The sequence below is a fragment of the Lytechinus pictus genome, chromosome 2 (genome assembly GCF_037042905.1).
Source record: "Lytechinus pictus isolate F3 Inbred chromosome 2, Lp3.0, whole genome shotgun sequence".
Taxonomy (NCBI): Eukaryota; Metazoa; Echinodermata; class Echinoidea; order Temnopleuroida; family Toxopneustidae; genus Lytechinus; species Lytechinus pictus.
Window position 1 is genome coordinate 23,598,354 of NC_087246.1, and position 72,089 is coordinate 23,670,442.

The following is a 72,089-nucleotide window of genomic DNA, read 5'->3' on the forward strand; positions in this document are numbered from 1 at the left end:
TATCTGTTGAATTACCATCATAACTTTGAAAGTTTATAGATATGATTCATGAAACTTGGACATAAGAGTGACCAAGTATCACTGAACATCTTGTGCGAGTTTCAGGTCACATGACCTTTCAAAGTTTATAGATATAGTGTATAAAATGTGGATATAGGGGTAATCAAGTATCACTGACAAGTTTTAGGTCACATGATCAAGGTCAAATGTCAATGAACATAGTATTGTATCATTATATATGAATGGTGTGTTTTGTGAATAATTCTTTCATAGTAGTTTTCAAAGTCAGCACTGCTGCTATATTAATCGCGTGATGCAGGTGAGACCGCCAGAGGCATTCCACTTGTTTGACATTACGAGATCTACTGCATATAAAAAAAATTATTTATTCTAATCTTAAATAGGAAAAATGAGAGATTTCTTACCAGAACGATCTCATGGTGGCAACTGGAAAATCTTCCCACGCTTCATAATACAATAGGCTTGATCCTTGACTCGCTTCGTTGTGACGTACATATAGCTACGATGAGCTATGTTATGAGGCGCCAGTTTGTAGCACAATTTATAGAAAAATTATCATTCAACAAATAATTATCTAAATGAAATTTATGTTTTAATTGTAAATAATATGGATCTTATATTTCTTGAAACTTGGACATCAAGTATCACTGATCATTTTGCATGAGTTTCAGGTCACCTGATTAAGGTCAAAGGTTAATAAGGTCAATGAACTTAGTATTTTCATTATATGAAAATATTTTCTTGTTTTTGTCTCACCTGCATAGCAGAGTGAGACTATAGGCGCCGCTTTTCCGACGGCGACGGCGGCGGCGGCGGCGGCGGCGGCGGCGGCGGCGGCGGCGGCGACGGCGGCGTCAACACCAAATCTTAACCTGAGGTTAAGTTTTTGAAATGACAGCATAACTTAGAAAGTATATGGACCTAGTTCATGAAACTTGGCCATAAGGTTAATCAAGTATTACTGAACATCCTGCCTGAGTTTCATGTCACATGACCAAGGTCAAAGGTCATTTAGGGTCAATGAACTTAGACCATGTTGGGGGAATCAACATCAAAATCTTAACCTAAGGTTAAGTTTTTGAAATGACAGCATAACTTAGAAAATATATGGACCTAGTTCATGAAACTTATACATAAGGTTAATCAAGTATCACTGAACATCCTGCATGAGTTTCACGTCACATGACCAAGGTCAAAGGTCATTTAGGGTCAATGAACTTTGGCCGAATTGGGGGTATCTGTTGAATTACCATCATAACTTTGAAAGTTTATGGATCTGATTCATGAAACTTGGACATAATAGTAATCAAGTATTACTGAACATCCTGTGCAAGTTTCAGGTCACATGATCAAGGTCAAAGGTCATTTAGGGTCAATGAACTTTGGCCAAATTGGGGTATTTGTTGAATTACAGCCATAAATTTGAAAGTGTGTTGGTCTAGTTCATAAAACTTGGACATAATAGTAATCAAGTATCACTGAACATCCTGTGCGAGTTTCAGGTCACATGATCAAGGTCAAAGGTCATGTAAGGTCAAAGAACTTTGGCCACGTTGGGGGTATTTGTTGAATTGCCATCATATCTCTATAAGTGTATTGGTCTAGTTCATAAAACGTGGAAATAAGAGTAACCAAGTGTCACTGAACATCTTGTGCGAGTTATAGTAGTTTTCAAAATCAGCACTGCTGCTATATTGAATCGCGTGATGCAGGTGAGACGGCCAGAGGCATTCCACTTGTTTGTTTTTGAAATTGTTTTCAAAGTCATCACTGCTGTTATATTGAATAGCATAATGCAGGCAAGACTGTCAGAGGCATTTCACGCAAAAATGTAAATGTTCCTGACAGCCATCCTGTAGGGTTTGCATTCCTGCATATCAGCATGATTTTTGTCTCGCCTGCATAGCAGAGCGAGACTATAGGCGCCGCTTTTTCGACGGCGGCGGCGGCGTCAACATCAAATCTTAACCTAAGGTTAAGTTTTTGAAATGACATCATAACTTAGAAAGTATATGGACCTAGTTCATGAAACTTGGACATAAGGTTAATCAAGTATTACTGAACATCCTGCCTGAGTTTCAGGTCACATGACTAAGGTCAAAGGTAATTTAGGGTCAATGAACTTAGACCATGTTTGGAGAATTATTTTCAAAATCTTAACCGAAGGTTAAGTTTTTGAAATGACATCATAACTTAGAAAGTATATGGACCTAGTTCATGAAACTTAGGCATAAGGGTAATCAAGTATTAGTGAACATCCTGCTCGAGTTTCAGGTCACATGACCAAGGTCAAAGGTCATTTAGGGTCAATGAACTTTGGTCAAGTTGGGGGTATTTGTTGAATTACTATCATAACTTTGAAAATTTATGGATCTGGTTCATGAAACTTGGACACAAGGTTAATCAAGTATTAGTGAACATTCTTCCTGAGTTTCAGGTCACATTACCAAGGTCAAAGGTCATTTAGGGTCAATGAACTTTGGCCAAGTTGGGGGTATTTGTTGAATTACCTTTATAACTTTGAAAATTTATGGATCTAGTTCATGAAACTTGGACATTAGGTTAATCAAGTACCACTGAATATCCTGTGCGAGTTTCAGGTCACATGACCATGGTCAATGGTCATTTAAGGTCAAAGAACTTTGGCCGTGTTGCGTGTTTGGGGTCTTTGTTAAATTACCATCCTAACTCTGAAGGTTTATGGATCTAGTTCATAAAACTTGGACATAGAGTAATCGAGTATCACTGAACATCCTGTACGAGTTTCAGGTCACGTGACCATGGTTAAAGGTCATTTAAGGTCAATGAACTTTGGCCATGTTGGGGTAATTGTTGAATTGCCATCATAACTTTGAAAGTTTATGGATAGAGTGAATGAAATGTGGACATGGGTGTAGTTGACAAGTCTTAAGTCACCGTTCAAATGTCATCTATGGTCAATGAACGTGATATTATGTCATTATATAAATGGTGTTTTTGTAAATGATTATTGTATAGTAGTTTTCAAAGTTAGCACTGCTGCTATATTAAATCGCGTAATGCAGGCGAGACTGCCAGAGGCGTTCCACTTGTTTGTTTTTTATTTTCCATAAGTCATTGAAGTGAAAAAAAAAATGTTCTGTACATTACATCATCATTTTGTTACAGACATTACACATTTGTAGCAACAATAAAACTGCAAAACGGTGCAGGATATCATTTCGTTTCTGTGCTAACATATTTTTTTGATGTTACAAACTTTAAAAAAAACTTTTTTTTGAATTTTTTTTCAGGTGAGGAAGTATAACTTCACCCGAGGCGAGGTAGCAGCCCTGATTGATTACGTTAGGCGAAATCAGCATAGACTCTCCTTAAAATCAGGCCATTGCTCCAACAAGGTAGGTACAAATTATGCATGCGTGGAATAATTTACAGTAGCCAGACTTACATGTATATGTATGATACAGTGACCATATTTAACGCGCATTTTGAATATGATAGGTTGTATTGAAAAAAAAAGTCATATTTTACACAAATCCAGTGAAATCATGAATACCAGATTGGAGGCAAGATCTTAAGGTAAAATTGCTTGCGAAAATATGAAGTAGGTCAAAGTGTTTTGAAAAATTCTATGCCCATCAACTAGTGCACACCGTAACTGAAAAGGGGTCAAATTAAAGTGTGAACATACATTATCTCATGCACAAGACTTTTACAAAGTAAGAACGGATGCAAAATGGGAACAGATTGTCAGTGTTTTCACGAATGCAGACCTCTTCCTGAAGAAGTTTAACCCTAAATAGACTGGGCTATTTCAACGCCTAAGAAGACTGGGTGGGGGAATTAGCCCCCCTCCCCCTATGATCTTGGCCGTCGATTGCACGATCGTGACAAAATGCGTTACCCATGGCATAATCTAGAAAACTGTAAGATCAAATTCTGCGAAAAATCTCATTTCAAATTAATTATACTAATTTATTCGTAAAATAAAAACTGTGCTCTAATTAACCAAATAATTCCTCTAGAATGCTAATTTTTGGTTCACAGACTCTTCATAGGAATTTGATCAAATGTAATTGAAAAAATTTCAACATTACATTTATTTTCTCATGTATTTTATTTTTAAAATTTCTTATGTATTTCTATGTTTTTTTACTTTTTGGGTTTTTTTTATGGAAATTGTCAGGGACTTTATTTTGACCATAATCAAGATGAATTTGATTGATTTTAATCCGTAAAAGGAAAAATATGATACATTTATGAATTCTGGCTAAAAACACTGATTGCATTGGATTTGTACACAAAATCACATTTTTGAGCAATTTTTGGTCTGCATGCACTTACAAAATTTCGGAACCGGCCTACCCAGGGGTCGCAATTTTGGTCTCAAAAGTTGCGCGAGACTTGAAATTAAAAAGTCAGTGAGCGACGCGGTCAAAAAAAATTGCGCAGCGGATTTATCGCGAAAAATGTTGAGGGGGGGCTGATTTAGCCCCCCAGTCTTTTTAGGGTTAAGTTTATGTCACTTTTTTTTCTGTTGGGATATGAGATTCTCACACCAACATAGTACTGTTATATTACGAATCCTGAAGCTTGCCCAGCAACCCCCCCCCCTTCTTTTAAACTTTTTTTCAACCAGTTTATTTGGTTGGTTGTTTGTTGTATATTAGATAAGCAGGTATATTAAGACGTATGATTGTTCCATTGTCGGCATAAAACAAATTAATTTGGTATTAAGTGGAAAAAATCTAATGAAAAGCTGAGCTAAGCTAAGACAAGAGAATTGAATATGTCTTGAAAACAGATACAAGTGTGCCATGAAGTGGGCGCACAGTCACTATGGTGAGGGAATCAAAAAAAGAAATACATCTTTATGGCAATTGTATGATTCTCTTTGTACATTAAGACATATACAAAGTATATTTCATATTGGTTTGACTGTAGGTTGAGGAAAGAAGGAAGAAGGTCTGGAAAGGTGCAGTTCATGCCCTCAGAGCTGCGGGTGGACCACTACGTGAATGGACAGAGGTAAAAAAGAAATGGCATTGTATGAAGTGTCGTGCTCTCGCCTATAAGGCTGGCAAAGGGACAGCAGGTAAGAGAAGACGATTTGATAATCTTTATTTTTTAATCGGTTATATAAGCTGCATTTCTGCTAATTGTACATGTCCAACAATGATGAAAATTCACACTTGTATCATGGTGGTAAAAAGGATAGAGTGACAACGAAATGCAAATTACTTCATGTAGCTTTCAATTTCTAAAGAAACTGTACAAAAGAATACACAGGTGCACTGTAGCCTTTGGTGGCGACCTGTTATGCCAAAAGTTTCATGGAAAATTGAAAAGTGATTCGGATAAAAATAGGTAATTGCGAATGGATGTATTTCCAGTTGCATTTGATCACAAAATGTGCATATTAAACATATATGACAAATATATCTCAAAGCCTTATGTGAAAAATCCCTCAGAATTTGAAAATGTTTAGATTAAAGGTCAAGTCCACCCCAGAAAAATGCTGACTTGAATAAATAGAGAAAAATCGAACTAGCATAGTACTGAAAATTTCATAAAAATCGGATGTAAAATTAGAAAGTTATGACATTTTAAAGTTTCGCTTATTTTTCACAAAACAGTGATATGCACAATTAGGTGAGTCAGTCGATGATGTCCATCACTCACTATTTCTTTTGTTCTTTATTGTTAGAATTATACAATATTTCATTTTTTTATAGATTTGACAATAAGGACCAACTTGACTGAACCATATAGTATTAAAGGGATCGTTTAACTTCGTGAGCAGCTGATTTAAAAAATTCTCAAACTGAGACAAAACATGTGTATGAGTGCATGTACTTGTCCTCAAAAACCCTGAAACAAACCACAATATAGAATGAAAAACTCTAATTTAGATACAAGTAGCAATTTATTAGCTTGATTTTGAGAACCGTCTAGTAGACAGGTTAAGCTTATGACCAGTTTACTCCAATTCAAAAAGTCCGTTGGCTATTTTGACTGCCTTCTGTTGTGTGTATCTCCTATTTACACACACACGCTATTAGCTGCACTGAACATTCAGTGTATACCTAGTACACACTGTATGTAGGCCATGCTGTGTTCATCTAGAGTTCGTGTGTTGTGGTGCACAGGTTCACTGTATACACATAGTCATAGTCATTGAAACCAACTCCCAATTATTTTCAAACTTTGGTTTACATCTTTAAGGTTTTAAAATTGATCCTGTGGATATAATACTTTGAAACTTTTGGGATGGTATTTTTACACTATAAGCCTAATGTTAAGCCCATTTTCAAGAACCAAAATGAGAATTTTTTAAATCAGAACAAAGTGAAATGATCACTTTAAACAATGCTAATTCCACATGTTAACCCTAAAATGGCCGGGGGGGGGGGTTGAATCAACCCCCCCTCAACATTTTCTGCGATCATTCCGCCGCGCGAAAGTTTTTGACCGCACCACTCGCAGAGTTTATACTTTTAAGTCTCGCGCATCTTTTGAGATCAAATTTACGACGCCCGGGTACACGGTTCCGAAATTACGCAACATTTTGTAAGTGCATGTCAGACCAAAAATTATTCCAAAACGTGATTTTGTGTACAAAGTCAATGCAAATTGAGTTTTCTCATCTTATTCATAAAGATATGATTATTTTTACTTTAAACAGCTGAAAGCAATTTATTTTAGCATAATTATGCTTCAAAGAGGTTGTGCAATAAATCTGGTGAAAAAAACAACGAAAAACAAAAGGTTGAAAAACAAAGAAATACATAAAAAATTCATAAAACAATAAAATACATAAGAAATTGATTTCCAAACCGAAGTTTTTTTCAATTGCCATTGTTAAGAATGCTACAAAGAATATTTTTACCAAAAATTAGCATTCTAGGAGCTTTATTTAGTGAATAAGAGCAAAAAGTATGATTTATGCATAAATTAGCATAATTAATTCATATAAAATGAAATCTCATTATTTTGGAAAATTTTACAATACAACCTTGGCTTGTAGATTACATCGCACACTACCAGCGTGCAAATTTTTGCGGCGCTTGCGCGATCGGCGGCCGAGATCTCGGGGGGGGTTGAATCAACCCCCCCCCCTGGCCACAGAACAGCCAAAAAAGCCCGGCCTAGTTAGGGTTAAGGGAGGAATTAATCGTTTTATCACTTGACAATGAGGAGAAAATGAGAATATTTCATATTTCATATAATAAAATACAAAAGAAATAGTGAGTGGATGACATCATAGTCTCCTCATTTGCATACCAGCCAGGATGTGCATATAACTGTTTTATGAAATTAAGCAAAACTTTAAAATGTCATAACTTTCTTATTTTACGTCCGATTTTGATGAAATTTTCAGTGTTATGCTTGTTGGATTTTTCTCTTTCTATTCAAATCAACTTTTTGTTGGGGTGGACTTGTCCTTTAACATTTCACTAAATTCTACACACTTCCTCATTATAGAAAAAATTAAGATTAGTTTCAGGGAATACACCCATTTGTGGTGTTATGTGTCACAGGAGCGGCCACATGCGCCCAGTGGAGTAATTTCAAATCATATTTCAATAAAAATGGCAACATTTATTTTTGCTTTCCCCCGTAAAAGATAATATCCAGCCAGAGGAAGCAAAAAGTAACTATCATTACAAAAGCAGATTTCATGTTGTATCTGGCCAGTAAGTCTAGAGTTAGGAATCTTTTATCATCCAATATTTTGCCAAATTTCAGGCCAAATATGATCTTCAAGAAAAAGCCAATGAAACCCATGCATGCCTGACATATTTTATCCCTGCGGCATCAAACGTGGCTTTTAATGAAATGAGTGAGATGGTACTCCTTCCTTCTTTACCTCCATGCTTGTATTTTGCCATTAATGCACACAAATATCACTAGAATTTTGAAATTATAGGTTTGATGGATATGCTTATAAAGTTCTATGATAATATTATGCCAAGATGAGGGCTAAGCCATGTTGGAAAGTTTCTCTTTTTGGTATGAGATGGTTACTTGCCTGTCAGAAACTGGTTCTGATGGATGGATGTTGGAAATTTGAACACAATAAAAAATTATTTTCATATTAATAAAAATTAATAATAATAATATACAGTTCTTGTATAGTGCATATCACATTATGAATAATGTCTCTATGTGCTTCCAAAGGACTTGGATATAATATTGCTGATATTATCTTTGTAATAATTATAGAAAAAGAATGATATCTATTAAACTCATTATCGAAGATATCGGAAGCAGGATTAGCATGGTACACGGCCTCATTTTTAAATATCTGATCAATTCAAAATCTTTAATGTCTCTTGCAATGGGAGGCAACCATACAATTTGTTGACGTAGTGGGCATTGCAAGTCGAATCATAATCAACTGCAGTGCTTGGAAATCGGTTGTGCCTGCTATGAAAACAAGTGTATTATGATTACCTCTGGTCATAGGAGACATAAAACAAAATGGATGATCCCGAACATGAAAATGAAGAATACAACTTGCCAATCGCACTTATATTTGACTTCATTAATGTAAGGTGTAATATAATGTATATTTTGTAATTTGACAGCTAATTTTGAGAAATGGCAGACACAAAGCATAGAGTGGAAACTGAAAGTTGATGAGAAGCACATTATAGAAAAATAATGAGGCAATCAGGTGGATGTTTCATAAAGCTGTTCGTATAGTTACGAACGACTTTACGCACAACTGGAACATGTTCTTAGGTCATAACTCAGTTACATAGGGATATCACTATTATGACATGTAGCACAAGAAAGGCTCACCAGTCGTGCGTAAAGTCATTCGTATCTTACGAACAGCTTTATGTAACACCCACCTGGTGACAAAAAGTACAAGAGAGCATTTAAAAAGCTTACAATGTTTTACAGATCAACAATATACATTTAAGAAATAAAAAATGGCTTTTTCAGTGGTTTATTATTCATCTCCATTTTTTTGTCGTTTCAAATGCAGATGGAGAAACCAAACCATCCTACAACAAAACACATGAAGATGTCCTGGAGGTCTTGGCAGCTCCACAAACTAATCCTGAGGACATACCATCTTCAGACGTAAGCTTTATCAGGGGGACTGTGAATTCATCAAATAAAACACATATCTATTATATATTATACAAATAATGAATGTTTATGAGTGCATTGGACAAAATACTTCAAGAGGTGAAAGATGAAGTGATCCATTCAACGAGGCTTCGCCTCGTTTTCATCTTTCACCGAATGAAGTAGGACTATTCTGTCCATTGCATTCATTATTTGGTTTATATGACACCTAAAAAATAGATTCTTTTTCATATGAAATTTATCAATTTTTATGCAAAATACACTGATGCAGTGTGAGTTGACCGCGTACATACAACATGCGGGCTGCAAACACGAGTGGATTTGTGTGGTGCCTACAATGGACAAAATTGTATGTATCCAAAATTGCACGATGAATGGATCCAAAATTGCAGTTTATGACGTCATTGTAAAATGGGCTGTATGATCGATATCAAACAACCATCAAATGACAAGGATCTATCCAGATGTCATACAAAACTTTTTAATGATTATTTTCTTTTGGGCATATTGATATTCATACATATATAGTATATGGAGATAGCCCAAGTGGCAGATCTATAAAGCCTACTTTATTGGTATGTATTGGTGGCATTTATTGACTGCTGTATCAATGGTCTGGTGGTATACCCTGACAGATTGGTGTTGAAAATTTTTCTCAGTTTTGCAGTACACTGATTTCATTATTTTTGTTTTTTATGAAATAACTGCATTACGTATAGTGAGAATGTTGTGATCAGATCAGAGGCAAATGAAATGCCTGACGATTTGCAATTTGACCAGTAAACATGAGATGGTGTGCTGTGTTTCTCTGATATCTCAAATTAATTGTTTATTATTTGCTTTATGTAGTCAAAACTAGCATTGTCATTTCAAGACTGTGTGCAAAGTGATAGTGTGTTGCACCTGCTGCATATACTATCTTTGGTAAAAGTGGATTGAAGTGTGTATTAGCTCAGATAAAAGTTTGTAGCACTGTGCACAATTTTACCATGCATTCAGTTAGTTTTGTGCTCTACAAAGTATGTATTGCCCGTCCATGCAATTGAAGCTAACACAGGCATGCAAGAAAAGCAAACGGGGGTGTACTTTGGGAGAGATATCTCAATAATTTTGATTATATATTTTTTTCCCTTCGTCTTTCAGTCAGAAAATGAGTGGGAGTCAGCAGAACAGAGCCAACAGAGCCAAGATATGATGGATCTAGAGTTTCATGTTGATGAAGACAATGACGACCTGTATGATATCGTGCGCGTGTCTGCGGAGCTAGCAGGACGTAGCGGCTCGGGGTCGCGGCCCGGTCCATCAACTCCAGCAGGACAAGCGGCTTACAAGTATTCACCTGCCCTTCAGAGGAAGGTCTCCGAGGCTGAATCCAAGGATTTTGATCGCATGCTTGCCCAACAGCAGGTAGACCTCCTGGAAACGATCTCCCACAAAATGGACACTGTCATCGGCCTCCTTCATGGCCAGAATGCCATCGCCAAGAAAATAGACTCTGTCATCGGCCTACTCCAGGCCCAAAATGCAAGTTCCCAGAAAATGGATGCTATTATAAACCTACTCCAGGCGCAGAATGCAAGCTCCAAGAAAATTGATGCTATTGTTGATCTTCTGCAGGCCAAAAATGGCAAGGTCCATAATACTCAGGAGTAACATCATTATGCTGAATATTTCTTTTATTGTACATTCTGCTGCGTTATTCTTCAAAACAAGCATATTCTTCATAATATCAATTAAATCAGAGCTACAGATTTATGAAGATGTACGCCATATCTGCATGATACAAAGGGGCTTGATTAGTAAAGAGCAGCAAATCTTGGTGACATCTTGTGAACCAAGTAAATGCTATTTGAAGATGTTGACAAATGTTGCAGAGGCAACTAATAAAATTATTGAACCAAATAATTTCTGTCAAAATATTTCATTGTAAAAATAAGTTTTGCCCAGAGAATTGCCAAAAATTTTACATCATTATGAAATGATTTTGATTAAACATTAAAAAAAAAAGTTGTGGCGATTTGTGTACCTGATTGCTAAAAAAACATAAATGCCTTTAAGCAATAAGGCCCGAAGGCTTAAGGTTCTCTCAGAGCTACCTGGTAATGAGGAGAAATGCCTTACTGGCACAAGCGCACCCTACCGATTGAGCTATCATGCTTCCTTTTGTTCTTATTTTAATGTGAGTTTAGTTCTGATGAAATCACCTTTTTTTTTTCTTCAGTGTTTTGGAATATCATCTCTTTGTTGAGCATGATGAAAAATAGCCACAGACCATATTTGCTAGTGTTTCAAACTTTCATTGGTAATTGAGATGTGGCTGTTTATACCTCTTCAGCCCAATTGATTTTTTTTTTAAGTTACGAACCAAGCCAATATCTACACCGAAAAACCGTCATGAAGATGCCGATATGCACACAAAAAATGTCATGCTTACATACATATATGTATTACCATATTCAACCACCGGAAAGAAAGTTGCTAAACTTTTTCGCACCATATCTGAACAGGCTATTGGACCAACAGAAAAATTGTGTGTTTCTGCATATATATATTCACTGGTAGACAACAGTTTGGACTTGATGCAAGGAACCTAATAGCCTAACACAGGGAAAGCAAAACTATGACTCTACTACCATAATAATGGGTGAAATACACAAAGCATTGTGTTAAACATGACTGTATTGGTCATTAAACTTGCGTCTACTTTGGGTGATTGACAGCACCTGCTTCTTGGAAATGCTATCAGTTCCTTGTGATAATTAACACTTGAGTGATCTGTAAAGCGTTCCCTCGTTTACATTTGTGTACCAGAATATTTTAGCAGTGATGATTTCCTAAAAAAAAAATCTGTCTAGATGATATACTAGTATTCCATTTCAGATGACATACATATAAAGATTTTGTTTGATAATTGAATAAGAATCCACACAGTATACACACCAAATGCAGTTATACCATGGAGCTATACAACATGGAGCTATAATAGCTCCATGTAATAGCTCCACTTTTATACCTTCACGTACACGCATTATTATATGTATAAGTAAAGCTTATGTATGAACTGGGACTTCTGAAATGTTACATGTTGAGGTCTAGGTGTATATTGCTTATTTGTGTCAATTAATGGCAGAATGCTAAAATATTTGATAACTGATGTTATATCACTTGATATATTGTTGATTTCTGAGTCATCAAAACTAGAATACGTTCTAGGTTTTCATTTGGAATTCGGTGTTGCATTTTATAAGGGCAGCTGTGTTTTTACAGAGGATCTTGTCAACTCATCACCCCTAAATTTTTCCCCCGAGTATGCTGTATGATAATTTGATGATTCATTTGTTGATGTTTACAATAGAAATATATTTTCTACATAACTTATTGAAGTATGAACACATAGTCCTCAACAAAATTGCTGAATTTCATAATCATGTCTCAAATTATGTAAATTCTTCTTATTAGTACATGAACTTTCTATTTAATTATACTGATATATAGATATTTTGAAAGACTTCCTTATGGTAACATATGCTGTTGATATGTACAATGATATTGTCTTATTGAAATATACAGTTGCAATGTCTGTATTAGTTGTATATACTTGTATTCCAGGATGTCACTTTTCAGTCAAGAATATGAACATCTACTCTAGCAACATATTCCTGACCATAGATACAATGTTTTTTGTGTAAAAAGGGACCCAATTTTTATTATTTTCCCACCTCTTTATCTATTTTGTAGTGATGTAAATGGTATTTGATAAAGTAAAGATGAATTACAGAATCGCCTTCAGAGGAGCTAGTCTACCCATTTTATGAGTTGTATATAATGCATGTGATATAAGACTAGTATGTTATCCCCCATCAATCTTGATTGGCTTATGTACCCCCCCCCTTAATATCAGTATTTGTTGTTTGCTGAAAGGGAAGGTGGCAGATTGACATACAGTACATTTAATTGATCACTGCCAACCCTCTGATGACAAAATTTTATGTTTATTTCATTCATCTTAAGCCAACAGGACACATCTTTCTTTCTCGCATGTACATGTAGGAATGAGCTCACTTTTGTTTTGTTTCGTTTTACATGTATTGTTGAAAATTCATGGCTCTTAGGGTTTTTTTTTTTTTAAATAAATGTCATATTCTAAAACAGGAAAATTGCTTCCATGTGTTGTTTCATGAAGAGATAAATTTTGTGTTCTATTATGGGCAACTAAAAGGTGGGGCAAGCAGCTTGCCCATTTGTCAAACTATTCTTAACTTTGTCGATTCTGTTGATAAAATGCTGTATTCTGTAAGATGGCCAATTTTTTGCCCCTCATTATGAGTTTAATATTACAGGGTATTTTGCCTACCTTCCATAGGTCAAATATTTACTTAAAGTCTGAGCAATTTAAACCGGGTCCCGTAACACAAAGGTTAGCAATTAATTGTATGTTTGATTTTCACGATTGATTGTACATTGTAGTCGGTGCAATCAATTAGAAAAAAAAGTTCTACGATCATTGCTAAGCTTTGTGTTATGGGCCCCAGATTATGCAACCTGTGTGTTGCACATCTATTCCAAGTCAAATGTTTTCAGGTCAAGCAGGTTTCTTTGTTTCAAAAAGATTTGCTTTTTGCAAAGTTACTTTTATATCATTCTGAAGTGATGGCCTCAGAAAAAAAAACCCAACAAACAAGGGCAGAAACTCTCACTTTTTTTTATCATTATGTAATTGAATGTTTTATTGAGAAACGCCTTCTTATATATAAGAATAAAAGAAAGGACAGCCAGATTTGATTACTGAAAGACAAAATAAATTGGATATTTCTTGATTTTGAATATTAGAATAAATTAATTTAGATATTCAAAAGCAAGGTAGACTTTGTTGCATACATGGAAAAGGGTTAACTGGAAAGTCAGTGTGATGTTGGAAGTGGGATTCACTGGAGGTGCAGAAATATGAAGAGGGTGGGGCCAAGCTTGGCAAGAGATCGTCTGTGTGAAATATGTCAGAAGAGCATTGGCGGCAGAAGCCAAAAAAATTAGGGGGGGGGCCCACCTGAAATATTTTGATGGACACAGGGAAAACCTAAACCTAAATTTTAGGAGTGGATCGCGAAAATTTGTGACAAGCAAAAAAAAAAAAAAAGGGTTATCAACCCCCCGTCCCCCCCCCCCCCCCGCTTCCGCGGCCTATGCAGAAGAGTGATGGTGGAACAGTGAGAATTATGTGATAGGTTGGAATCGGTGAGGATTTACATATCAAGGGACAGGATAGGTGGGTGATGCGCCTGTGGTAACTTGGGCAAGACGACTTTGAGGGAATGTTGAGAGCTATGCTTGATTAAAGATGAAGGTGTGTAGCTGGGATTGTTTGAGATTGGTGTATTGCGGGAGTGAGTAGGAATTGTAAAGAGGGGGGGGGGGGTGCAAGTAACGTATGATGTGAAGTAGATGGATAGAGAACATGACTTGATGGAGGTTGGGTTTGAAAAAAGCGGCGGACTGGTTGGCGAAGGCAAGCGGGCTGTACGTTGGTTTATGGTCTTGTGCTGGGGAGGGGGCACCGAGCATGTTTTAAAAGAGTATTTAAAGTTCGAAGTAGGGGGTTTGATTTGACCTTTACGTCATCAGCTAGACACATTACCAAACAAGTTATTTTGTCCAATTTTGTTTCAGACTGACGGGCTGTGAGGATTGAATAACCAATTAAAGTCTACAACTTAGATGTCTACATATTAGTCTTGATGGTGAAAGGTATACATTCACCTTACAATAGACACATTTTCCAAATATCCGTCTCAGGGGCCATATCCGGAGTTCACTAATCCTTGCATTGTTTCGCGCCATTCTCTTTGATCCTTTATAATCTTCCCGCTGCAAAGCGCGCGGCACGCGCCGAACAGGACATCACCTTTTCAAAACGGTTCAATTGATCACTTTTAACCATCACCGAATTCTGTTTTATCTTGAAGACAATCAGGATTTTTTTTCTTAGGGATCGAACCTTTAATTATCTAGCACATCCTTGTGGTTTCATTGGATAATGCCAAGCGACCAATCAAAACAGGCATATCAAATTTGGCTTTTTGCCTCTTTTTGCGATTCCTGTTGTAAAGCCCCCATTCTACCGAAGAACACCGTTTCGTAAGGACCTTGAATTGATCACCAACAAGTTTTTTTTTTAATTGGAAAAGTACAGTTATTTCCCTTAAAAAGATATCGAACTCCACTATGATTACCACGATGCTACCATTGAACTCTAAACTAACGAAGAAGCAGATTGAGATTCTCGAAGCTGAATTCGTCATCAACACACGCCCTGATATTACTACTAGAGATCGCTTGGCAAACACTTTGAAGATCAGTAACCTCTTGATACATGTAAGTTTTCTATTTATTTAGTTATTCATTCCCTATTTTATAATTAAACAAATCTTTAAAAAGCCTCTTGCTCATCACAAACTTTTAATTAAAAAAAAATGCATTGCCTACCACCCGATTTCGGAGGCATCTCCAACTGTTCTGTGTACTTTCGAGTGTCGATTAGTAGTCAATAGTCAATACCCCCCTCCTATATACCACCACCACCACCATCTAGTCACCAATAATCTCTTGTACTTATTATGAAAATCACAGACTGTATAGCAAAGCCTAATAAGTAATTGTATCTGTCTGTTTCTAGGTTTGGTTCCAGGTCCGTCGCCCAAGACTTCGTCGCAACCCCTCTCAGAGGAGAGTATTTCAGAAGAGCAAAGTGGACACCTGCACCCACCAACCCAGTCAACTCTCTATTGCCATCGATGAATCTGACGTAACGGAGTCATCTTCAGACGGAGCTGATCAACCCTTAGATCTCTCCACGGCCAGTCGTAAACGAAAGTCCCAAGACGACATCAATGACAAAGAGATGCCTCCTCATCCCTGCAAGAAACCGACCACCAGTCTGCCATCGATGATCTCGCCGACCCACCACCCTACTGTTCGCGGCGCCAACCAGTACGGCTCATCAGTTGACACACCGAGCGGCGCCGGCATCATCAGTCCATTAATGTCGGTTGACTTTCTCTCCCGGAGCAGTCATACAGAAAGGATGCCTTGTCGTGACGTCACACATCTCTACAGAACGCCGATGTTTTATCCGTCATCTGCAGTCCCGTATTTGATTTACTACCAATGATAATATAATTAACAACTGAGAAGAACTTTTTATGAGCAACATATAACAAGATCGCAGCCAAAGATTCTTTGATATAGATGATTGGTCTTGGAGGCATTGGACACGTTTTTTGGCGAGGGACATTTTCCAAGTTGAGTGTGGTCTTTATTTATTGTTTTTTGGTATCCGATGATTTTTGATAATTTTTTATGGTCTCTTAGTTGATTTTTTTTCACATTTGTCCTGTTACTTAACATGTCATTTATGTATGGTTTCTCGAATGGAATACCAGATGAAAATATTTTCATAATAAATTTTGTCTTCATTTTGTTTTGTGTAAATTGTTAAATTGAAAAGAATGTACAAACGAAACGAGACGGGCGGCATGAGAATGTTGAAGAAAACTAAACGTCGATTTTAATTGCTTGCGCAAAAATATTTGAGGAAAAATGTTGAAGATAAAATAATCAAAGGATATCACTTTCTAGAAATAGGATAAAATATGACCCCCCCAAAAAAAAAAAAATATATATATTGAATTGAGCATTTTTGTATATATATATATATATATATATATATACAAAGTTTTTAACAACATATATAGGAAAGAGACGGCGCGAGAGTGACTGAGCTAGATAGAAATAAAAGAGAAAGAAAGAGAAACTGAAAGAGAGGGAGAGCAGGGGCTAAGAAGATATATAAATCAAGCAATATTTAAACAATTTTGCATACGATAATGAAAATCATTTAATTGAAACGAGAGTTTTAGCTCTCTCTCTCGTTGTGCACTTTTGATGATGTACTACGTGACATAGGCAAGATTATCCCCTCTTATCATCCTCACCATTTACCCATATCCCCCACTCTCTCTCTCTCTCTTCTGTCTCTTTCTTCCACCCCTTCTATTTTCTATACCTCTCTTTCTTTATCTTAATCCTTTCTTTTTTTGCACACTCTCTAACCAGCAGCGTCCACAGGATTTTTGAAAGGGGGGTTCAATCTGAATGAAATATTGACAAGCAAAAAATAAAAATAAAAAAAGGTCTCCGACGTTTCGTACCCTTAAAAAATGACAAAAATGAGGTCTTCAACTTTTTGTTGAGGGTGGGGGGGGGGTGGTAAAATAAAATTAAGGGGGGGGGGGTGAACACCTGTACCCACCCCTCTGTACGGTACTGTCTCTTGCCCATATCTACTCCCTCTCTCTTTCATCCATTCCCTACTACCTCTATAGATATCCTCTTTCTTAGTCTATCTCTCTATCTAACCCATATCTCCCCCCTCTCTATCATTCTTCCATCCCCTTCTCTTTTTACCTCTATCTCCTTTCTCTTTTTTAAAACTCTTTCCCTCTCTATCTGACCATATCTGCCCCTCTCTCATTCTTCCATCGCCTTCTCTTTCTACCTCTATCTCGTTTATCTTTCTTACACTCTATCTAACCCATATCCCCCCCTCTCTCTCTCTCATTCTTCCATCACCTTCTCTTTCAACCTCTCCCTCCTTTCTCTCTACCCCCTTTCTTTCTCATACTCTCTCTATCCAACCCATATCTCCCTCTCTATCTCATACACTCTCTGCCCCCTCCACATATTTTACCAGTCGCTCATCAGCGTTTCCCTCACCTAAGTTAAATCATGGAGCTATTAATGTGTTAATAGCTTCATGGTTAAATCGTACAACTTCCTTGTTTACACACTTCCAAACAATGACATACAAACATACATACAGTTTCAAAATAAATTAATTTATTAAAGCAGTGCATATTTCATGCACTCACAACAGCACAATCTTGTATGGACGGCTAGAATCATTGCATCACACAAACATGAAACATCAACTTGTCTTTAAAGAATGGCAACTTTTAGCATAATTCCGTTCCACAATAACTGACTTAAAATCGAAAATACAATATAAAATTATTCAAATGAACAAATATTCAATTATTAATGATTTGAACAATTTAAAAGTTAATGTGACAAAACGAGATGGAAATAGTACTTTTGTAAAGAAGTAAAGACTCGAGTTCTTTCACACTATACATAATAAAGCATAATTTCATTAAATGATAACCAAATAAAAATAATACACTATTTTACCCATTAGAATTCCAACTTACCATTGACCACACTAACAATGCCCTAACACAGCATGGTCTAACCACTACTGAATCAAAATACAAACAAAATAGTACTGTATTCTGTAATACATGACTAAATTCCTGACTAAAAAGTACTAATTTTTCTTAAACTTTGAGTTGATTACAAATAGAGTTAATACATGAAGGAATTATTCTAGAATGACTGTGCAAGTAATCTCAAATGACAATAGCAAAGAAGACATCACAAAATAAGAGTATCACAACATTTTCAAGACACCGCAAAAATTTCAATGTCATCCATTTGTGCTTGAAAGGGGTGGCTGTCCTTAAAAGAAGTCAGTTGCACAGTGGGGGGAGGGGGGCAACTAAAATACTATATTGCTGTAAAATAGTTCTGAGACATACATTTTAATAAAACAATGAAAAATACACTGTGAAGTTGGGTATGAATCATCATAGTCATTTGATGTTCATGGAAGGCAATCTGTAATCTTTTAGTTCCTTGGCATAATATTGGTGGTTTGTAAAGGTAATGGTGACAAATACATCATCATTTTATTGGGTATATATTGTAATTGCAAAAATAATATAGATAATGACAATATTAATGATAACAATGATGATGATGATCAAAGCATCATTTATTAAAATGAAAATCTCAGAACAAACAAATAAAAGAGCAAAGAGAATAGTGGCTGCCAACATATTAAAAAACATACAATATTATTAATTAAGGCAAGACAATATTTTGTGCTACCTGGCATCTTAGACCCTGAAGACTTGCATAAAAATATACATTACAATACATTTGATCAGTGAAAACTACAAATTCTCTTTTTGTTTGTATGCCCTTGTTTACATTCAACATCTATCACACAGTCTTGTGAAACATTGACCCTGTTCAAAACACAAATACAATTTAAAATATATATATATTATCAATGATAATATGTCAATAACATCACAAAAAGTGGAGCATTGTTATTTCGCCAAGAAGCAATATTTCTAAGGTAACCGTCATAGCAATCAAACTTGTATTGGTAACATATTTGGGGAAAGATCAAGGACCTGGGCATTATTTTCAAATCTCATACCTTTGAAATGCATGTAGATTTCCACATAATGTTTGCATGTTTGAGCAAATTTTTACAGATAATGTATTTGTGTAATGCAGCCCTGTAGCACACGTTTTGGAAAGTAAAAATGACTATTTATAGTCACCACTTCTTCACAACATTCAAGAAACCTTAGCTGTTGCACAAAATGTTACTATTATGGTAACTTTGTTTAATTTTGTTATCATTGGTATCCACCATTGTATCACCAGTGAAATCCTACACTCCCTCCTGCGACAACTGCCCCTGCCTAATTAATTTCTTTACAGGTTTGGGTTAAAAATAAACTTTAGTTCTGGCTTGTGAATTTTAATGAGCAAGGACAAAACTGTTTAAAAGTGATATGAAAGGCTGTCAATAATGCACCTAAGAACTGGGTTTTGCTGTAACACATGGAATCCCAAAATGATAACAATTTTACTTAATTCATCCAAAGGTCACATGCACTGCACAAAGATAAGCATGTGTGGGACTACGCCCACATTGGCCACCTGTTATAATTTGTAATTTCAATACAAGGGCATTTAAAAGCATGCTCTTTAAAGATCTTTTGTAGTGGACCATTTTTCATGATATACTTCTCGATCATAAGAGACTTTCCCGCAACTTCCACTTATCTGTAAGCTTATGAAAGTAGGATAATGATTGGGTGTTTAATTGAAAACAACGTGAAGGGTAGAATCATCTCTAGGTTCTGGTTAAGTTTTGAGGCCCATATTTCATATGCAGATCTCCAAAAGGAGCATTTTTGGCCTCAGAAAATAAACCTTTTCAGATAGTGGTACAGTAATTTTCTGAGCAGGCATATAGAGATTTTCAGCGACAATCATTTGTTAACGTGCACATACCATAGCACGCCCCCAAACCTTTGCTTGATCAGAACGTTTCTGCATCACTGTCTGCTGCAAACAAAAGGCAACGTTTACAAGGCAGTAAACATAAAATGGCAAATTTCATCAGAAATAGGTTTACCCAGTTAGAACCAGAATATTCAGCTGCAATCTGTGACCAGTCTTCCAAGACCTGCCAGAAATCAAAATCAAATTCAAACCAATATTGATCTCAAGTTGTGCTATTAAGAGACAGGAATTGAGATGAACTTCTACTTGAGTTTGATTGCATCCAACACAACTCTATGAAAGATGGTCTCCTGGTATGAACTAGTTTGGAGGTAAAGCTCTCTCTCCTTGAAAACAATTCCTGTTATCATAGCATGTAGAGAAGTGCCTTCAGGGGTGGGTTTACATACTGGCCATGGAGTTTCCAGTCCAAACCAGAAAAATCTGCTTCCTCCAGGATCTCCTTCTCCTTGGTGTCTGTCTTTTCTACGACATCGTCCTTCCTGAATGGAACATACAAATGAAGAAAACATTAGTATATTATGCTTCTATATTTAGAAAGAGAGAAGCTAAGATTTATGTTTGCATTGGGTAGCTTAGAAAAGTTTTAATCATTGTCTTTTAGTGGCTAAGCTAAGCCAATGGTGGGATATCCCATTGGCTTCCCCGATCCCCCATCCTTTTGCCAATGGAGAAATAAGGGGTTATGAAGAGTGAAATGGCCTGTATGCCTGCTGAAAGATGCTGCCAAACATGGCTGAACATTGTGCCTTTCTTGCCATATGCAGAGAAACATGAAAAACACATACACAACCTCCAGTACAAGATTCAAATTCAGCTCATTTAAGTTGCAAATATTCAGACTACTTATCAACAAACCAGGGAGTTTGAGGCTGTACACTACTCATTGGCTACTTACGTAAACTCTCTGTAGTAGAGCCTCTCAAGAAGTGCACAGAAGGTGGAAAAGAATCGAGTGTTGAATACTGTATCGCCCTCCACACCAAGGTAACCGAGAGCGACCTCTACCTTATCAGGTTGGATGGTGTCTACAAGAGCATCGAGTACTGCCTTCTCGAGTTCCTGCACAAAGAACATAATAGAAGATAAAGAGTACCATTATAGAGTTGTTTTCCATCCCTGCTCAGCAAATAAGAACACATTTTTCAGCACAAGGACGGCCCGTTGATGAAGTTATAGAAAGATGTCTGCTTGGGAAGAAGGCGAGGGGTATGACACAAAAGCTTCCTAGATGATCTTATGCCAGAATATGCAGTAGAAAGATATGCAATCATGAAGCGAATGGTCGAAGTTGTGATTGGAGTGACACCTGACTTAGCAATAGTATTGGGAAAAAATATAGTAGTAATTTAATCAACAGGTACTATCAATAAGAATGCAAGCGTGGAAACACTTGTAATTATCAAGGAGACTAACTGCTTTGAGTCCATCCTGAGGGAATTGTATGACCATTTAAGGTCATACTAAACACAAATTGGAAATCAAATGAGCTTTAAATTGAGGACCACTAAATCATAACATAGAGCCAATATGCTTTAAACACAGGATTTATGATTTGAAATCAAGAAATGAAGAAACTGATAACTGATACATGTACAAGTATGTCAGTCAATATCATCACTGTTAATGACCTAAACAAGCCAGAGAGATACAGGTTTAAGTTTTTTTTTTTAAAGGCTACTTTTAGTCACCACTACCGTACTTAACCACCTTTGGGAAACCTTGGTCCTGTTGCACGAAATGTTACTATTATGGTAACTTTGTTATCATTGGTAGCTACCATTGTATCGCTGTTTATAGTATCATCTGACTATTAACAACTCAAACGGCTAGAGAGACACAGGTTCAGGTTTTTAAGTTGCAACAGTGAATAAGAAATAAAATCATACCTTTCGATTTATTTTCCCATCGTTGTCCTTATCCACCTTCACAAATGCTTTCTTATATAGCGCCCTCCTGCGTTGACTGATGATGCAGTGCCTACGAAGGTAGTCTACAGGAGACATTTCAGCCAAATCACCCACGTCCATTGGAAGTTCAAACCTGGCTGCTCGTCTAGAGAGGGCGATACGACCCCTCAACCAGTCACTCTGTTTTAGCATCTGCATAGATGAAACATATCACACAACAGTTGTTAACATTGGCACACTAAAATCTAATTAAAAGGATGGTCCAGGCTGAAAATATTTATATTTTAATACATAGAGTAGAATTCACTGAGCAAAATGCCGAAAATTTCATCAAAATCGGATAACAAATAATAAAGTTATTGAGGTTTAAAGTTTAGCAATATTTTGTGAAAAGAGTCGTCATGAATATTCATTGGGTGGGCTGATGATGTCACATCCCCACTTTCCGTTTTCTTATGTTATTACATAAAATCATAATTTTTTCATTATTTCATACTTGTGTGAATAAAATGTTTCCCTTATAATGAAATAAGTTGCAGCAATAAATATCTAATGCACTAAATCAGTTGTCAATCCAATTCTTGGAGGAAAAATTTTGAATAAACCTAATTTTATATAATAAAATACAAAAGAACAAGTGGGGATGTGGCATCATCAGCCCACCTCATGAATATTCATGACGACTGTTTTCACAAAATATTGCTAAACTTCGAAATTCAATAACTTTGTTATTTTTTATCCAAATTTGATGAAATTTTCGGCATTTTGCTCAGTGAATTCTACTCTATTTATTAAGCCATAAATACTTTCAGGCCGGACCATCCCTTTAAAAGCCAAGTCAAGAACAAGTTTAACTGAATAAAGACAGAAAAATCAAGCATGCACAACACTGAAAATTTCAACAAAATCAGACATGAAAAAAGAAAGATTAACATGTATAAAAAAAAAAACAGTTATACAGTGCGTATAAAAAAAAAGTTTACACTTTGAAAAAGCCCTGGGAATTAAAAAATATACAACATGTGGGTAATTTTTTCACATATAATCTTGGGTTTGGGTCTCATCTATCCAATGAAAGTAAAAGTTTTGACCGAATGTTACACTTGAGTGAGCACTGTCCATTTTTGTAAAGCTCGCAGAAATCTGTTTGCGCAGAAATGCTTGTTTTCACCGCTGTGTCAAGGGGAAAGGGCAAAATCAAACTTACCCTTTTAAACATTTCTCATACATTTTCCTTGCACTTTTAGTCAATTGAAATAAAACAGATACATTCAAGCATTTTGTAACAATTTTGCCACCCAAATTTAAATTTCAACACTTAGTAAGCACAACCTTTACCCTTTTTGTGCCAGCTGGATCTGAGGACATAACTGAATCTGAACAAAAGTTTATATCAGACATCTCCAGCATTTTTTCACGAAGTTTTTATCATTTAAAGTGGGTTTACATTTCATTTAATACTTGTTTCTCCACACTTTTCCCAAGCTTGACAATGATTAACAAAATGAAAATCAAGCCTAAGCCATTTAATGTAAATCACAGCTCAGTGTAAAGCAAATATCGTCACGATGGCCTCGGTGTGTGGGTGAGTGGGGTGGGGTGAAATGCACTTTTTGAAGTGTTTTGGGCAAAGAAACAAGTCAAGAAAGGTAAAAGATATCTTCAAATCAATTTTACTAGCTAAATTCCATGTGTTCTTCATGATTAAGGTCTACTTTTATTCGCATAACTATTTCAAAGTTCTGCGCAAATCATTTTTCACTAACTTTTCAAAAGTAAGTGGTGCTCACTCAAGCAGAAATATTTTTCAACAGTTATAACGTCATTTGCTTAAATGGATCTGTACCAAATGTTAAAATGTGGAAAAATCTTCAGGATATTACAAATGTATAATTTTACAGGATTTTTTCAAAGTGTAAACTTTTTTTTGATACGCATTGTATAGACATCACAGACAATATCCTAAAAAGTGAACTGATGATGCTACACACACTATTTCATCTGTATTTCAGAATATGACATATGAACAATTTAAATTTTTTTCCTTCTATAAATGCAAAAAAATACATTGAATATATCATGAATACTATGAAACACATATCAAATTAAAATCAAAATACAACACTCTATTCACCTGGATTGGTAATGGGTGGGAGCATTTTATTTTTCAGCATATTATGCTCAGGAACTCAGCTAAGTGCATCCAGTGTCCTAAAATTTCTTGTGTACTGTAAGTGTAACAATTAATTTTATCAGTAGCTGATGTGTTTCTTTCATTTTTTTCCTATTGCATGTTTTCTGATAAATAAGATGGTAATACAAACAAAAATTACTGATATTTTTATTCACTCACCCGGTTGGTTGGTTCCAGTAGACTAGCCAAATCTGGGCGTGGTTGTTCATTTTCATCATCGAGGTTGCCACCCTTCCGCTTCGCTCTCATCTGGAGGTCAAGTAATTGCTGAAAAATTGAAAAAACTTCAAATTTATTTTGCGTAACTTGAAAGATAAAATATTTTGAGGTGGTTAGAATTCCAATACACCAAATCACCAGCATCTTGAAAGTTATGCTACCTATTAGAATTTATCAAATACATTTTAACAAGGCATAAGCAATTTTGTGTCTCTCCCACTTATAAAAATAACCAGAAATATCTTGATTTGCGAGGGCACGCAACAGTATTGTATCAAAACTTCATTGTGAAATGACTGGGATGGAATAACACTTGTCATAAGAGTCTTGCCTGTAAACTTTAATGTTGACCTTAAAATGAACTTTGACCATACCATGTGACCTCCCAACACAATGACATGCAGGTCCCCTAAGTACATCTACCATCCCAGTTTGGTTGAAAAGTGATTTACGGTTGCAGAGTTATGTGTCATAAGAGAGTCTTGCATGGAAACTTAAATGTTGAACTGAAAATGACCTTTGACCTTACCATATGACCTGCGACTGCAGCATGACATGCAGGTCTCCTAACAATATCGACAATCCAATTTTAGGTGAAAAGTGACTTGCGGTTGTGGAGTTAGGTGTCATAAGAGAGTCTTGCATGTAAACTATAACGTTGACCTAAAAATGACCTTTAACATTACCATGTGACCTCCAACTACAGCATGACATGCAGGTCACCTAACTACATCTACAATCCAAGTTTGGGTGAAAAGTGACTTGCGGTTAATTGCAGAGTTAGGTGTCATAAGAGAGTCTTGCATGTAAACTTTAACGTTGACCTGAAAATTACCTTTGACCTTACCATGTGACCTCCAACTGGAGCATAACATGCAGGTCCCCCAAGTCCATCTACCATCCAAGTTTGGAAGAAAAGTGACTTACGGTTGCGGAGTTATGTGTCATAATATTTGTGACAGACGGACGACATTTGGATCCCTAAGTCTCGCCTTCACCTCTGGTGGGCGAGACAATAAAGGGTTGTTGTAAATAACTTGATAAGCTTGGCTGGGCTTTTTCCAACATGAAAAATGCAAGTATATACCAGACTTCAAATAATGTTATTTATAAGTAATAAATGAAATACCCACAACTACTCTTCAGGTCAGACAAATCAATAATTTTTAAAAGCTTGGTTATTTGGTCAGATGACGAAACTGAAATGATAAATGGTTGAAAGAACAATACATTCTATTTGTGGCCTGCACTAAAATGGAAAATAAATATACAAAAAATTTGAAAGAAATCTATAGCAAGTTAAAGAAGAAGTGCTTTCTGTTACAGATGCTTTGTGAGAATTGGATGGATAGTGAATCATAGACTGTATTGAACTTGCAATTTTACCCATCTGGTGAGTATTTCTATGTTCGAGTGCTTATATGTTCTTTTATTACGAAACAATCATAAAAACCATACACAAGTAGATATCACTGAACAAAGATTTGTTATGACACTTCATGGATAAAATATCATAGCGCTGTTTTTTTTAATGACACACAACAAGCAAAGCATTGTAAAGAATGATAAATAATGGTGAGTGGTGCATGACGAATGGGGAATAATGAACCATGAATGAATAATTACTGAATACATAGTGATTTAGCAGTAAGTGCACCTATGATTCCATTTGTGTACCGGTATATAACATGTAATGGGCAACAAGACCTCTCATATTGAAAGAGATTTATGTTCAGCAGAAAAAAACAAAAACATAGCTTCCACAAAAATGAGCCTTCCCTTGACATGGTGTAGGGGGTTAATTCGCTGAAATACACAGCTAGGCTTTGGACTGATTTATCTTTATAGTCATTATTATTTGACAAACAGGTGATTTTACATTAGATAACAGAAAGAAAGCCTTGATGTTCAAATGACAAATAAGGTGAAAATGAGGGTGAATCCCCATTAAAAGCAGGATAATGTTTGTATGGTGCATGAGGTCTTCTGGCTCCCGTAACACATAGCTTCACGATTAATCATAAAACAATTTATGTATGTCTAATTGCATTGACCACGATGTACAATTATCATGAAAATCAATTCTATGTATTAAGCTAATTAGGTCTCTACATCCTTGTTCAATATGCAGGTCAAATATTTCATGTTTTTAAAAATCAAGTTGCAATTTGAACAATGAAATTTAGATTAAATAGCCAAAATCGATTAAAAACAAAAACCAGACATGAATAGAAATGTATATGTGCACAACTAATACTATCTAAAAAGCAAATAAACCAACAATGATAAATGTGCAGGCACCGTGCTGGAGTGTTAAAATGGTTATGGTGGAGGGTGAAATGGAAGTTTTTTGTCACTTATTAGTAAATAAATGGATAAATTGAAATCATGCATACATACTTTTATAGACTGTCGATTCATCCACAAAGAGGGACAGATTTCAGAAAGAAAATAGACAGCAGGAATACAATGTTAAACATAGGGAATAATAAGATTTCATACAGAATAGAAATTTCATGCAGAGATGTTAGGTCATTACCATTTGATCAATCATGCTTTTACAATCATGCAAATGATATTAATTTTTTACATCATACAATTACATGTACCATGGCAAGGTCTTAGCAAAGATTGCACAAGATTCTGTAAAATGTAAACTATTACTGATAATTATGCCATCAAGAGCTTAAACAATTAAGATGAGATTCTTCACAAAATTTTGAAGAAAAAAAAACTAATAAATTTGCAATAAATCTTCCAATCAACATTGCACATTCATACTTCCATCCTCATAGAACATATATACAATAACTGTCTATATGCATGAACATGATTGTACATCTCCCTTTTTTATTGAGTTTCAGTTAGCATTTTAAAAAGCTATTTAAAGGTCATATTTACTTTATACCAGCTATTTCAAAAATAGTTTGGCTTAGCCTTAAACGAAAAAATAATCAAGAAATTTTAACTCTGGAAATAGCATATAGAAAGTATTCAGAACATTAAAATTCAGATACGTGTATGTCATGCAGATTAATTTTGAAAGTACATCATGCATATTGATTGAAGTAACTACATGTTAATAACATTCTAGATATAAGAAGGGATTTACAGAATACAAACTGAAATTTCTACTTTTCAATCTGTGATCAATCACAAACAAGTTTGTCACCAGGGACCTTTTAATGGCGGACTCTTCATCAGCCAGCACCTTGCCACAGGGGTTTGGTGCATTCAAAAGAATCTGAAAAAACTTGGGGGTACTGCAAGAAATTCAATTGCAATCAATTGTAATATATGTCAATTAACAAGTTTATTAATTATCAAGGCAGAAATGCAATCAATACATTTTAATGAATTGCAAGACGTATGATTGATTTCGACCAAAACTTCACTTGCAATTGATTGCAAGTTTCATGCGACGCATCCATAGGTGAAATGAATAGAGATGGTTATCTGAGGGTCAAAGGTCATAATAGCTGCTCATACCTGAGGGTCCATCCCAAACATGTCAACCTTGATCTTGGTTGGTGGTGGGCCGAGCTTCTTCTTTTCTGCAACATCCTCAGTGTTGGGAGAGCTAAAATCAATGAATACAATGAACATTTGAGAAAATCTAAACACATTTTATGATTAACTGAAACAATAGAGATATCAAAAAAATGTTCTTAAAACTACGTATTACCATAATAAAGAAATAAGAACATTTACGACCATAAAATGTCACCACTATCAAAGTGAAAGCATTGATATACGAAGACGAGAGCGTATTCTGTAGATTCCCCAATTTGTTTTCCATTATGTTTCAATGCTGATCCACTAAATGGGCTCATCAATGAATGCTTGTATCGTCCTTCCTTTCCACAATATTGCTGGTGCACTTTTATCAAATCTCGAAAGTGATTCATACTTACACCTTACAAGCACAGCTGCCAACCTGAGCAAGAGCATTTCAGTATTTTGGTGAGTAAATCAGCATTTTTAAAAAGAAACCATAGGACAACACAAGAAACTGAAAGTTTAGAAATTGGTATTTTGCATGAAACCATTCAGTATTCTCTTCATTTTTCTGCAATAATTACTTAAGATTATAGATTACCAATCATAGTCACGAACCCTTTTTTATGAGGCCGCCATCAATAACAAGCTTAACCGCTCACAATGGCGGTCTCCTGCGTTCATTAAATTTTGTTAATGTTCCTTTTTTTTATTATTAAAATGTGAAGTATATGCCCACACCATGTTTTTTTCAATTATGTATTATGATTATATTGTATACATTATGGATTATTTTGTATATTACAAACAATGTAAACATTTTTTATAATATATTGTGAACGCAGAAATAAAAATAAAACAAACAAAACAAACAAACAAGATCAGGGCTCCGTCTTACAAAGAGTTGCGATTGATCCAATCAATCACAACTATGGAAAGCCAGCAAAGTCAACATATAAAATGCATGTTTGCTCAAAAAATTGTCTAGATATGAATGTATATCCATAAATTCATCGATTTCAATGACGATTTGGTCTGTTCTTCTTTGTTTACAAAGGACATTTTGCAAATTTCCTGTAGAAAAAAGTATGACACTGATAGAGTTACAATTGAATGGATCAATCGTGACTCTTTGTAAGATGGGGCCCAGTACTAGTTTGCAGCACTAAGTCTTACCCATCATCTGTTTTCTCTGGCACCTTCTCTTCCTCCACCTTGGTGTCTTCATTAGGAGAGGGTTTGGCAGGTGGTTCCACAGCAGGTTCAGGCTCAGGCTCAAGGGTAGGTAATGGAGGTGGTTCCATCTTTACTGGTGGGGTCACTTCTTCTATCTTGGGCTCAGGAGTCTTCTTCAGAGATGGTTTGAGAGGCACAGGTGCTGGTGGTTGCACTGGCGGACTCTGCAATAATAGATGGAAGGTGAGAAATATATATATATATATATATATATATATACACATATACATGTATATATATATATACAATGCTGTGCATAATACAGTCTACAATGGTTAGTGTAAACACTTGGGACTAAATAAATTTCTTCAACTTATGGGAAATTTGACTCAGAAAATAAATTGATACACCAGAATGCTGTAAAGACTAGGAGGGATTGATAGTTTGCCAATATAATCGAGGAGGGAAAAATAAACAACTTTTAATACATATTTGGTCCAATGTTTAACAAAAAGCACATTGAACATGGTGTTGAAATTACCAATAAGGAATATGAAAGTTGTTTTTCTCTTACCTTGGACACAATCTGAATGGGCTTTTTCTCCTTCTTCACAACTATCTTCTCTTTGGGTGGATCCTTGGGTGGCTCTTCTATCCTTACCTCTTTCTTGACCTTCGGCAAGGGTGGGACAGGAGGCTTGGGTTTATGGACACACTCTCTTGGGGGTTTTATAGATAGTTCAACTGGTGGAGGAGGGGTAGGGGATTTGGGAGGTGGGGAGGGGCGCTTTGGGGGTGGTGGTGTGGGGGACTTGGTTGGCGGTGGGGACGATGGCTTTTCTTGTGGCAGCGGTGGGATTGGGGAAGAAGGAGGGCTTGGTATGGGTGATGGGGGGTTTTCGATTGCAGGTGGCTCTAGTTCAGAATTCCTTCTTGATCCTGAAGGAGTTGGTGTCTGGAATAAGGGAATAAAATTCAAAATTCTATCTATATCAAACAAAATTTTGGATTTACTGCTCAATACATGTACAAATATTTCACAAGTTTAATGAACATGACGTAAAACGAATGGAAGAAATTTTTTCAAAGCTTCAATTCCATTCTATATCATCTAATATGCAATACAAAAACTATGGACATCCAATTTAGGTCAAAGTAACATGTGTAATTTTAAAGGGTTAACAAGAAAAATTCAGAGGATATTCTGTGTCAATAATTAGTTGACGTTCATACACAGTGGCTTTACAATACCAAGACTCAACTGATAATTTCTAATTTTTCATTTCATCATAATCTGACAATATTTACACTGTATTTTCTCATTTAAAGTATTTCCTTCTAAATTTGAATTTGTTGAAACTCACTGGAGCTGGTATTTCCGGACTCCAGGCTTCCATCGCCTCTGATGGAGGCTCCAGCTTAGGTTCTTCTTCCACTTTGGCTGGGGGAGGGGGTGGACTGGGTGCTTCCTCAACTGGCTCTGCTATATCTAAAGAAATGTAAAAAAAATAAATGTCAAGGAAAATCAATTCATCAGAGAGCATATCAGACATGTAGGACAGATAAAATTCAGGGGGAAATAAAATTAAAAATAAAGTACTATTGGCAGAAGGCAAAGGTATGACACCAGCAGTACCTGTTATCATGGCTAAATACATTATATTATTTCTACATACATGTAGGATCCCAATTGCAAGCCTGAACCTTAACATTTCATTCCCCTACCATTTAAAATATGAACATGCATTTCATGTATACAGCATCAAATAATTTTGATTCTGACTTCATCATTTAACAAGTGGAATGCCTCTGGCTGTCTCACCTGCATCACGCGATTCAATATAGCAGCAGTGCTGACTTTGAAAAATACTATTAAAATAATTATTCACAAAAAACACCATTCATATAATGATATAATACTACATTCATTGACATTTAACCTTGATCATGTGACCTAAAACTTGTCAGTGATACTTGATTACCCCTATATCCACATTTTATACACTATATCTATAAACTTTGAAAGTTATCATGACAGCAATCTAATAATTACCTCTAAAATGGCCAAAGTTCAATGACCTTAAATGACCTTTGACATTGGTCGTGTGACCTGAAACTCGCATGAGATGTTAAGTGATACTTGATGACTCTTATGTCCAAGTTTTATGAACTAGACCAATACACTTACAAAGTTATGATGGTAATTCAACAAATACCCCCAACATGGCCAAAGTCCATTGATCTTATATGACCTTTGACCTTGGTCATGTGACCTGAAACTCGGACGGGATGTTCAAAGATACTTGATTACTCTAATGGCTACGTTTCATGAATCAGATCCATAAAAGTTCAAAGTTATGATGGTAATTCAACAGATACCCCATTATGGCCAAAGTTCACTGACCTTTGACATTAATCATATGACCTGAAATTCGCACAGGATGTTCAGTGATACTTGATTACTCTTATGTCCAAGTTTTATGAACTAGACCAATAAACTTTCAAAGTTATGATGATAATTCAACAAATACCCCCAATTTGGCCAAAGTTCATTGACCCTAAATGACCTTTGACCTTAATCATGTGACCTGAAACTTGCACAGGATGTTTAGTGATACTTGATTACTATTATGTCCAAGTTTCATATACCCCCAATTTGGCCAAAGTTCATTGACCCAAATGACCTTTGACCTTGGTCATGTGACGTGAAACTCAAGCAGGATGTTCAGTAATACTTGATTAATCTTATGTCCAAGTTTCATGAACTAGGTCCATATATTTTCTAAGTTATGATGACATTTCAAAAACTTAACCTTAGGTCAAGATTTTGATGTTGATTCCCCCAGCATGGTCTAAGTTCATTGACCCTAAATGACCTTTGACCCTAAATGACCTTTGACCTTGGTCATGTGACCTGAAACTCAGGCAGAATGTTCGGTAATACTTGATTAACCTTATGGCCAAGTTTCATGAACTAGGTCCATATACTTTTTAAGTTATGCTGTCATTTAAAAAATATAACCTTAGGTTAAGATTTGGTGTTGACGCCGCCGCCGTTGTCGGAAAAGCGGCGCCTATAGTCTCACTCTGCTATGCAGGTGAGAGAAAAACGAAGACTACAATAAACGTACTTAGAGGTAGCACACTCACACTGCATATTCATTGTTGTAATCATCTTTGATATTACTTTAAAGTAACTACCAGTCAATTACTTTAATCAAAATATGAATGGTAAAGTACAAGTACATACAGTAATCAGAAATCATGCAGAAAAGACAAACAAATTGATGGTGGAAATATTCAAAATAACATGAGACTGTGAACATAGTGGGAATCTATTGAAAAACGAAGACTACAATAAACGTACTTAGAGGTAGCACACTCACACTGCATATTCATTGTTGTAATCATCTTTGATATTACTTTAAAGTAACTACCAGTCAATTACTTTAATCAAAATATGAATGGTAAAGTACAAGTACATACAGTAATCAGAAATCATGCAGAAAAGACAAACAAATTGATGGTGGAAATATTCAAAATAACATGAGACTGTGAACATAGTGGGAATCTATTGATTGTCTTGAGTTTATGACAAGAGCTTAGAGAATTTTGCATATTCATTGGTATTTGGGAATACCATAAAGGAGATGGGGTTCAGGAAAAAATGTAAGAGATGAGGATGTGAAGAGAGATATCATTGAGATATCTATCAAGAGGAGAGAAAAAATAATAAAGGTACAACTAGATAGAGAAACATTCATGTTTAGGTTTTATCTGTAAACTACAATTGATATATGTTATGATTGCAACGGACTGAAAGTTGATACAAGTGAATATACAAACAAAAAAGGAATATAACTAACATCCAAGCATGTATGACAATAATGAGAAATATAAAAGAGAGAGAGAGAAAGAGAAGACAAATGGGGAAACCAACAGAGAGGAGTGAAAAAAAAACCTTACCATCTTCTTCAATGTTGATGTCCTCCTCCAAGAAATCATCTTCTACTTCCTCCACCACCTCTTCTTCCTCATCATCTACTACTGGTTGAGGTGGTAACTCCTCCTGGAAGGCCCGTCTCCTTCTGGAAGGTGGAGGAGATGGGGTGCGGTCTCGTAGATGGAGGGGAATTTGGGAGACAAAGTTTGTGTAGTATGGTACCCTCCCTCTTCGAACCTATTGCATAAAGATTTGAAAGACAATGGTGTAATAGCACAAATAACGCTTCACCTATCACATCTATTTTCCTTAGAAAAAATACATATTTCCTTTATTCAGGTGTTATCTGGGAGGCGGGAGCACTGTAAAATTATTACCGGTATGTAGAAAATAGTCTACATGTACAGTAATATTCATCCTTGTATCACACATTCTCTTGGGATAAGAGGAAGTTTTCTACACAGTGCTTGAATTGATTTTGTACTCTAAGAGTACACTTTATACTAAGTATATAACTAATATAATGAGAAACACTTTCCAGTCAGACTGCAGGTCCCAAGAAAGTGGCTTCTTTCATCCAAGTGATATTCATGACTTGAGATGTTTTGCATATTTAATGAGCTTGATGTGGACCAAAACACCTCTTTTCATTCGGTCATTGCTGCTCTAATTGTGCATCGAATTTCATGAATTTGGTACCATTGTAAAGAAGAAGAATCATTCTTTCAGGTCATGTGTTTGGATTTATTCAAAGATTTTGTAATATAGGTTAAAATTTTGATCTAAAATATGCTACAAAATAAATATTTTCACCTGACAAAAGCTGCTATTTTCACACTTTATTTTTGTTTGAGCCCAAATGATTTTTATATCATGATAAAGCTGAATATGTATGCTTTGAAATGATATAGGTTTCAAAATAAGAATTGGTTTAATCGGGTCAAGATCACACTTTTCATTTGCCAAGTACATAAAGCAGCTTGAAAACAAGAATACTGCACTCTGATTGGTCAAAGAGACCGCACACTGGCAAATTCCAACGGTTCCAGTGCCTGGGTTCGTGGGAAGGTCACACTTCCCATGTGGTAATCTCCTCAAATACCCCGCGCCTGTTGTTCTGTGAATCTTATCCAGCCAATCAGAACTCTGGATTTCATGCAAGTACAAAATTTCAGAAATCTCGTCTTGTACCTTGGTGGGAAAAGTGTGATCTTGACCCGATTAAAAGGTGCTGCATATCAAGAGTGGCATTGTGAGAAAGTACAGAAGTTCAGCTTTATGTTGATATAAATATCATTGAGGCTCAAAATAAAAAGTTTTGCACAATTTGCAAAAGAAAACAGAGGAAGAAAATTCAGTTTTGAGGCACATTTTCAGGCCAGAAATTTACTTATTTAACAAAATATTGTATCCAAAATAAATGACCAATATGAAAGAGTAACTTTTACTCTATCTGATGGTGCAATAATATTTCATTTAACTTGAGGTTAAAACATGTAAATTCTTAGAGAAAGAAAATCTCACGAATCACGAGATTTTGCAAGGAGGAGGATTCAGCCACGAGATGATTTGGATGAATCTGGCCTTTTTGCTCATTAGCATAGGGACCTGCGGTCTGACTGTTTCCCTGAACATTTCTTTGATTGACATTCCAACACTACTGTACAGTACATAAAATGATTAGTCAAGAGCCCTTATTCACTCGAATTAGCAAACTAGTTATAAGAAGTTTAAAATCACTGTGTGATGTTTATACTTGAAAATAATTATTTGATTTGATGGCATGCTTACATTATTATGCCTGGGAAGACTTGACACCTCTCGTTTCTGTAAAAAAATAAAACAATTAATGAAAAACAACTGATGATAAATCCATTCAATAACTGATTATTTTTTTCTTTCTTCTTGTCTTCCCAATGATTCTATCTTCATCACATTCCTCGCTATGATTGATCTAATCTTTTCTCTTTCTCTTCTATGACATGCTAAGCAATAAACCATTTCATTGTACATGAAGTTTGGTACCCTGACTTCAGTGTTTTGAAAGCTAAGGCTAAACTGATGTACACATTACATACACTAATCAGTAAGCAACATGTGCACGAAAGTGTATTGTCACCATTCTCACAGAGTTTTCCAAGAGGTCAAAATCTAGATATTTCTTTTTTTGTTTAAATATTTGAACAAGCTTGTGATATTTCTTTAAACATAAAGTTGTAAAGCCTTCCATGGTCTCACTTGATTCTTCAGACATTATGCTATCATGATATCAGAATTTAATTCATTCCCATCATTTTCATTGCCATAAAACACTTCATGGGAAAACTTTAAATGCATTACTGGTGGTTCATGTAAATGACATCAATATGCATGTTTGATAACTACAAAACATTTCTAAAGAAAACACACTTATATAGACACACTAAATGAATGACTTCCATGTTTGCCCCTTGAAAAACTTAAGAAGGATCCACTGATGGACACTACTTACATGTTTAATACTCCGAAACATTTTGACAGCGTAAAAACCCTTTAGCCTTTCAAAGAACAACCACAGCCAAGTGAACTTTACCAAGCACAACTACGCTTTTAGTACATCCTGGCTCATTCTAATTACACAGCACCAGTTGGCACTCATAAGTCTTACATGTATACATCGATTGTTTCTTCCAGTACTTTAAAACAAAGAACTCTGTAGTACATGCCACACAATGCATGAAGATAGAGTAGGCCTACTTAAGAAATGGGTTTGTTACAATTACCTTAACCATGTCATTTGATTTTGCAGTTGTTTGCACATTGCATTAACCATGAATTTACAGTTTCTGTATGATGAACCATCATCTAACTGTGTAACTAAAACTGTAGTACAAGGTGAAAACAGGACTGTTTGTTGTTCTCTGGAAAGAAGATATTCTCTGGCTAAATTTTGGATCTTACTTTTTTAGGAGGATCTCCAAATCTTAAAGAACATATCAAATCCATTTGAGAGAAAATGTCAATTATCATACTATATACTTTTATTTTTTAAAATGTTTAAAAAGTATTCAAACGTAGATAAAATTGTATAGTCATAAATAAGTTTTGTATTGGATTCGTATTCTCTATTTTTTTCTAACTGATTTATATGACGATGTATGAAAAAGAATCTATTTAATTTGACTTGAATTAAGTTGATTAGGACTGGAATAAAGAAGTACCATGAGATGATATTCATGTGAATGAAAGCCATTGTTTCTTGTTAATATTAGCAAGATGTACATGTAGCCTACACGTAGATCTGTTAGTTTACTTGGCTAAAATGTCTTGAACAGTGCAGAAATTTGCACAGATTGTTAGAATTAACAGATTTTTTGTTTATTTCCACATTTTCGAAGTTATTTTTAAATTTGGTTCTCAAAATGTTAATTTAGTGTATTACCGGCAATATATCAATGCAACTCAAACCAATAACACTTTCTAAAATAATTTGGTGGAATTAAACTTTGTTGACTTACAGTTGTAGGTGCTGTCTTGGGCCTTGTCCAGTTGTATCGCCTATCATGGTGAGACGGTAAGTGAGCTGCCAGCAGCCCTGTCGATGATGTCGGCCTGTTTGAACTACTTGACGTTGGTCGACATGTAACTGGACAGAAGGCGCATGAATGCTGGATTTCTTCTCCTGTCACTTTCTCATATTTTCTAATAATCTGCTGTTGCGTGTGGTGAAAACGTTCAACTTGTGTCACACTTTTATTTTGAGCTGCAGAAGGTCTATGATGCCGCAGCAACACTGCAGATGCACTCTTTGGCCGTCTCGCTAATGCTTGGATGGTCTCGGGTGAAAAGTTATAACAGCCCACTTTCTCGTTCTTGAAGTTCTCGGTAGAACGAGCGCTACGGGGTCGTGACGAAAGTCTGTGTTTGATTGTGGGGGTGCCACTGTGGACACGCCCATAAGTTGCACTCTTGACCCGCCGATGCTGGTGCTGGGCGGGTGTGGTGGGGCGTAGCTCCCGATGATTACTACCATTTTCCAGGTATCTATGGTGCGCAGAGTCTGTTGCTGAATGTGGCCGGCAAAATTCCTTTTCCTTGAAGTTGCGGTAGCCAGTGGCTAGCCAGGGAAGGGATGGATCGAGCATTGTGGGAATGGCCAGAGGTCAGTGCAAGGTCATCATTTGATAATAAAAAGTGAAACCTCCAGATATTGTTTGAGGAACCACAAGGCCTTCAAGTATCCATTATGAAATTTGAAGAATACACATCTGTAAATAAAAGGAATTATTGAAAATTAAAACAAAATAGACACTACATAATTTCCTTTTCTTTTTAAAGCCATTTAAACAAGCCTACATGTACATACTTGTACATCGTTATCAGAATGAGAGATTGGTTATTCCTATCCCGGAGCTATATAGAAATGAGGCATACATGTAGGCCTAATCCCTTTTAATGTGACTAAGATATGATTAAGATGTATATTGGTCCGTCCATGACACATACCTGATATTTGATTTGTTGAAAAGCAGAGAAACATGTACATGTATAGTATCCTCCCTCATAATGCAAACAACTTTAAACCTTTCATTAGATAACATTTTGTTAAGTATCAAATGCAATTAAACTTTGTTAAGCTGACAGCTTTCTTGACTTTTTATGTCCCTTTTTCGACACTGAATAGCAACTGTACAGTGGTGGATCCAGGGGGGGATCACAGTCTACCACAAATTAAGGATATTTCGTACCCGAAAAAATTTGACAAGCCAAAAAAAAAAAAAAGGTCTTCAACTTCAAAAGAGGGGGCACACCTCGGTTTCAATGGCATTTTTACATTACAAATTTTAATTTTTTTTCTCAAAGGGGGGGGGGGGTCGTGCTCCCTATAGGCTACCCCCCCCCCCCTGGATCCGCACCTGTCTACAATAAACTGTTTGTTAGGGTGAACCTCACCTTTAAGCCAACTTCAAATGTATTCATAAAAATTGTGTGAGTATACCGGTAAGTTGATTTCATTTGATTACATATGTACAAATCTATTATGCAGAGGCCTATACTCATGCATTAATCACATCTAAATTTATATTTGAAAAAAGAAAAAAACTTAAGATAAATTATTTTAAATCTGACTGCAATCTCTCTTTGGAGGTGCTGTGACCTGACTTGACATAACATTCCAGGGTACTATACATTGTACATCCTGCATTGCATATGCCTTGCCTGGAGTGTCCAGTATTTTATCTTCAGTGCTATATACATTCTTAAAAAAATATCTTATTTATTTGCATTTTTGGTAGGCCATCATAACTAGCAGGAGGCTCATAGAGAGTAAAAATCATTCACTAATGTGTGCGTACTCTAAGTGAATGATATTTACTCTCTAGAGCCTCCTGGCTAATCAAATTAATATTAAAAAAGAAGGCACCAAAAAGTATATCAACTTCAAGGTAGATTAAGTAAGATTTTCAATCTACATTTTTGTTTTAATATATAGAGCAAAGTAAAGTCAGGTACCGGTAAGTTAATCTATACATGATTGCTAAACAACAGCAAAATATCAACAGTTGGGACAGATTCTTCACGATTGCCTTGAGAAGATGGCATGCCGAAAGGATCAGAGTACACGAATTAGTCACTACGATCGATAGTTCTCACCGCGGAAGTTACGGCCGAAGTACGTCGCATCACCTTGGACGGATCATCGCAGCGTAGACTTTCAAGAAATCTTTATACCGTTCTTGGCCGTTGGCATGGATATCTATGTGCAGTTGCTTCAACAATCTCGAGTTGCAAATGTCATGTCACTGATATGCCACAGTGCAACAATGGTTGCTTGTTTTACTTGCGTTTACTCCAAATAATCAATCATGTCAATACCGATACGGCATACAGTACAAGCACAACAATGAACAAGTAACACCAATGGGTTATGTGAATCATGACCAACTGCACAAGTTGTTTACTTGGAGAGGGCTATTGTTACAGCGTTGCTATGTATTGTGTGCATACTTTGGTGGGGAACCCAGCTGGTAGGGGTGCACCGGTGGTCGGTTTTATTACCCTTCGCATTGTCCTCTGAATCCTCGCGTGGGGGTAAACTTGGAAATTGATAGCTCAATATAGAAATGCATAATTTCAAATGAAATGTCTTGTTCTAATTATAAGTACGTGCATACCATCTGATAATTGTGATTAATCTTATTACACACAGTTCGCCAACTTTATAACCATGCACTCCGCGTCCTCATCAAGAATCAATTGTCACCCTACTGAAACAAATATATATAGATCGGGATTCTGCCTATTTCCCCACCCCAAATCTCCGGGCCCAAATCATGCCACAGATATTCTGTTTTCATGATTGTGACATAATACACGCAACCGTGAGGTAGTAAAAATTATATACCTTTTTGAATTCCCAAATTGTCAATTTTGATATTCTGTGCATGGTCCCTCCTCCGGGCCAATTTTAAATTAGAATATTCATGACTTAAACAAAGCATTGTTTTGTGCGTATGTTTTCTGAGGCGTAAAGCTTTTTTCCCATTAACTAGTAGAGTCAACAAAATACGGAAATGGATAGTTTTTTTTTTACAGCTCTCTATATCTCAACGGGAATGGAAATCCCAGGATGTTAAGCCAACCATTACTGATTTTGATCCCCATAATGATGATTCAGAACAATGGGAACATAAAAAAATCATTAACTAGACACATGCTTTAGTTAACACAGGAAAAGGATTTAAATGGAGTATGGGAACACCTGGGCGTTGTGGCGTGCGCCTGTAATCCAAGCTGTGGGGGGAGTTACAAATTGATGCAGAGGTTCGAGGCTCGAGCCCTGGCCACGTCTTTCGGATGGTGACGTTAAAGGTCGGTCCCAGACGTAAATAATCATATCTGATTGATACACGTCTGACAAAACTCAAATACACACACGCCTATTTTTCTGATTCGACAAATGCGCACCTGGGTGCCGTTTCATAAAGCTGTTCGTAAGATAAGAGCGACTTTAAGAACGACTGGTGAACCTTTCTTACGCGCTTAACCATCCCCAATGAATATACCATTTTGCACAAGAAAGGATTACCAGTCGCTCTTAAAGTCGCTCTTAACTTACGAACAGCTTTATGAAACACCCACCAGGAGTGGTTTCGTTTATAAATGATTCTTATGATAGGCCTATTTCTTTTTACGGGGGTGAGGGAGCAAGCGCAAGAGGGAATGGTTCTGAGATGGCCATGATCGTCCTGATGATCTAATTCACTACACACACTCTTAAAACAAATCAGTCAAATTGACTAGACAAGTCTATTAAGCTGGGTGCAACTGATGTGCTAGTCACATTTCTGACATAAAATTCTAGTTAGAAATAACTCTATTCTAGAAAAATACGACTAGAAAATAGTCAAATATAACTAGAATAACAGTTGCACCCAGCTGACCCTATCAACTATAGTCATTTTTTACTGATTTGTTTTAAGAGCTATATTCGAGGTTTTTTCCAAAATTTACTTCTAAATTCTATCTTTTTGAAATTTCACGCTCTCTTTTTTTTTCTTCAAGAAACCCATGCAGTGCAATATAAAACACGCACCCCCCCCCCTCCCATGCATGACGCCAGATAAACTGTAAAAGCTAAAACATCTCATTTTTAACGATAATGACTGCTGTCATCAATATATAAGTTGATAAACCTTTTAATGATCATATTTGTGTAATAATATGAATGAAAATTATCATATAATACATACTTGGCTTCGGTGTGCTTGAGGGGCACTAGCGTACCTACGGGGGGGGGGGCAGTCTGCCCCCTGACGAGTCACAACCCATGCAAAGGACGTATCCGTGCCCCCCTGAAGACCTTTTTTGCCCCCCCCCCCCCCCCCCCCAGTGACGAGCTTGAAGACCTTTTTTTTTTTTGCTTGTCAATTTTTTTTCTGGTACGAAATCCTTTATTTGTGATTGGAGACCTTTTTTTTTCTGGACGGTTTTGCCCCCCCCCCCTGTGGAAAATCCTAGGTACGCTACTGTTGAAGGGGGAATTATAATTTCACTGATCGTAAAATGTTTAAAAGGCTTTATATAATGCTATCGTTTTTTTAAACAACAGACAATGAGACGCCTGGTGCTTAAAACATAATCCCGAATAACAAGCACTCAAAATAACAAACAGGTTCATTAAAATAACTTAATTGCTCATCTCATATTCGGCGAGGAAGGAATAACATCGATGTTAATGATATAAGAGATTGAATAGTCAACGTCCTAACAGATCATTTGTTCTAAATTCTCTTCGAAGAACGAACGGTTGAATAACTTGAATTAGCCGTCGAATAGTTGAATAGTTTGGATAAATTCACATCATGGTGTTCGAATTCGTCATCATAGCCCTTCTTCATTCGACTGTGGTAGAATCTCCTGGTAAATGTTTTTTTTTATATAGTTCTTCGTGACTTTTTGCTTTTTAGTCACCTTATTTTTTTACTCTGCAATTGTATGTTGCTTTAAATATATTTCAAATATACTTTATTGTGGAAGAAATTAATCAAATAAAATGGAATGAATGAAATCTTCTAATTCTGGAGTACCCCCCTCTCTCTCGTCTTTAAAAGTTTTTGAATCCCAAACTGAAACAAGCAAAAATTTCTTTTAAAGAGGTAGAATAAGAAAGTTAAGGCATTTAGAGTTCCGCTTATTTACACAAAGCAGATACATTCACAATCTGATTATGTTTATAATTATGTTCTTAGAGTCTGTGGTGTTACATACTCAGTTATCATCTTTTTCTTCAAATGCCATTTAATATTTATTATTTTTTTCAGATTTCATGACAAGGAAGCATCTTAACTGAATTAAAGTAGTTTGCAACGATCGCAACAATGCCAATTCCACCGTAGGATGAATCAAACGGTTTTTTTTTACATTATGAAAAAAAGACTTCATAATAATAACATACAAAAAAATGTACAGTGAAAAAATGACATCCCTTATTAGCATACTGACCAGAAGTGTATAAGCGAAATGAGGTTCTTCATATCCGATTTCATTAGATTTTTAACATTAAATATAATGCTAGTTTCATTTCTCTCTTTTCAGTCCTAACGACTTTTGTTGCGTTGGACTTGGCCTTCAAGAGGAAGAACACCCTGACAAAAAGTTTATTGTACAAATAGCAGAAAAAATAATTTAAAAAATATTGGCGAAGGTTTGAGGAAAATCTATCAAGGAATAAAAAAGTTATTATTTTAATTATACACAACAAAAAAGTAAGTCCCCCTTAAACAAACATCCATAATTTCCGAACCAATGCGAGTTTTTAATATATTTTTACATGAGCGTGTAGGTAATTTTATAAGCTACCTTCTGAGTAAATTTTATGAACGTATTTTATGTCAAGCGTCAGTGAACACCGCCAGAAGGCAAAATTTTCACTTTTCAAAAGTCACAAGCCAAATATCATGATTTTGATTCCACTTTATTGGAACGAATTCCACATTCTCATCATAAAAGATAGTTAAAAGGCTTGTAAAAGGTACTGTCGAAAAGACGATACAAGTTTTTTGGCTAAATTTCACGCTTGAATAAACAGAAGTTAAAATTTGCAATAATTGGATTTTTTTCACATTTCTATCGATAAAAATGACGAATATGATGACATTTATTTTGGGGAAGAGTACAATATTCATCGTTTCACGGATCAATGAACATTTAATGAAAACAAAAACTACGAATTTCAAATATCATATGCAAGTATTTTTTTTTCATTTTGGTAACTGAAATGATCTTTTCTCGTTATTTTCATGACCAATTAACATGCTTCAATGATTCAAATGCGTTTAATTAAACATTCACGCTTGAATGAGCGTGTGGAATGTGATTAGCTCTTTTTTACGTTATTGGAAAAAATGCAATTGCTAAGTGGATATCTGTCACAAACCTTCTTGCATAGTTCATTTGATTTGATTTTTATGAAAATCCCGATGTCTTATGCTTCAGTGAGCACACAATATTCGAAAATTATGCAAATGAGAAGAAAGTTTAAGGCCTTGGCCCCACTCTGTGCTGTATCGAATGATTACTTTGATGTGCGCGCCTTTTGGATAGTGTTAATCTAAAGCCATGTGCGAAGTTTCATGAAAAATTTGTTCTCAGAAGTAACAAAAACCGTCCATGAAACAAACCCTCATTTAACTTTTGTTAAAATTTTGACTTCTTCTCTCACAGACATTGTGTAAAATATGGGTGAATATGTTTAAGAATAAGTGACCCCTTATTCAATTTGGTGGAATTCTTTTTCAAGGCTGACTTTAGCAATGTCATTTGGCAGTTATGTTTATCAACCTATGGGCAGAATTCTGTGCAAAAATGAAATCGATATGTTTATTTATGGATAAGTGAGCATGCATCAAAGTGGGAAAAGGGGCATTTTCAATGTCACAGACCCATTTTGAGGGGTAAAAAATTGAATAATGGGGGCAAATTCGGTTTCAAATATGACTTAATTGCTGTCGTTTTATCATCCATCAGTTTTATCGTGTTTATCACCACACACTTTCTGAATTTATTACATTTTCATGGTTGAGCGAGCACATTCCAAAACTTGGGAATGAATACTCTTTCTACTGCATAAATGTATTCTTTCCCTAACAATTTCTGAGGATCAGTTGAATTTATGGACAAATCAGTGGTGGATCCAGGATTTTAAAATGGGGAGGGGCCGAGTTATTGGGGGGGGGGGGGAGCCATCAACCTTTCTTCAATTTTCCATGTTTTAACAAGTTGTAGGGGATACTACCATAAACCCCAATGAAGATACGTCACAAAACATTGTGCTCACTCAACCATAAACATACGATATAAAAATTTTGTGTCAAGTGGCTAAATGATGGATAGTAAAACAGCATTAACACCATAAAAATCACCTAAAAACAACCTTTGCCCAAATTTGTATTCACACTATCTGAAAAACGACTATTGTGACTTTCAAAAATTGTCATTTTTAATTCAATCTTTGATTACTCATGCATGACTCAACCGATCAATCTCATTTTTCACCAGGAGTTGCTTAATGAGTGTAGAAAACTACCTACGAAATATCATATTTCAAAATTATTCCGTTCAAAATTTACAGCAATTTGATTTAGGGGGGATTTACTTTTTTTGTTGTGTATATTTGATTTGTGACGTCACATGCGAGCAGGTTTCCAATATATCGAATGGTAAAAAAATCATTGAAATATTTTTCTCAGAAATTTGAAAATTGTTTTTATTATACCTTCCGTATATCAATACAAAATCATTTCACACGCAGGGGGGGGGGGCACAACTAAGTTTACCATGGTTCTTGTATGTACGCACATACACGCAATGGCACCCTCCCTCCCCCCCACACATATATATATAAACATATGACAGACACTTCTTTGCTTTATTCTTATAAAAGAACAAAGATATATAAATAATTAGTGCGAGCGAGAAGCGCGAGCTGAAAATTTTTGAAATTTCATGTATTTTGTCCTTAAAGGGGAATCCAACCCAAATAAAAACTTGTTTTTATAAGGAAAAGAAAAATCAGACAAGTTGATAGGTGAAAGTTTGAACAATATTGGACAAACAACAAGAAAGTTATGAATTTTTAAAAGTTGTATATATTGGTAATCACTATACCCAGGGAGACTTCAAATTGGCCGCATATGGGATGTCATAGTGATGTAAGGCAAGGACTACGCTTCCCTGTACTCCATTACATAATATGGCTAATATGTCATTTTTCCCAAAAGTTTTATTTCGAATTATATTTTTCTTTCATGAGGACATGAAACAATATACTACCTGTGTTATATTTAGATTACTGCCCCAGGGGAATGGGTACTTAGGAGAAAACCACAAATACCTGATAATAAAGTACATGGCCTATATGGGAAAGTTGTCCTTGCCCCTTGTCATAATTTACTTACCCAGTTGCCAATTTGAAATCTACATAGTATTAGTGATCTCAATTTTAAAGCAGCTATAACTTTCTTATTGCTTGTCCGATTTCTTTCAAACTTTCACCATTCTGTTTCATTTATTTTTCTCTTTCTTAACCCAACATTTTATGGCCAAAGCTGGATTCCCTTTTAAAATTAAACCTTTTTTTACAACGGTTGTGATCCTGAACAAGATGTGTATGTAACAAATAATTAATGCGAGCGCAATCAAGGCGAGCAGAAATTATTAACATACGTTCTGGCATGTTATGAGGACTGTTTGCAGTTACTCATGAAGACGGTACATATTCGAAATCATAAAAAGAATAATGATCGAAATTTCAAATAATGGGACCGCGAAGCGCGAGCTGAAAATTTTGACATTTCGCCCTAAAAACTGGACGTTCTAAGCATTTTTGTTTTTATGAACAGGATAGGTATATAACTATACATTTGATGCGAGCGCGAAGCGCGAGCGGAAACAAATTTGAGATTTCAGACCTAAAAACGGGACACTCTATTCATGTTTAGTAAATCAGGTGTGTGTTTCATAAAGCTGTTCGTAAGTTAAGAGCGACTTTAAGAACGGCTGGTGATCCTTTCTTGTGGAAAATGGTATATTCATTGGCGATGGTTTATCGCGTAAGAATGGTTCACCAGTCGTTATTAAAGTTGCTCTTAAATTACGAACAGCTTTATGAAACGGTCCCCATAAAGGATGGGTAATTGGGTATCTTCCTACATTAATAATGTGACCGCGAAGCCCGAGCATAAAGGTTTTTGCTTTTTAGCAAAGTGGCGCTGCGGATCAGCGGCGCCACTAAAAAAAAATTGCTAAAGCCGCCGCATGTTGCGCACTAGCACTTTGCTATCATAAAATTCCACTATTTAGATGAATGAAGCTAGACGAGAGTCTATCAAAACAATTTTGTTTATCATTAAACCGCGCGAGCATACTTTTTTAATTATTTATTTATACATTCTTGCCTGATCGAAAAGGGATCTGTTACACCACTGTTTGCAGTTACCCATTAAGATGATACATATTTCAATAATGAAATAATGCGAGCGCGAAGCGCGAGCTGAAAATATTTGACATCCCTACCTAAAACTGGAAATTCTAAGCACCAGTTTTGTAATTATGAACATGATAGCTATATAATTATGCAATTGATGCGAGCGCGAACCGCGAGCGGAAACAAAATTGAGATTTCAGATCTAAAAACGGGACACTATATTCATGTTTTGTTAATCAGGAATAGGATGGGTAATGGGCATCTTCCTACATTATAATGTGAGTCTGAAGCGCGAGCAAATTTTTTTTGATATTCTGATCTGAAACTTTATAATTTAAGCACGTTTTAAATAAAAGCAATCTGCTTATATAAATAAACATGCGTGTTCGTGTTTAGATTTAGACCTAGAATCTTACATTTTTTTTAAATGAAAATCAATAATGCGAGCGCGAAATGTCGTTCATTTTCAGAACATTTCTGGTATTTATCATACCTGCCAGATTTTCAGGGGGTGCTGCCTATGGAAAATAACACACGTAGCACCCCCGATGAAAATTGGGGGGGGGGGGTACTTCAGCACCCCCAGCACCCCTGATTCCCAGGTTCATGATTATCAGCTTGGGATCGAGACAGCTCGCTGACCGGCGAGCCCGAGAGATATATCTGAATAACCAGTTTTCTTAAATAATGACGACAGAATATTGGTATTTTACTATAGTATACAAATATACCAGGCTTTGAGTAAGTATAGCGGGAATTATGACTCATAGACGCTCTGTTGCAGCTTTTCCGGAACATTTCATAATTATACGTTCGTTACCAGAATCTTTGTCGTCACTAAATAACGCTCGTTTTTTATGTTGGCATTTTTCATTTTTGGGGGGAAATACATGGATACAACACTTAATGGTTTAACTTACATATCACTGACTTGAAATTAAAAAAGTTGAAACTGATTACAAAGAAAATACGTTTTTTTAATTATATGTCACGTGATTGATGACGTTTTTTTTTTACCCCTGTACCATAATACGTTCGGGGGAGCCACTTCCTTTTAAAGATGCACAACATGATTGTCCAAGAAAACTCGTAAAGCCGGTTAAAGTTTCATCGTCGGGCGATATCTGTACGTACAAAAGAATGGGTATCAATAGCAACTAATTTATTATTCTTTATTTTCAATAAATACTCAGGCGTTGTTGTTTTTAGTAGGTTTTCTCATAGTGTAAACAACGTTCCCCAGATACAGAGGTTTTGTTGCTCTCGGGTACTTTCCGATTTGAGAATTATCTTGTTCGTTTTGATCATCGTACACGTTTTTTATTCGGAAATATTCGGAAAAGAAAACGCAGCGCATTTTTTTATTGTTTAAAGCATTTAACCACCCTTGCATGACTGTTCACATGAAAATGTCATGTCATACTGGAAGAGGAATATTGTCTGGTCATGTTGACATACAATAATTTGCCTTTAATCAAATATCTATATGGAATATTTTAACTTTTATAAGTGTCCAAGAACTTTTTTTGCCGAGTGTATATATATATATATATATATATATATATAATTTTTGCCCTGGTGTTGGGTGTGCGAGATTATGTCTAGATCTTAATTACACTGCAAAAACTCCGGTGTTGATTTAACACCAGCCCAGAATCTATTATGTCCACACCAGAGAAGTGTAAAACAACACCGGTTTTGGTATTAGTCTAACACCAGATGGGTGTTCATACAACACCAATTGGTATTAATACAGCATCGGTTTGATTCCAAACTGGTGTTGTTTCAATACTTTTCTGGTGTGGACATATATAAATTCCGGGCTGGTGTTAAATCAACACCGGAGTTTTTGCAGTGTAGGATCTATATTGATCTTACTTAGTCTATATTCATTCTAAAGTCAAATAGACGATAGAATAAAATTATCTTGTATGACTGGTCACTTATCGTTGTTTAAACTTATTAAGTTATATTAATCCATTGCTAAACACAGTTAGACCTAAAGTTTAAGGCCCACTCACAAGCTCTCTGCACCCAACCTGTCTGTGGTGAGTCCATACAACAGCCAAAAAAAAACAATACAAATTTTAAAAGGTCTTTCAAATATCACTTTTTATAACATAAAATACTCAGTTCCAATTATTAATGGTTTGTTTTCATAATAAATCAGGTGATCTTTTTTCAGTACAAGTCCAAGTTATCTATGGAAAGAAAATTTAATTAAATTACTATAGCCCCTAGGTTTTCACCCCTGACCTCGACTTGTAAGGCAACATTCACACGAATAAAAACATATTCATATTTTATACATAAACTTGATATTAAAACAATAACAAAAAATTATATATAAATATCATTGTAAAATTGATAAGTATGAGATAAAGAAAACATAGTGGATTTAAGAATAAGATTTTGATCAAATTGCAAGAACATTTTGGAAAATTTATATTTCAGGAATGAATAACAAGACATTTTATAAATAGTTGATTGGTGCCCTTTCACATTTGTATTACATTTATGTATACTATGTGCAGGTATACATGACGCTAGAGTTTACAGGTAGCCTTATTTATGGATAGCCTGGACTAAAAGTTTGCTTGATTGAGAATGATAGTGCTTTATTGAGAAAGAGAGTGCTCAACAGAAAGAGGTAATGCTTTTGAAAATATGTCTTTAAAATAGCTGTAATGATGTATTTATTTCAGCTAGCTTATTTTAATTTATTGAATGTATTTTATGAAAGAAAACATACACAAAAAGTTACGAAATATGTGCATTATATTAAGAGATGTTATCAATTACAATGAGAATAATCAGTATGTCAGAATTTTTTTAAAGAAATGTGAAAGAGGGGGAACGTGATATTGAAATCAAGAAAAGAAAAGAACGTTACATCAAAAGGAATGTGAGAAGAGAAAGAAACTGACTTGATAAAGAGAAAATACTCAGTATGAAAGAAAGAGAAAAAACAGGAAGATAATGAACAGAGTAATAACAAGAATACAAATAAAAAGTAAGGTTATAAATCAGAGAATGAAAAAGAAAGCAAAAAAAGTTGAGAGGGAAATAATATAAATGGGAATATGACGAAGCCACAAAATGAAGAGAAGAATACAAGGAGAAAAAAGTTTAAAGAGAAGGAAAGAAGGCGAACATGTTAGAAATAAAATGAAGAATAAAAACAAATTCAGAAAGAAAGAAAGAAAGAAAGATAGATATAGGGAGATGAAGATTAGAAAGAAAGCAGAAAAATACAAATGACATGTGAAAAGATTCTTAAAAAATCAAAAAGGGAGAACGAAACAATCATAATCATGTGGTTTACACTACTCGATTCAAAATGCGCATGCGCTGTACGGGTTTCCGCCCTAAAATTCTCATGAAGCGAATAATCACTGAAAAGCTTACGGCCGCTAACATAGAGATGTATACTAGTATACATCTCTATGGCCGCTAAGTAGTTTACGCCCCCACGCGCGCCCACCGATCCACAGAGATTCTTTTTTTTTTTTTTTTTTTTTTTTTATCCTTTTAATTGTTCCTGTCCTGTCCTTTGCTTTTTTTTTTTTTTTTTTTCTCTCCGTTATGTGTATGGTGTTTTTTTTCTGTCTTTTTCTCCCGTTTCTTGTTGTTGGTGTGTTAGTTTGTTCAGCTTTGGGGTCTGATAGGGGGGGGGGGGAATCATGGGACGGGAGAATGCTCATATACATTCATTCTTTAAATTTGCGTAGTTGTTACGTCTTTGTTTTATTATTTGTTTTATAGCTGCATACATAAGTTGTTGAAATTTTATTTTTGCATGAGTTCGGATTATGTCTCTTTTCTGATACAATTTGCCTGCTATGTGTATTACACTGTTATTTAATTTATGTATTGCACTGCTGCAATTATCATTTTGTTCTATATTTTCTTGATTATGTATGTATGAAATTTATTTGAATGAATAATAAAGATCACTACAAAACAAAAATAAGGGCGCTAACTTTTCAATCGACTGTATTATCAGGAATTGCTTATATTTTCTCGTAATTCCGTGATATGCGTTTAAAGACATCTTTAAGTTTTCTTGTGTGAAAAATTAAAGGAAATAATTAACGATACCATTGCGAAATCCATCTACAAACATTGTCCACAAACTTTAAATGCGTTTTTCTCGTAATCGTTTTTGCGCGCGTAAAATCAGGTAACGTCACTATGCTTCTCAGGCGACGATTTGATACTTAATATAGGCCTACATTAAAGCTTAAGAGCAACAAACTTAATCAACATGACAATCTTATACCTTAAATATAAAAACATTGGATTCCTCCCACCCCTCCTCATTTTTATTCTCCTTCCTCTTCATAATACTTTTTTTCCCTTACTCTCTTCCTTAAAGGTCAAGTCCACCCAAGGAAAAATGTTGATTTGAACATGTTGAATAACTAAAGAAAAATCAAACTAAAATAACGCTGAAAATATTATTGAAATCGGATGGAAAATAAGAAAGTTGTGACAATTTAGAGTTCCGCTTATTTTTCACAGAACCGCAAAATGTCATGCAAATGAGACGGTCGATGATGTCCCTAACTCACTATTTCTTTTGTTTTTTTATTGTTTGAATTATACAATATTTCATTTTTTACAGATTTGACAATAAGGACCAACTTGACAGAACCATATAGTATTAAAACAATACAAATTCCACTGTTCAGGGAGGATTTTTTTTTTTTTCACTTGACAATAAGGAGAAAATTCGAATATTTCATATTTCATGTAATAAAATACGAAAAAATAGTGAGTGGATTCGTCTCCATTCTCCTCATTTGCATACCGACCAGGATGTGCATAAATAAGCGAAATTTTAAAGTGTCATAACTTTCTTTTTTTACATCCGATTTTGATGAAATTTTAAGAGTTATGCTTGTTGGATTTTTCTCCTTTTATTCAAATCAACTTTTTTGTTGTGGTAGTCTTGTCCTTTAATGACTGACTAGGGATAAATCGTCAAACATTTCAATTGACATGTTATATTAATCCACAGAAAAAGCTTAATGTGTAGCGCAATGCGATTGTAGCATGAGTGTATATAGCCTGCAACTGGGAATGCGCAACGATCGACACGCGCATAATGGAACGGTAACTTGGAACGATTTTTGTGATAAATAGGGCAAACATGGCCGGAAAATCGGTTATATCTCCGTAAAATGCAAGTATATGCCGCTAAATCTGGTATCGTTGTAAAGCATGAGCCATAACCAAGACCGTCATGGTATTTCTAACGCGGAAATCGGCAGTAATTTATAAAAGACATACTGAATAATTGACAAACCCCCCATATTTTCAAATGGTTTCGTCCAAAATTACCTAAAAAGGGGTAGTTATTTTTTATCAAAAATCCGTGATCAGTTGAAATAACCATTTATCACAGAACGACTTCAATTGGAAATAGATTGAACGACTCGTTCTGTTGAAATAATAAAATTCCCGAAAATTGTCATTTTCACATGATGTATCTGTAAAGAGTCATTTTTCCTGTGCGTCGATCTCACTAAAGGTTACACGGGCCTACTTACAACTGGCAGGCAAAAGATATTCATTCGAGCCAACCCATTCTCAATTTTTAAATTTGATATTGCTGATTGACAAAAATGAATGAATGAATATGACTGACAATCTAACACTGATTCTAGAGAGGGTACCTACTGAACTTCCTTTCTCCACATTGGACAGATATATCACTACTATGGAACTATTTTTTTACTGGCGGAAGAATTAGGGCCATTTTACTCTCTCAAGTGACGAATTTGATCCCGTCAGGTGTAGTCTTCATATAAATGCCGAATCATTTTTTTAAATGAGCCGGCTAAGGTACCCTTTTCTGGTCAGATATGGAATGTCAGACATATATCCTATCCACTGGTAGTAAACATTCAACCCTCGAATTTCCTCCTTATTTTTATTTTTATTTCTTTAAGTGCCACTTTAACACACGAGTCTATGGGATATGAATTAGGCCTGTGATACTTGAATGATGCGAGCACGAAACGTATGGGGCGCCAAGTGTTCTGTTATTCTGTAACAAAATCAATGATTTTGTTACAAACTTCAACTGACAGAAATGATTTTGTAACAAAATCAATTGGCAGTAATGATTTCAAGAATTCAATTCTTGATAACAAGAATTCGATTTCTTGATATCAAGAATTCACATTGCTTAACTACACAAACCGTTTCTTGATATCAAGAATTCGATTTCTTGATATCAAGAAATTAATTCTTGATAACAAGAAATGAATTTTTGATATCAAGAAATGAATTTAGAATTCGATTTCGCGCTCGCATCAAATTTTTGTTTAAGTAAGGTACGTATTCTGTATTCTGTTCTTGGTTAAAAAAGTGCTTAGAATGTCAAGTTTTCAGCTTATAGAATATCAAAAATTTTCAGCTTGCGTTTCGCACTCGTTTTATGCAATTGATGAGATATGTATCCTAATCATCAGTCACTATGCAGTCCTTACCAGCTTCATTTTCTGGTCAGTATTTTAGAAATTTCAGCTCGCGCTTGTGTAAATTCTTTAATTAGATATATACATCTTTTTCATGATAACAAAAACTAATTTTCAGGTCTTCCCTACATGCAATATCCAAAAGTTTGAGCTCACAACATCTCGCAAGGATACCCTTTTCAAGAGTTTTTTTTTGCGTGATATTGACCAAAAAACAAGTTTCACAATTTGAAAATGTTTCAAAACCGCTCGCCAAGTTTTCAAAAATGTACCTTCGGTTATGATTTGATGTTGACGACGCCGCCGGACAAGCGGCGCCTATAGTTGCGCTCTGCTATGCAGGCGAGGCAAAAATTATAAATCTGTTAACTGCAAAGGGGGGGAGGGGAGGTAAATACTGCATTTTTAGTACAATTGTATATCGTGGTATTTATATTCATTGAACTCATTGGAATATTTTATTTTAAAGAGACACTCTGTATCTATGCAAATAAACCTTGATTACCATAAATGTAAATTAGCCTCTGAAATGAGTAGTTATTTAAACATTCTTGTAAAAATTAGTACTTGTAGCTACTTCATGGAAATTTCAAAATTGATAAAAATGTTACAAAAAGAATGCGGTAATAATGTTTAAGGATCTAATTTGCATATAAATCATGCGCATTTTCAACATAAAGTGAGAAGTTTTCAGATGATTCTGAATAATTGGAATTAAATACGAATGCAAATTTGACATGAATGCAATAAATAGATCCATTATAGCTACACAGGTTAAAAATCTGGTTTATTATAAGAAATAATGGTCAGGTAGCGTTTGAACTTTGATATGAAATATTAACACATCAAAAAGCAAAGTTCTCTTTGTAATTTTGTTAATATCATTACCGTTATTTTCATTATTATTATTATTATTATTATTATCATCATTATTATTATTATTACTATTATTATTATTATATTAATATTATTATTAATATTATTATTATCGTTATTTTTATTATCATTATATCTATCATTATCACCATCGTCGTCGACAACTTGCAATGTCTGGTAAGCCTCTTGCAAGGTCTCGGGATATCAATCACAAAATTATTATAAGACAAGGTATGATTACAATTCTATCTGTTCGTAAGCTTGCCTATTGCTCAGTTCATCTCTATTTGATATATTACCACACAATTTTCTATTTTTATTTGTCAAAGATGCATCGTGCGCCAGTGGATGGAAGAGCGTAGGACCCAGATGCTACAAGTTAGCAAGTCAATCAACTGAATACAGCTTTCTACATGCCGCTGCCATTTGCAACCAAATGGGAGGTCACCTGTATGTCCCAAATACCGACGAAGAGATGGAAATGTTCAGTTCATCAAACTACTGGAATCACTTTTTTTCTCTACTCCCAAGCGACCATGTATGGTCCATTTTGACTGGATGTGTTTATACTGGTGATATCGAGTGTGAAGATGGCACTCGGATAGATATCTTCCACCTCCCAGATAACAATAGTAGTAAGTTCAGCTATAATAATAATAATATAGGATTTGTATAGCGCATGTATCCACCTCGCTAGGTGTTCAAGGCGCTCCTATATACCCCGGCTAAGCTAGTCTACCGATTCTGGTGCGCACAGCTTTTTGAGGAATTACTTCCTGCTGGTACCCATTTACCTCACTTGGGTCGAGTGCAGCACAGTGTGAATAAATTTCTTGCTGAATGAAAACACGCCATGGCTATATAGGATTCAAACTCACGATCCTCTTTTTGAAAGGCGAGAGTCAGAACCACTAGACCACGACGCCCCCACTACATACACTACTACAGCTACATTAGAGGGGTACGCCAGACTGAAAATAATGTATGGTTTGAACAGATAAGAGTAACAACAGACAAACAAAACATTTCATCAAAATCGTACAAGGAATATATTTTTTTTTTCAAGTTTTATATTATTTCGGTGAAACGGCTCTATTGACACGCCTTCATTGATATGCAGTGAACAAGCTGATGATGTCACATCCCCCGCCGCTTATTCCTTTGTATTTAATTATATAAAATACATTCACACTTCTCCTTTTTCTCTTCGAAAAATGACCAAAATAATGAATTCACTTTTGATGTAATGGGCACGATAGTCATGTTGCTGCAAATAATACAAGGGAATATAATTATATATACCATACAAAAAAAAAAAAAAGGGTTTACACAGTAATGGGTAAAATGGAAACATACATTGTTGGCTGAGAAAAAAAGATGTTGATGAGAGTTTTAGCGTTTGCTTGGTGAATCTTTCTTTTTTCAGATATGATTGTTTTCAGCCCGGAATACCCCTTTAATGAAATTCTATTAGTTGGTTAGCAATCACTTCAAGGATGACCTAATAGAGCCCGGTATATATGTCCTGAGGAGTAGTCATCCGAAGCGAAGCTGATGCAATATACAGGGTGTTTCTATCCACTTAACCGAAGTTCAAAGATCAGCTATATACATGATTAATTCTTGCGATGTCTATTCTACATTACTCAGTAACTCATCAACTTTAATTTGACACCTTGCTTACGTCACAATAGTCACGGGTCACAGAATAATACTATGGTCCATCGAAGGCGAAGGGTCCAAAACCTACTTTTTCAAGTTTTATAGGTGCATTACACGATACCGATTTTGTTGTAAGGTTATACATTTGTCATCTATTCAAATTGTACATGACAAATCCTTCCATTTATTTCAGTGGCGCAACGAGCCAAAATTTTGAGGGGGCTAGATATGGTGTATCTGGCAAAATTTTGTAATAGATTTTAAGAAAGTAATGTAATATCTTACCATCCCCTATTCCTATTCTATTCTTTCCTTTTCTCTTTTTTTTTGTCATGATTTTTTTGGGGAGGGGAAAGCGCCCCAAGCCCCCATCTGTACGCCACCGATTTTTTCTTTATACCAATCATGTGAGGTTTTTTGCAGATATCACAGTCATTCAAATCACTTTGCTTTACGACGATGTTGCTGTCCATGTATTACACTACTGAAAATTTGCTCGCTCGGTCATCCAAACTGTTTTTTGTTCCATTTTTCCAATTCAGTTTCATTAGGATATTATATATATAATATATACATTTGGTGTATACTGCATGTTCTAGACAATTTTTTTCCGAGGGGGGGGGTCGAGAAATTTTCGACGTTGGTTTATTCAATAAAATGAAAATTGCCTATTGTGGGTAGCCTTATACTGACCAAGCAGCTCAGTCCCCTGCCCCCATTAAAAAAAATATTTCTAATATCATGCGAGGGAGTAAATGGGTTTGTGTTGTCACTCTCTCCAATATTTTTTTTTTAAGAGCGATATTCTCAAAATTTAGAGACTCTGAACGTAAGAATGTATAAAAGAACATGGCAGGAGATGGGGTTTTAATGTCAATGACACCCCTTAAAAATATTACGAGGGAATGTGGTGATCAGGGAGAAAACCTTGCATCTGGAGCACTTTATGAGCTTGCAAATAAATGTGCATCTGCAACATCGTTAAATCAATTAATTGGATACAGTATTCATCATGCATGTAGGCTGCAAAAGAATACGACCCAATGATCACTGCCCTGATCTGAGTAACATAAAAGTCTACACAATAGAGAATTGTAGAGAATAGAGTCAAGCCATTCTACATGTTGCTTCTATCAAGGGGCGATCGCCATGAAAATACTGGGGATGCGGCAAACAGATCGATTTGCCCTGCCCAGTGATTTTGACAAAATGAAAAATTTATGAATCCATTTAAAACGCTATAAAACCATCAAACTAGACATTAGAATACTCATAAACATATACAATTGTACATTTTCGGTTTGCCTCACGTGCAAAAATCTGCATTATAATTTTGCGCACAGAGCGCGCCAAATTTTTTGACATTTATATCTTTACTCCCTCTCACCATCCAAAACATGGATCGACACTCCTGACTCTAAGCTATATGTTTTAAATAAGTTTAGCCTCAATCAGGGAGTATGTAGCGACAGAGCCATTTTCTAAGAAAAATATCATAAAGAATGACAAAAATTTGGAGCGCTTTTGACAAAACACGGACAGGTTTAGAGTTAAAACTTCATTTTTGTGGCATTAGTATTATACTCGTGCAGGGTGAAGCACATAGGAGGTTGATTTGAAAAAAATGCAAGGCAGTCTGCTATGTAGCAAGAATCATTGACTTCCTATACTCTTTTAGGGAGCATTAACGTATTCTGCATTTAGATGCTATTTTGCGAGCGAGCGTTTAGCGACCGAGCGAGAAAAATTTCGAATTTGAATCTATTAATAAGAACTTTGATTCTAGAGCACTTGACGACATGAATGGAATACTGCATTAATTAATACATACGCACATAGGGCACACATATATCTCTACTTTTTTCTCTGTGGTCGATTTCTTTTTATGGGGGGGGGGGTGCTTGAGCGATTTTTTTTTTAGTGGGCTTCAGTCCCAAAGCCCCCCCCCCCCCAAAAAAAAAAAAAAAAAAAAAAAAAAAAAAAACGCGCCTGGTATACTGACGATGTTTTAGTATCATTTAATCCCCTTGAACATGATTAATGCGAGCACCAGAAGTGATGAACACATAGGCCCTAAGCAAATTGATGTTTCACAAAGTTATGAAGAAATCATTATGTAATATAATATATATATAATATAACATAACATGATATGATATAACATACAATAATTTCTTCTTCCCCCAATACGTTTCCCTGTCTTTCTCCTCTTTTCCTCCTTTCCCGGTTTTTTTTTTGCCAGCCAATGGGGGGGGGGGGGGGGTGGGGGCTCGTGCCTTCCGCCCCCCCCCCCCCCCGTAGTTACGCCAATGTATTTCTTCATTGCAGGTTGGTGGCACTATTATGAAGATCTTTTCCTACAATTTCCGATCTGTGAATCCCAGTCGGGATTACTCAACATATATTCCAACATCGATAACCGCGGCAAACAGGAACTGAAAAACGAACCGTGTTGGGATAAAAGGGCGATGGCACTCTGTGAAGGTGAGTGATCAGGGGGGCGTTTCATCAATATTTTCGTCCGACAAGTTGTCAGATCTTACAACTTTCCTGGATTCTGATTGGTTGAGAAGCACTGTTACTATAGTAACTGTCGGATAAAACAGGACTTGTCGGATAAAACGTCCGACAAGTCCTTTCATGAAACGCTCCCCTGGTATCCCCTCGTAAAAGCCCCTTTCACAATTGACGCATGACTGTTTACGACCGTCTGCAACATTTTTTCTTGTTGTTGCACGATCGATCTCTTGATGTCTTGCGAGTACTCGCAGTCGTTGTACATAGACGATCGCACGAACTCGAGGTGGTCGTGACTGGTCGCATCTGAACTTTGGACAAGTTCAAAATCCAAACGCGATCAAATACGATCGATTCACTCGCATCAGGTCGTTCCATCGGTCGGGCGATCATCGTGTGAGTGTTGTTCAACGTTGAACGCTGTACGACTTGATGCAAGAGGTGGAACAACTAAGTAGTCGCATTTAGTCGACTGGAGGTCGTACAACACTTGCACATGTGCTAGCGACCTACAGAGACCAGTCTTGCGACTTGGTGCGATAATAATATAGGCCATAAGACTGTTGCAAGACCGATCGCAACACGGCTTACAACATTCACTACCGTTACATTCTCATGTATGCGACCGCTCGTCGGTTTTTACAAAATAGGAGTAAAGAATAAAATAATGAAAGAGATGGCAGAAAATATAAGAAAAAATGTAACTTAAACTGCCCGAAATTAAAAGGGCAAGATAATTTAAATTTTTGTCTTTTAAAATATAAATCAAACTTTTTCGACATAAAACCTAGAGAATTAGGGTAAAGGGCATTCATCCCTCAACAAATAGGCCCGCATACCGAATTCAGGTTTAAATCAAAGTATTCTAAGGTTGCGGTTTAATTAAGGACAGCTAATTGTTACACTATCTGTAATGGTGCAGGTTTAATGCTATATTACATTGCTCTGAGTTCGAATTGGTCTTCACCTCACATCAATCACACAAAACTCGCACTTGTTTCATTCAAACTATCGCATCGTCTCACGTCGACTCTCACGACTATGCAATCAGTCGTGCAACTATTGAGACTGATATCAAACCACTCGCAATCTCTCGTGCAAAGCTCTCGTGCAACACTCGCATGTGATCGCACGAGCACAATATACGAGCATACTATGCGAATTAAGCCGTGTTAACGCTTCCACTTTTCAGGCCAGCTAGAATCAGCGTTTCCATACGTGATTAGTCGCCCATGCTTACTTTCATTTAAACGACGTTTCAAAACGCCCAGGCGCGGATCCAGAGGGGAGGGGGGGGGGGGCACACGGGGCACGTGCCCCCCCCCCTTTTGAGAAGCAAAATTAAAATTTGTATTGTAAAAATGCCATTAAAACAGAGATGTGGCCCCTCTTTTGTAATTGAAGACCTTTTTTTTTGCTTGTCAAATTTTTTCGGGTACGAAATATCCTTAATTTGTGGTTGAAAACCTGTTATTTTGTCAACATTTTCCTCCGAAAAATTTGCCCCCCCCCCCTTTGGAAAATCCTGGATCCGCCCCTGAAAACGCCGATCGTAAACTCACAAAAAGGTGCGTTTGTAAACGTCGTTTGACCAGAATCAGGCTTTCTGGAGAAGTATAAACAGATCGACGATCGTAAACGTGTTTAAATGACGTCATTAGTACATGCTTCCGGTGAGATGAAAATCCGCGGGCAAATACAGTCGCATGTTACCTCCAAGGATTACCTCTCATCTCCCTTGTTACATTTGCATGTGCGATAATAATGATTTAAGTACGAGCACTAGTATAACTCTTCCAATTTGTCATCACGATGAATGTTGAGGGATCATAACAACCCGGAAAATCAGTTATAATGAGGAGACATCGCCAAATGCCCCAGTAGCATAAACAAATATATGTTTTATTATTATATTATGTATACTTCCGGGTTATACTTTAATATTATTTATTTTTCTCACTACTATCCTCACCATGGTGGGAATAATATGGCCATGTCAAGTAGCTCCATGCAATGACTAAAATATCGGAAATTGTTCGATGTTTAAATAACAGTCGACGTACCTTCCCTCATATCAACACTCGGGGGAAAAAAAACTTTCGAAAAAGGGCGCGCCCAATTTGACCTCGCTTTCCTGCTCAACAAAAATTACGACGCGAAGCCAGCTGGAGTTCATGATTTCGCCTCTGAAAAGTTAAGCTTAAACAGCACTCCCAGAACCACGTTTACGATCGGCGTTTTGAAACGACGTTTGAAAACGCTGATTCTGTCCTCGCAATGGAAGCATAAACATTCTCTTACTCGTGCAACAGGGTTTACTGGTCGTTTTTTGTTGTACGACAGCTGTTGCAACTGTGAAAGCCTCTAAGCGATCTTATGAGATGAATAGCGATTGATGCCTGTTGCAGCGTGTCGCGGGACCAAAAGGTCGCAAATGGTCGTACGTCAATTGTGAAAGGGGCTTAACAAGCATAACAATGAAAATTTCATCAAAATCATTCGTAGGCCCTAAGATAAGAAAGTGCTGTTTTTTATATATATATTTTTTACATTTGGTATTATTGCGAGCCTTTATTCTGCATTTAAGAAAAAAATTGTTTGAACTCGTATAGTCGGGCATATTACTGTCGTGACGTCATTACCAATAGGTTGTATTTTAACATATTTTAAACTTAATGGTAATAGTATGTCTCAATAGTAATTTTAAGACATTTCATTTTCAAACCGGGCCCTTCGAAGCGGGGCTGCTGGGGGTGCAGCGCCCCAAAAGATTTTTTCTGGGGGTGCTGCGTATGTTATACAGCATAGGCAGCAACCATTGCAAATCAGGTTAGTATGCTAAATGTAGAAGAAATAATCCTGACCAAAATCATCTTCTTTTTGGAGTGAAAACCTTTTTTTAAAGCTTGTCATTTTTTCCAAACCATTATCCCATCTTCAGTTTTGAACAATGATCGGCTGTCATGCCTCAGCTGGATTAAGGCAAATGCTTAGAAATAATGATTGTAAGGAATAAATTATACACATGTGAAAAATGGTAGATGTACAACAGCTTTGGCAACTCTTTTTATTTAAAGGAGAATGAAACCCTTGAAACCAGCTGAATCAATATCAAAGAGAAAAATCAAAAAAACATATTGTTGAAAGTTTGAGGAAGATTGAATGAATAATAAGAGAGTTATGAGCATTTGAATATTGAGATCACTAGTGCCATGTAGATTCCCCATCGGCAATGCGACCAAGATCTGTGATGTCACACACGTACAACTCCCTCATTACTTTAGTACTTATTTCACTTATATTCTCACTTTTATAGAGTCTATCACAAGGTCAGGTGTTCTCTTTATGAGATGACAAGTACAGAGGTTTCACAACATTATATCATTGATGAATCATTTGTCATATGATCAGAATGAGCAAAAAGATATGTTTTGGGGTATATTTTCAGTGTCCAAATGGGAGAGTTGTACGTGTATGACATCACAGATCTTGGTCGCATTGCCAATGGGAGGATCTCCATAGCATTAGTGATCTCGACATTCAAATGCTCATAACTCTTTTATTGCTATTCTTATTTTACTCAAACTTTTGTTGATCTTATTCTTTGATTTTTCTGCTTTCACAAAAGCTAACTTGCTCCAAGAGTTTCATTCTCCTTTAAATATGTTGAGGCATGGCTACTCATCCACACCCGACAAATAAAATCTGTTTATCTGACGGTCAATCGGATCGGGTTCATAAGCCACTAACCCGTCTCTGTGGTCTAGTGGTTATTGGTTAAGGCACCCGCGTTCTAAGCTGGGGGCCAGGGCTCGATTCCCGGCAGAAACAGTTTTTCGGCCTCACCAATGTTTCCAAATGGTAGGTAGCTCTGGGAAACCTTGATTGAAGCTATGCCTACCATTGTTCTCTATATTCATTTCTTTCACAACATATTTAAGTAAAATTGTTGCCTAAGCTGTACGTATCATTTCTCACATAATGAATAAACACCCCCACCTCTTGTCTTCTCTATCTATTTTTTCTCAGATAATGATTACAATAATAAACTGACTGTTGAAAATCTTAATCTTCTTTTTCTTCTGGAAACAGTACAAGCCACCGTCTGGTGTATTGTCGTACTGGCATTCTGACTGTTAGTTATAGACTCGTAAACAAATTAAATAATAACTTTCAATATCAATTGTACTTTAATTTCAAATCCCCCCCCCCCCCGAAGCGGAGCCTCTCCCAGTTTCTACAGTATTGACAGAGGGCTCTCTCCCAGTTTCTACAGTGGAGCCTCTCCCAGTAGCTTCTACAGTGGAGCGTCTCCCAGTTTCTAAGCAACCAAAAGCTCGTCTCGCGTCAAAAGTCTTTGCTCCAGGTGGGATTGCAGACCGAAAGGGACGCAAACTGATTGGCTACTGTTCCAACGATCACGTGGTAAAGCTGGATCAAATAAGAGGAATCAAACTGCGATACGCCGTACTTTGCCTACGAACATGCGATTAGCGTATTTTAGCATTCGCTTTCTACAATGTACAGAATCTCTTGACAATGCTCGTCAAATCACAATGCCAAATGGACAGATTAGAGGTCATTGTCGACAGTTGGTGGACCGTGACAGCACATCGTCTTCAGATTCGGACCGGACCGGAAATTGCGAACAATATGTCGTTTGTCAAGAGTCCAGGGGGGGTATTCTGAAAAGTCTCGTAAGTTTCCACTTAAGTTTCCTCATAAGTTACCCATTTAATGGAGCGCTAATGTACCTCCAAATTCGTATTCTGAAAACTCTATTAGCGCTCAATTAACTCCCTTTAGGCCACGCCCCTACTGAGCCGAATTAGCCAATCAAATGCGCTCTTACAACGTAAAATTTTCTCCCAGCGCGTAGTGTCTCTTCACTTTGCTGGCTTGCAGCGCAGCGCCCGGCTGCTGCAGGTGGACTGCACCACGATATTGATACAAAAAATTTTTGCTGAAAAATAATGCTAAAAGCATTTGCATCGGACATTAACAGGAGGGTCATTATGTTGTTGAAGCTAACTGTTGTCCTTTCCCTTTCTCTCATTTATTGTACCTTTGTGATTTTCTCTTTTTTTTCGAACGCGTTCTGATTTCACATCCACCTATTGTAGCTTTCTTTGTTTTTTGTTTTTTTACAATATTTTATTTGCCTCTGTCTCGGGGTCATGATGGGGGGGGGGGGGTTCTTCTTTAACTTAATTCCTACTTATTTTAAAAATAACATACTTTTCATTTTTATGAGAAATCTTCTTCAACAAAATGCTGATTTGAATAAAATGATTTTAACAATCAAACTAGCATAATCGTTAAAAAAGCCGAAATTTTATTGAAATTGGATGTACAAATGTTATGATATTTAAGATTTTATAGGTGGGGAAAACGATGGCATCCCTCACTATATTTTTTCTTTTGTACCAAAGGGGTCAATGCTTATTTTTTCATTGTCGGAAACAAGGTTTGATTCCCCCCTGAACATTGCTGCATCTATTGTTACTTGGCAATCTCATTATTGTCAACATAATGTGCAAAAATACTTTATGATGCTTATAATAAAAGAAAATATAGAAAAATAATAGTCATATTTCCCCTATAAGTACACAATTTCTGTTTTCTTTTTCCTTCTTTTCTAATTTCTTTATTACCAAATATAGCCCCCATTCTTTATTTTACTTGTATAAATTGTGAATATTTTTTGAACAAATTTAAGCCTGAAACATATTGTTTAAAAGTCCGCCAAGTTTGGACGCCCATACCACCTTCTTTCCCTTTATTCCCTTTGTATACCTTTCTCCTTTATTCTCTTGCTTCCTCCTAAATTTGGTCGCAGTATTAAACCGATTTGATGATATTTATACGAAATGAAAGCCACATTTAGCAAGAGAAAATGAGACTTAATGGACCTCTTATCACCATTATCTTTCCCCACTGGAAAGTCCGCTAATTGAGCGCTAAGAGACTTTTCAGAATACCAAAAGTCTCGTAACTACCAACGAACGTAGAGGGCAGCAACACACAAGCGTGTTGCTCTAAGGAAGGTCAACTCCGCTCGAATTTTGTGACCACTTTAAAAAATAAGGTGGGGTTTTGGGAAATTTGTCGAGATGATTTTTTTTCATTTGTTAATTTCAAATACTTTTTAATGAACAATTATTAGATTGATTATTCTGGGTATAAATATTAAAAATATTACTTACATTTTTAAAGAAAATATTTAGCTTAAATAATCATGATTTTGACATTTTTCCTCATTTTGGAATATTAAGCCTGTAACGAGGATACCTCATATCTCTTATTTTCTTCTGCTGAATTTCGCTGCACCACTAATAAATGCATAGACAACCACCGTAATAATCGAGGTCATTTTTCTGGCCTGGGTGCGCCGAGTCTGGGCCGGTCGCGCAGCTAGCTAGTGACGTTGATGATGCGCTGGGGCTTCAGGCGACTCGTCATAGATCTAGCAACTTAGACAATGACGTCTAATTTGCCTGGCCTGATTTGAAGTGTAATGGCTTCAGGGCTGATGTTTATCAACGATGATTGTTCAAGGTTAGATTTCAAATTTTAAATGTCATTTGACTTTTAAGTCTATAAATCTGAAATAAAGGCGCTGTATCCCCGAAATCCGGGTCTAAATTTCAACTCTGAGTCCGAGACCATGGCATGGACGGCGAAAAAACAACCCATGCATCGGATGCATTGCATTGGCTGCGCGCTGCGCTGCAGCTGCACTGTGATGATGGGTTCAGCGAAGAGCTCAGAGAAAATAAGGTGGTTATATTCAATCCCGAAATGCTTTGCGAGTGGTCACAAAATCGTCTCGACGCAAATCATCTAATACAGCCGTCTGGTGAAATCGCTGATAACAACAATCACCGATTTGGTAATGATTTTAGTTTCCTGAAACTTATATCTGTAAAGTTTTAAATATCAAAGTATGTTTTTATATGTATGTATATTCCTCAACATATTTTTTAAGTTATCTTTGATATTGTTGTAGTCATATTCTTTCATATTCGTTTTTTGATCGCTACTTATTTGTTGTTGTATTGGATCGGCATTTGATTTCGTTGGCATGAACAATAAAATACGCGCGCAGCTCAGCTGCATGCGCGTATCGAGTTGACCTTCCTTATAGCAACACGCTTGTGTGTTGCTGCCCTCTACGTTCGTTGGTAACTACTCAATTAAGTCTTCGCGCGGTCATAACGCGTACTGTTGCAAGTGCGCGCAACGCAACCCTGCCAAATAAGGAAAGGGGCACTTAATACCATGTTTACACTTAATCGGCAATTGGTTCTGAACCAAATGCCGATACAGAATCGGCATTTGGATTGCGTTTACACGTTGTTACAGCTCGCGGTTCAGAACTGCGAGCCGATGCAAAAACCTGAAATGATACGCATACCTACAATATACGTCATAATAAAGACAACGCTGGATCAGTGCGCTTACAATTACGTCACAATGGTAAAGTAATTGAAATGCGCACAAATTGCCGGTGCAGAATCGGCTTTCTGTTTACACGTAGTAAAAAAGCCGATTCTGCATCGGCTCGCGGTTCAGAACCTACTACTTTGGTGGTGCAAATTGCCGGTTCTGAACCGCGAACCGATTCAAGTTACTCGCGTTTACACGCTATGAAAAAGCCGATGCTGCATCGGCTCGCGGTTCAGAACCGCGAGCCGATTCAAATGCCGATTAAGTGTAAACACGGTATAAGTGTAAACACGGCATAAGTGACTTTTCAGAATACCAAAATGCTAATTGAGCGCTAATTGACCGCTAATTGAGCTTTCAGAATACCGCCCCAGGACGACACTGCTGTTTTGATTCACCGATTTTCAACAAAGGCTGCTTTGTTATGAAGGGTTGATAAAAATGCCCTGCGTTATAGAAAGTGTGTGCAAAGTGATTGCTAAGGCTGCGTTTATGCGACCTCAAGCCAGAATCATGATTTGAATCATGATTCAAAACACAAACATGAATCACGATATCACAGAATCAGCGTTTAGACGACCTTCATTCCAAAGCTGTTTCTCCTCAGATTCGGGCCAATCCAGTGCGCATCACTAGTGCGCAGTTTGACAGAGGAAGTTTTTCGCACTTGTTTCGGCTCTCGAAAAATATTTTGCTTCCAGAATTCAACCTAAGTTTACTTCTATCATATAGGGTCCATATGCTTCTATTCATCTTGTTAGTTAATCCAAAATGGTGTTCGGAAGTGAATTTCAGCGTAGATATATTGACACTCTATACTCAACAACAACTGAGATCATTGTCTGTCCAGTTAATTCATTTACTAGAACTTGAAGTTGAAGACATGACCAAAAAATGAAAAGTAGTGGACGATGCGAAGACCAACACAGAATTTGAACATGACAAGAAATGCATGCAGAGTAATCATGTACATACAATGAGCACATAGAGAGCCTTGAGCTTGGCAAGAGTCAAACCGAAATCCGTAGCCCGACACAGTGAGGTCATATAATCATGATTCAAATCACGATATCGTTTATTCGAACATTTTCGTACGTGATTCTGCAGAAACGTCTTTCCAAACGCCCCTTTTTTCGTGTTTCATGTTTGTGATTCTAATCATGATTATATTCAATTTCGACTAAACGCAATCGTGATTCTGCAGAATCATGATTTGAATCATGATTCGAATCATGATTATAGGGTAAAAAAGTGGCGGATAAACGCACCCTAAAATGCCCTATGGGAAGTTTGCGGACCAAGATTCTTTGAGGGTAAAATTACAAAAGTATAGTCATTTTGCATTTGAAGAGTTTGGTTGCAAAAAGGGGTTAGATCCACTTTGGACCATTCCGAGAAAAAATCATGTTTTTTTAATTCTCCCACATTGCAATATCCTTATGAGAAACAAAATTGTCATGATGTACTACCCTATCATGTGAACATAAAATTGGGCATAAAAGGAATCTACCTGTCTTCAATTTTTTTTTTCATTGTGGATCTAACCCCTTTTGCAAGTAAACTAAATTGAATCCAATCCCTTTTGCCACTTTTATTCACGTTTTAATGTGAATTTTAAACTTTCTTAGGTATCATCAGAGCGACAAAAAATCTATAGGTTTTGAGACAAAAACAATAAAATTTTATAGTGAAATGGGGATCTAACCCTTTTTGACAAATGAGCTCTTCAGAAGAGTTTGGTTGCAAAAGGGGTTAGATACTCTAAAAAAAAAATCATTTTTTTTATTCTCCCATATTGCAATAGTGTGTGAAACCTAATTTTCATGATAGCCTACCATGTGAACACAAAATTGGGTATAAAAGAAATTTACCTGTCTTCATATTTTCTTTAATATTCTTTTTTTTTTTTTTATCTTTGTGGATCTAACCCCTTTTGCAACCAAAGTGAAATGGATCTAACCCCTTTTGACAGAAAAAAACTGTGATTTTTCTTTGCCATTTTTGTTCACTTTTTAATGGCAAATTCAACTCATTTTTGGTATCATCTTATAGAACCACTTAAAGTCTATACATTGAGACAAAAAAAAAAATCAAAATTTGATGAAAAATTGATCTAACCCCTTTTGCAACTGAGCTCTTCATTTCTGTTCGGAGGGATCATCACAAATGGGTGTTGGCGCAATCCAGTTTAGGCCTTATTGGGTTAAAGGGGAATCCAACCCAAATGAAAACTTGTTTTAAGAGGAAAAATAAAAATCAAATAGGTAACAGTTGATAGGTGAAAGTTTGAACAAGATCGGACAAACAATAAGAACGTTATGAATTTTTAAAAATTGTAAATATTGGTAATCACTATACCCATGTCACAGTGATGTAAGATAAAGACTACTCTTCCATCTACTGCGCATACAATTGCTAGAATGTCATTTTATTTAAAAGTTTTACCTTAAATTATATTTTCTTTCATGAGAACATAATGAGGACATAATCGAATTTTTGAGATGATGTTCATCAAGCAGGAGATTGGCGCCACAGTCATTCTTCTGATTAAAATGAAATATACTAAATGAAATAACTTTCTTAACGACCTTCTCCCTCCAAAATATTTATAATAGTCCTGTAACCAGATCCTCATCAACCCCCCAAAAATGAAAAAAAGTATTAAAAAAAAAGGAATAGATGCGCGCCCTAACACACCCTCACAAATATTTTTATAAGATAAATATATATTTTCCTTTTACCTACTTTCTCCCTCTTCTCTGCCCCATACTCACCCCCCCTCTCTCTCTCTCTCTCTAGATATAAGGGAGGGGGCCCTATTACTGAATACTCGCTTTAATTCTAGATCACTGATTATTAGTTACTGGTATTATTCACACATTTTCTTTTTCTTCCAAAATGTGGTTTTACTTGTCTAACATTTATTTGACAAGTAAATTATTGATTATCACTTTAAGAAATAAGGTACTACTATATCGATAAGTAATATTTGGCAAATGGTCTATATGCCCAGTGTATATGTTTTAATATTACCATAGATGTCTCTTTGCTCTATTATTGTCTGTAACACTTTAATGTGAATTTAGTGTCGATCGTAGATTTAGATTAAGCTTACATTAAGATTAGATATTCCATTTACACCAAGGGATGATCCAAGATTTTATGATATATCAATATGACTTATGTATATGATGTATGTAATTATTCATGCTATTGTCTTTTTACTACCTTTACACATAACTTTGATATACATGTCATTGATCACTGGTGATTTGCCAAGATGTAATTTACATTACTTATATGTATTGCTATTTCACCGTTTTACTTAATACATTCAGTCTGCACAATATTTCCCAACCGATTCGATGAATGAATCCTTTAAATATAGAGGTGCCAAGGTATATAATGACCTACCATTGGACTTAAAATTGTCGCCTACTGTAAACAATTTCAAAACTGAATTATCATCTCACTTCGGTGACCTGCTTACCTTGTCATAAAGTCAATATTGTATGGTTTTTTTTTTCTTTTTTTCTTCCCCTTCTCCCCATTGTTCTTTTAACAGACTTTAAATTACTAACTGATTTTGATCTTATTTAACTGAATAGTTCCACAAAGTGCATTCTCCTTTTTACTTTTTATTTCTTACTTCTCATATGAATCCAATCAGTGTATATTCTTATTCCGATGTTGTCTCAATGCAATTTGTACTTTTATCCTGAATTCCTTTCAATATTTTTTTACGCTCTTACTGTTGTCCTCTTAAAATTGTATGCGTGAACCAGAATCTTGTGTTTACAATCATTACATATTTATTTTTATTCATTGTATATATATATATATATATATATATATATATATATATATAATATATATATTATATATATATATTTATATCATTCATTTTATTATTCCTTGCGCTTTGTGAAAACCCTTTTCAATAACATGATAGCAGCCTAATTCATTCATTTTATAAAATATTTAGTGTAAATTCTTGCCAAACTATTAAATTTTATGATCTTTACTTATTAGTAACATCATATATTATATCACTTTTGTTATTCTGTTTGATTTACCGTACATGTTATGCTTCTTTCATATGTGTTTACTTTGTATTGTATATGGACCCCATGGAAGAACAGTATAGTCATGTCGACTAAACTGAATATGGGCTATCCATCCGTTTTGCAATTTTTTTTGTGTTTTTTTTATACGGAAAATAAATACTATACTATACTATACTATGGATACGCATATAAGTAACAAGATTGTAACTCAACGATTCTTTTTTCCATTTAATATGTACCCAATGTTACACCAAATTCCTTGATAAATAATTGGTATTCTATTTTATCTATCTCTATATAAACTGTTGTATGCACCCAATATTGCTATGTGAGTTTTTTCTGTTTTGTTCTTTTACACGGTCCAACTGGAATGGAGCTGATAAGGGCTACTGCCGTGAATCAATGAATAAATCAGACCGAGTGGAATCGAAAAACAGTGGGGTGGAAGAGGGGGCACAAAAATTTGAGAATTGAACATTTTGTCTGGCCAGATTATTTTGACAAGCAAACAGGGATAGTTTCCGTTGGCAAAATGGACCTGGGGCCCGTTTCTCAACACCGTCACAAGTCTAACTTCTTGACTAAATCGGAGATAGTGAACTACTAGTCGGCTAACCATTTCACGAAGCCCTCTTTGCCAAGATCGGGGACAACAACCTGACTAAATATTTATGACACCTCCGAACCTGTCTTTCTTAATGACGTAGTGGCATCATTTGAAAATTATAATCTTACGTAATCAATCAAAGAAGTTGAAATTACATTGCAAAACAGGTGTGATAGCTCATTCAATAATAATTGTAATGCACAGAAGCTATAAAAATGGTTGGTAAAACGCAACAAAACCATTTATTTTGAAATAGTCAAAAAATTGAATCGATAAAGATTCTACCACGTCAGGTCATCCATAACTGGACTCGTATTCGTTGTTTTCAGACCCTTATCAACATTTTGATAAATCCTATCTCTAATATATGCAAAGAATTTATCAAATCGTGTGTTTTGGTATCTAAAGATTTTAAAAATTTATGTTAGACTATATTTTGATGATGATTGGAACCATAGATAAACATATAATTATCATTATTTCACAAAGAAAACCATTGTGGTTTATTTCCGTAAACTATTAAAATTTTCAATCCCGGGGGTACCCATCTCAACGTCCACGTGTGATGTTTTAGTCATGAAATGAATTATCCGTAGTTTCATTTTCTCAGCAATAACATGTTCCAATCTTTATGGTTCAAGTATGCATGGTACATATTTTTCCTCTTCTAATATTTTGATTAGATGTATTTCCAAATTCATCACAATAATTGCATTTTCATCATATTTTGCTTTTTAAAAATTATGCTATTTTGTGACTAAGGCTAAGTCTCGTCTGCTCTCTTTACCGATAGTATCGATATCAAGGGAGGCTAGTTTGGAAGCCTTTCGTGAAACGGGTTTAGTAAGATACTAACTCCGTGGTTGGTGGATAAAGATATGACTAACTTGTCCATGGTCATATCTTTATCCACCAACCACGGAGTTAGTTCCAATCTTACTAAACCTGTTTCTCGAAAGGCTTCCTAACTAGAATCAATGGCGTAGACAGGTTCGTACACCTGGGGGGGATGACTGGGCTGCCAACGCTAGTGAGGGCGCGAAGCGCCCGAGCGAGGGAGCGAAGCGACCGAGCGGGGGGAGGGTGTGGGAGGGGGATTCCCCCCCTCCCACGGTAGGGAGCTTTTGCAATTTTGAACTTGAAATCCTGCAATCTGATGCATACTTAATGAGGTAAAATAACACACACAAGCGCGCACGCACACACACACATACTCACACACCCACACACACACACACACACACGGGTGCGCACACCACACACATACTACGCCTTGAATGGACAGACATACATCGACAAGATCTACACACCGTGGCATACGAATACAGAATGGACTGACACATAGTATTGCATATTGAACCACACTACGTATTTATTTATCTCTGTGAATTTTGCTGTTACACCTCTTCAGAAAAAAACCAATGTCAACTGTGTACACGCAGGTACAGTCTTTGTTGTCTTGATAGGGGTATGTGGTTATGAATGAAAACAGCCTCTGTGGCCATTTGTGAATAGAACACATAAACAACAAACAAATAACAATATGTCTGTTCATTATAAAGCATAATGAATACGTACATACTATGCTTTTTTTTTACCTCAAAGAAACAGGCATAGTATCCATAGATGGATATTGGCTGGCGGCTCATTAACATACAGATACAAAAAACATAAACAGTATCACTATGATCCATGGAGTAACAATACTGCTTTGTAAGTTTGTGAAGAAATCGGAACCATAACGGCATTGCATCGTTTCAAATTAGGGCATTATTTACTTCTATTTGATCTCAGTCTTATAATAGTAATAATAATAATAATAATACTAATAATAATAATAATAATAATAATAATAATAATAATAATAATAATAATAATAATAATAATAATAATAATAAAAAAAAATAACACTAATACAAATAATAATGCTAATACTAATAGGTTCCTTTTATCTCGCATTTCAAGACAGGGTAAATTCACACTGCGCTTTACATGAAACAAACTTCTTTAAACATTTCAAACTTATGTCTTCATGCATCAATCAACATACTTTAAATGAATACAAAACAAAGTGCATCTTAAATAAAACAAAAATATATAAATAGTTAACAATACAGAAAAGATGTAGCTGCTGCAAGCTTAACAACAAACTAATGTATACCAGTCAGTCCTGATATCAGAATTAGTGTAA

General features: G+C 35.9%; 3 protein-coding genes across 4 annotated transcripts; 2 read left to right on the forward strand and 1 right to left on the reverse strand.

The window, feature by feature from the left end:
• Positions 1–2,832: 2,832 nt before the first annotated feature.
• On the forward strand, positions 2,833–13,262 carry LOC129254537 (uncharacterized). Its single transcript, XM_054893000.2, has 4 exons — positions 2,833–3,398; positions 4,945–5,095; positions 8,999–9,096; positions 10,249–13,262. The coding sequence occupies exons 2-4, from the start codon at positions 5,050–5,052 to the stop codon at positions 10,756–10,758; spliced, it is 654 nt and encodes a 217-aa protein (XP_054748975.1). The 5' UTR covers positions 2,833–3,398; positions 4,945–5,049; the 3' UTR covers positions 10,759–13,262.
• Positions 13,263–14,542: 1,280 nt separating this feature from the next.
• On the forward strand, positions 14,543–16,563 carry LOC129273526 (homeobox protein ceh-37-like). Its single transcript, XM_054910574.2, has 2 exons — positions 14,543–15,474; positions 15,776–16,563. Exons 1-2 carry the CDS (start codon positions 15,325–15,327, stop codon positions 16,268–16,270), a joined length of 645 nt encoding a protein of 214 aa, XP_054766549.2. The 5' UTR covers positions 14,543–15,324; the 3' UTR covers positions 16,271–16,563.
• Positions 16,564–17,975: 1,412 nt separating this feature from the next.
• Positions 17,976–39,194, reverse strand: LOC129254536 (uncharacterized). Of its 2 annotated transcripts, XM_064113665.1 has the most exons (13): positions 38,900–39,194; positions 36,763–37,512; positions 35,057–35,092; positions 33,289–33,502; positions 30,687–30,811; positions 29,897–30,277; positions 29,323–29,546; positions 28,138–28,228; positions 27,049–27,057; positions 24,589–24,696; positions 22,215–22,427; positions 21,224–21,387; positions 17,976–20,807 (listed from the first exon to the last, which is right to left on the reverse strand). In XM_064113665.1, the coding sequence occupies exons 2-13, from the start codon at positions 37,387–37,389 to the stop codon at positions 20,672–20,674; spliced, it is 2,328 nt and encodes a 775-aa protein (XP_063969735.1). In that variant the 5' UTR covers positions 37,390–37,512; positions 38,900–39,194; the 3' UTR covers positions 17,976–20,671. The 2 variants fall into 2 exon arrangements, with proteins under 2 accessions (XP_063969735.1, XP_063969742.1); XM_064113672.1 differs by lacking the exon at positions 27,049–27,057.
• Positions 39,195–72,089: the final 32,895 nt, after the last annotated feature.

What these genes read in the sequence shown, in the direction of transcription:
- LOC129254537 (XM_054893000.2), top strand. Translation starts at nt 5,050, where the DNA reads ATGAAGTGTCGTGCTCTCGCCTATAAGGCTGGCAAAGGGACAGCAG. An exon ending in GGCTGGCAAAGGGACAGCAG is followed by an intron (nt 5,096 to 8,998) that starts GTAAGAGAAGAC and finishes TTTCAAATGCAG; the next exon opens with ATGGAGAAACCAAACCATCC. An exon ending in AGGACATACCATCTTCAGAC is followed by an intron (nt 9,097 to 10,248) that starts GTAAGCTTTATC and finishes TTCGTCTTTCAG; the next exon opens with TCAGAAAATGAGTGGGAGTC.
- LOC129273526 (XM_054910574.2), top strand. Translation starts at nt 15,325, where the DNA reads ATGATTACCACGATGCTACCATTGAACTCTAAACTAACGAAGAAGCAG. An exon ending in TCAGTAACCTCTTGATACAT is followed by an intron (nt 15,475 to 15,775) that starts GTAAGTTTTCTA and finishes GTCTGTTTCTAG; the next exon opens with GTTTGGTTCCAGGTCCGTCG.
- LOC129254536 (XM_064113665.1), bottom strand. Translation starts at nt 37,389, where the DNA reads ATGCTCGATCCATCCCTTCCCTGGCTAGCCACTGGCTACCGCAACTTC. An exon ending in CATCAACATTGAAGAAGATG is followed by an intron (nt 30,812 to 33,288) that starts GTAAGGTTTTTT and finishes ACATTTCTTTAG; the next exon opens with ATATAGCAGAGCCAGTTGAG. An exon ending in ATGGGAAAATAAATCGAAAG is followed by an intron (nt 21,388 to 22,214) that starts GTATGATTTTAT and finishes TTCTTTGTGCAG; the next exon opens with GAACTCGAGAAGGCAGTACT.